Raw genomic sequence first — 72,089 nt, forward strand, 5'->3', positions numbered from 1 at the left:
ATCCCGTTGATGTTCTGGATCTCATTACGTTCAACAGACCTGGGAAGAATATCATTTCAAATACTCGTCTATTGTGGGGTACATGCAATGCCGTCGGGGGTACGACAAATAAAAATGTGATTCAAGTTTAATTTTTAAAAATTAAAACGTGTTTATATATATATATTTTTTCTTCACATTTTCAAACAGTCCATTTATATTTTCCATAAATTTGGGGGGGAGGGGGGGGTTCTCGCCTGAGTAGCCTCGTTTCACTGCCAAAAATTAAATGAAACAATCTAGTGTTAAGTAGCAAAATAACAACACAATGCTATTGTTTATCTAGCAAAAAACAACACAATGCCAAATACAGGTACCCTAGTCAAATAATTAACATCCAATCACATTAACCGTTACTCTCTCGCGGGAATTCCACTAACGGTCCGTAAGTAGCCAAACATATCTGCTGCTCAAGTTGGTATCTGTACTGATGGCGCAAAAGCCATGACAGGGAGACATAATGGAGTGGTAACGTGCTTGCAAGCAGTGCTTGCTCCCAATGCCACTTGGGTACACTGCAGCATCCACTGAGAAGCTCTTGCTGCCAAGATAATGCCTGACAGCTTGAAAGACGTTTTGGACACAGGGTGAAAATGGTTAAGTTTGTTAAAGCAAGGCCGCTGAACTCTCGTGTATTTTCTGCGCTATGCAATGATATGGACAGCGACCATGTAACACTTTTACAACATTTTTTATTTATTTATTTTTATTTCACCTTTATTTAACCAGGTAGGCTAGTTGAGAACAAGTTCTCATTTGCAACTGCGACCTGGCCAAGATAAAGCATAGCAGTGTGAACAGACAACAACACAGAGTTACACATGGAGTAAACAATAAACAAGTCAATAACATGGTAGAAAAAAGAGAATCTATATACAATGTGTGCAAAAGGCATGAGGAGGTAGGCAATAAATCGAATAATTAGAATTTAGCAGATTAACACTGGAGTGATAAATCATCAGATGATCATGTGCAAGTAGAGATACTGGTGTGCAAAAGAGCAGAAAAGTAAATAAATAAAAGCAGTATGGGGGTGAGGTAGGTAAATTGGGTGGGCTATATACCGATGGACTATGTACAGCTGCAGCGATCGGTTAGCTGCTCAGATAGCAGATGTTTAAAGTTGTTGAGGGAGATAAGTCTCCAACTTCAGAGATTTTTGCAATTCGTTCCAGTCGCAGGCAGCAGGGAACTGGAAGGAAAGGCGGCCAAATGAGGTTTTAGCTTTAGGGATGATCAGTGAGATACACCTGCTGGAGCGCGTGCTACTGGTGGGTGTAGCCATCGTGACCAGTGAACTGAGATAAGGCGGCACTTTACCTAGCATCGCCTTGTAGATGACCTGGAGCCAGTGGGTCTGACGACGAACATGTAGCGAGGGCCAGCCGACTAGGGCATACAGGTCGCAGTGGTGGGTCGTATAAGGTGCTTTAGTAACAAAACGGATGGCACTGTGATAAACTGCATCCAGTTTGCTGAGTAGAGTATTGGAAGCTATTTTGTAGATGACATCGCCGAAGTCGAGGATCGGTAGGATAGTCAGTTTTACTAGGGTAAGTTTGGCGGCGTGAGTGAAGGAGGCTTTGTTGCGAAATAGAAAGCCGACTCTAGATTTGATTTTGGATTGGAGATGTTTGATATGAGTCTGGAAGGAGAGTTTGCAGTCTAGCCAGACACCTAGGTACTTATAGATGTCCACATATTCTAGGTCGGAACCGTCCAGGGTGGTGATGCTAGTCGGGCGTGCGGGTGCAGGCAGCGAACGGTTGAAAAGCATGCATTTGGTTTTACTAGCGTTTAAGAGCAGTTGGAGGCCACGGAAGGAGTGTTGTATGGCATTGAAGCTCGTTTGGAGGTTAGATAGCACAGTGTCCAAGGAAGGGCCAGAAGTATACAGAATGGTGTCGTCTGCGTAGAGGTGGATCAGGGAATCGCCCGCAGCAAGAGCAACATCATTGATATATACAGAGAAAAGAGTCGGCCCGAGAATTGAACCCTGTGGTACCCCCATAGAGACTGCCAGAGGACCGGACAACATGCCCTCCGATTTGACACACTGAACTCTGTCTGCAAAGTAGTTGGTGAACCAGGCAAGGCAGTCATTAGAAAAGCCGAGGCTACTGAGTTTGCCGATAAGAATATGGTGATTGACAGAGTCGAAAGCCTTGGCCAGGTCGATGAAGACGGCTGCACAGTACTGTCTTTTATCGATGGCGGTTATGATATCGTTTAGTACCTTGAGCGTGGCTGAGGTGCACCCGTGACCGGCTCGGAAACCGGATTGCACAGCGGAGAAGGTACGGTGGGATTCGAGATGGTCAGTGAACTGTTTGTTGACTTGGCTTTCGAAGACCTTAGATAGGCAGGGCAGGATGGATATAGGTCTGTAACAGTTTGGGTCCAGGGTGTCTCCCCCTTTGAAGAGGGGGATGACCGCGGCAGCTTTCCAATCCTTGGGGATCTCAGATGATACGAAGGAGAGGTTGAACAGGCTGGTAATAGGGGGTGCGACAATGGCGGCGGACAGTTTCAGAAATAGGGGGTCCAGATTGTCAAGCCCAGCTGATTTGTATGGGTCCAGGTTTTGCAGCTCTTTCAGAACATCTGCTATCTGGATTTGGGTAAAGGAGAAGCTGGGGAGGCTTGGGCGAGTAGCAGCGGGGGGGGCGGAGCTGTTGGCCAAGGTTGGAGTCGCCAGGAGGAAGGCATGGCCAGCCGTTGAGAAATGCTTGTTGAAGTTTTCGATTATCACGGATTTATCGGTGGTGACCGTGTTACCTAGCCTCAGTGCAGTGGGCAGCTGGGAGGAGGTGCTCTTGTTCTCCATGGACTTTACAGTATCCCAGAACTTTTTGGAGTTAGAGCTACAGGATGCAAATTTCTGCTTGAAAAAGCTGGCCTTTGCTTTCCTGACTGACTGCGTGTATTGGTTCCTGACTTCCCTGAACAGTTGCATATCGCGGGGACTCTTCGATGCTATTGCAGTTCGCCACAGGATGTTTTTGTGCTGGTCGAGGGCAGTCAGGTCTGGAGTGAACCAAGGGCTATATCTGTTCTTCGTTCTGCATTTTTTGAACGGAGCATGCTTGTCTAATATGGTGAGGAAGTAACTTTTAAAGAATGACCAGGCATCCTCAACTGACGGGATGAGGTCAATATCCTTCCAGGGTACCCGGGCCAGGTCGATTAGAAAGGCCTGCTCGCAGAAGTGTTTTAGGGAGCGTTTGACAGTGATGAGGGGTGGTCGTTTGACCGCGGACCCGTAGCGGATACAGGCAATGAGGCAGTGATCGCTGAGATCTTGATTGAAGACAGCAGAGGTGTATTTGAAGGGCAAGTTGGTCAGGATAATGTCTATTAGGGTGCCCATGTTTACGGATTTAGGGTTGTACCTGGTGGGTTCCTTGATGATTTGTGTGAGATTGAGGGCATCTTAGATTGTAGGACTGCCGGGGTGTTAAGCATATCCCAGTTTAGGTCACCTAACAGAACAAACTCTGAAGCTAGATGGGGGGCGATCAATTCACAGATGGTGTCCAGGGCACAGCTGGGAGCTGAGGGGGGTCGGTAGCAGGCGGCAACAGTGAGAGACTTATTTCTGGAGAGATTAATTTTTAAAATTAGAAGTTCGAACTGTTTGGGCATAGACCTGGAAAGTATGACAGAACTTTGCAGGTCTATCTCTGCAGTAGATTGCAACTCCTCCCCCTTTGGCGGTTCTATCTTGACGGAAAGTGTTATAGTTGGGTATGGAAATCTCAGAATTTTTGGTGGCCTTCCTTAAGCCAGGATTCAGACACGGCAAGGACATCAGGGTTGGCAGAGTGTGCTAAAGCGGTGAGTAAGACAAACTTAGGGAGGAGGCTTCTGATGTTGACATGCATGAGACCAAGGCTTTTTCGATCACAGAAGTCAACAAATGAGGGTGCCTGGGGACATGCAGGGCCTGGGTTTACCTCCACATCACCCGAGGAACAGAGGTGTAGTAGGATGAGGGTGCGGCTAAAGGCTACCAAAACTGGTCGCCTAGAGCGTTGGGGACAAGGAATAAAAGGAGCAGATTTATGGGCGTGGTAGAATAGATTCTGGGCATAATGTGCAGACAGGGGTATGGTGGGGTATGGGTACAGCGGAGGCAAGCCCAGGCACTGGGTGATGATAAGAGAGGTTGTATCTCTGGACATGCTGGTCACAATGGGTGAGGTCACCGCATGTGTGGGAGGTGGGACAAAGGAGGTATCAGAGGTACGGGGAGTGGAACTACGGGCTCCATTGCAAACCAAAACAATGATAACTAGCCTGAACAACAGTATACAAGGCATATTGATATTTGAGAGAGACATACAGTAAGGCATAAAGTAATTGCAGGTCTTGATTGGGAGAGCTAGCTAAAACAACAGGTGAGGTAACAGCAGCTAGTCAGCTAACACAGCAACACCAGGTAAAATGGCGATGACTAGGCAGAGAGGGTCGGATTAACTACACACAGAGCCTGAGTTAAAACACAGAGCCGACAGATAAAACACAAATAAACAGAATGGAGTACCGTGAATTAATAGACAGTCCAGCAGGCATCAGCTATGTAGCCAAGTGATCATATTGTCCAGGGGGCAGCCGTAGATGGAGCAGGGAAGCCGCCACTACGCGGCATTTAAAGTTAGTAGCCCGGGGGTGGACTGCTCAGACGGAGGGGGTCTGCTCAGACGGAGGCCGGTTGAGGGCACAGCGGATGGGGTATTTGTTGGCAGACCAGACGTGGTGGTGCGGCGGGGCGCCGTGTCGACAGAGAATCCAAGCCAGATGGCGAAAGAGGTATTGTAGAATTTTGTTTGCCAACTGGTGCTAGCTTCGTGGCAGTGGTGCTAGCTGCAAGCTAGCTGTGAGGATCAGAAGTAGTGGCTCAGGGATTATGGCAGGAATCCGGCGTTGTTGTGGAGAGACAGTCCGATGCTGGTAAATTGGTGAGTAATATCCAGGCTAATAACAGGGCTGGTGTCTGTGCAGAAGGTAAAAGTTGCTAGCAGTGGCTAAAAATGACTAAATAGCTTGTAGCTGATTAGCTACTGGGGGTTCTTGAATGTGTTCCAAAGTTTAAAAATAATAGCGATTCCGTATCACATTGGGTGAGGTAGGTTACCGGAAGGTATAATCGAATTAAAAATAGAGATAGGAAAAAAAATATATATATATACAAAGAATACGAAAAATACAAAAGTATACGAGAGGACGAAACGAAACACGCCTACACAGCTACGCCATCTTGGATTCCAATGCAGAACATACAGAAGTGCGCTGGTTATCAAGGGGCAAAGTATTGACACGTTTTTTTGAATTGAGACAAGCTTAAAGCTTTCTTTAAAAGTGAAAAGTTTCTTTTCACTTGTCTGACTGCTTGCATGATGACGAGTTTCTCACACGATTGGCCTATCTGGGTGATGTTTTTTCTCGCCTTTATGATCTGAATCTAGGATTACAGAGACTCTCCACAACTATATTCATTGTGTGGGACAAAATTGAGGCTATGATTAAGAAGTTGGAGCTCTTCTTTGTCTGCATTAACAAGGACAACACACAGGTCTTCCATCATTGTATGATTTTTTGTGTGCAAATGAACTCAAGCTTACGGACAATGTCAAATGTGATATAGTGAAGCACCTGAGTGAGTTGGGTGTGCAATTACGCAGGTACTTTCCCTCAACGGATGACACAAACAACTGGATTCGTTATCCCTTTCATGCCCTGCCTTCAGTCCATTTACCAATATTTGAACAAGAGAGCATCATCGAAATTGCAACAAGCGGTTCTGTGAAAATGTAATTTAATCAGAAGTGACTGACAGATTTCTGGATTGGGCTGGGCTCAGAGTATCCTGCCTTGGCAAATCACGCTGTTAAGACACTGATGCCCTTTGCAACCACTTACCTATGTGAGAGTGGATTCAGAGCCCTCACTAGCATGAAAACTAAATACAGGCACAGACTGTGTGGAAAATTATTTAAGACTGAGACTCTCTCCCATACAATCAAACATTGCAGAGTTATGTGCATCCTTTCAAGCACACCCTTCTCATTAACCTATGGTGAGTTATTCACAATATTTGATGAACAAATAAGGTTTTATATGTAAGATGGTTAAATAAATAGCAAAATTATTGATTATTATTATATTACTATTTGTGCCCTGGTTGTCACGATCATTGTTTGAAGGATGGTCGGACCAAGGCGCAGCGTACTTAGAGTTCCACATTATATTTAATAGTGAAACTTACAACAAAAACAACAAAGAATATAACAAATGTGCAGTATTGCAGTGCTCAAGGCAACTATACAAAAACAAGATCCCACAAACAACAGGTGGGAAAAGGCTGCCTAAATATGATCCCCAATCAGAGACAACGATAGACAGCTGCCTCTGATTGGGAACCATACCAGGCCAACAAAGAAATAGAAAACATAGATTGCCCACCCTAGTCACACCCTGACCTAACCAAATAGAGAATTAAAAGGATCTCTAAGGTCCGGGCGTGACACTGGTCCTATAAGTGCTCATAAGTGCCTATAAGTGCTCAACAAAAACTTCCCACGAGCCGGGTTGTGACTAAAACTAACACTCATTCTTATGTTTAATAAATGTATCGTATAGCGTGTGTATGGCAGGCTTACAATGATTGCAAAAAAACAACATTTGAGAGTGCGCTGACCGAGGTGCTAGAGGGGGTACACAGCTGGAGGTTGAATGTTTGAAGGGGTACGGAACTATAAAAGTTTGGGAACCACTGCTCTAGGTAGTCGAATAGAGTTTATATAGATTTTAATAAAAGGCTATTTTCTTTGATATTCAAATACACGTCTCATAAAACAAAATAATAATTGAAAGTATTTTGAATACCTCAGAAAACCAAATGTATTTGAAGTTTTTTGAAAATAAAAAATATTTGATAGCTGCCAAGAACTACAACAGTTATTGAATTAGTGTAAATATAATGGTTTGGAGGGCTCTTATATATGAATCTAACATAGCCATATAGACTAGAATGAAATACATGAGGGACATGGAATCAACTCAACATTAGAGTAGACCACTTTTGCAGCTTCAAAATAACTAAGAAATATATTTTCATAACGAGTGAGACGAAGGTAATGCAGTAACACTTCTTATATATTTAGTTAGTTCTTATATGTACAGTTGTCATAAAACCCTGACTACACCACCTGGTGGAGGTTTGGAGCACCAGGACTAACAGTATAAAGTTTGAGTTCTAGTGACCAGTTGGGTGTGAATCACAGTAACCATAAAACACAAGGAGGCAAGATTTCAGCAAAAAGTATGGACATTTATTTTAAACAAAAATAAATAGGTAAACATTTAGACCACTCACTAATTGGCTAAAGTTGAATTTTAAGGGGTGGGGAAGTCCTTTCATGGTTTTCCTTCTGCTCTGTCCACTCCAGATTCACCACCTTTGGGATAGGCCTGAGGCACAAAGAAATATTGAGCAGTACAATGCCACACAATTGTCTTTGAATATATATATTTACAATAAACCAGTCCATTCTTTAAAATCACCCATTCCAGTGGAAAATAGTTAAAAACTATGCACTTCCCTGTTACTTCACTGTTTGTCTGAGTTCCTTCCTCATTGGCGCCGCACGCGGTTCTGTTCCCATGCTGCTTCTGCAAGGCTTTAAATACAGGCTTCAATATGCAGTGAACCAATGGGAATACATCTGAATGATTGTACCTGCATTCTCACAAGGGGCGGTGTACCAATTGTGCTGTGAGGTGCTCCGGTTCCTCCCGTTGTTACTCTCCTGTGATTATCGGCAATGTTCCTATGAATCCACTCAGTGACACTCCAAAACAAAATGTATGTGAAATCCCAAAAGATTATACGTGAAAAAAAGTAAGAGCAACATTTATTTGATTTCGTCATATCATGACATACTAACCTTGTGATTATTACAATAGCAACATTGTTATTACATAGGATTTTGGAAATTGCTTTATAATTGCATAATAATGGAGTTATGACAGAAGTGGAATAAGGAACAGTCACTATTCCTCGTGTTCAGTAGTTACAAAAACTCTCAGCTCATTCCTATGCAATTGAAATGCAATTACCAAAGTATTATGTAACAACATGCTAATAAAATGTTTCTCCAAAGTAATTACAGATTATTACACAGGCACAAGAACAGTTTCATGTTAAGGGTTACTGAGATTGCTAACAGTAACCAAATATGGATATTAAGTGTTGAAAGGAAACTAAATATCCCAAAACTGCCTTCTTGAATCAACTGCAGCCAAGGTAGGTTGAAAATCATGTTAGTTTGTATTCTGAGTAAACTATCTCTTTAAATATGGTATAGTGTGTGTTTGAAACAACAACACGTAATTTGAAACAACCTCTCATGTCATCATCATTACCCATCCTGCATGTCTAGAGGGTGAAAGGGAGAGAGGGTGAGGGAGAGTGGGTGAGGGAGAGTGGGTGAGGGGAGATGAATGCGCTGTAATTATCCGTCCATGGCACATATCAATCACACACAGACAGACACGCACAGACACAGACATACACACACACACACACACACACATCAATCACGTGTCCTGGAGACCTTGCCACAGAGCGAGTGCCGGAAAGGAAAAGCAGATGAGGAAAATCCGTTTGACCTGTCCAAGACTAAATTAATTATCCAATTACTCGTCTCCTCTCCGACTGACTGTGCTGCCCAGATAACTCTGCAGCTATTTACAACTGACTGCCTCCCCAAGATAACAAAAGGGCCATTTGCAGCATAATCACTTCACGTGGTGAACGATCGGAGCAAACTCTCTGAGACTGCCAAAAACTCGGAGGAGTCGGACCTCCAAAATCTAATTAGCATTTCTTTTAGCTTTCCACACTCAGTCCATCCAGAATGATTGACGACGAGGAAGTCTCCAACAATTGAATGACATGCATTTTAGTGGCCCACCTCTTGACGGCAGAGAGAAACATTTACGTTTTAATGTACATTTCCTGCAATTCTACAAATGTTGCTATGGTGCATAGAGAAAATGGTGTAGTTTTAATTAAAGCAAGTTTCCTGCAATTCTAAACATTTTGCCATGGGGTGGAGAGAAATGTTTGCAGTTTTAAAGCTTATTTTCTGCAATTCTACACATTTTGCCATGTTAATAGAATATGTGAATGAGAGTGACTAACAAAATCAATGGGGGCCCCTGGAGGTCAGGGCCCCTGGGCACGTGCCCTGCATACCCGGGTGAGTATTCGGCCATGATTACTACAAGTTTAGATAGCTGGCTAGACTATCTTACCATCTAAAAATCATTAGCTCACATGGCATATTGAGTGACTGTCAGTGACTGACATAACAATAGAAAACCTGCTGATGCGCAACCAAATTTTGAAATGGCTCCTTCTATATTCCGCTATTCTTACTCTCAATATTACGTTGAGACTCCGACTGAGTTCCTGGTCGGGGCCCCCTAGCGACTGCTTATGTCTCTTATGCCTGCAGCGCACACGCACACGCACACACACACACAAACACAAACACCAGGCCAGCAGGAAAATCTGTCAGAGCCCTGTAATAATCTCAATGTATCAAAGAGCTCTTCACGGCTCCTCACAGAACAATATGTCTTCCCCTGTTTGCCAGGAGTAAGAATATTTCTCCCAGGAAAACAAGAGCGGGGCGAAAGAAGAAGGGAGGGATATATATTTGTTATTGCTTGGAAACAAGACAGGGCTTTAGACTTATCTGTCAAAGAGCAAAATAGGACATTCCATCCCTTTCTTCTACCTTCTCCTTAGATATGCTAATGATAAACCCCTGTCCTTACCTCACCCCCTTCTCCCTTTCTCTTTCCCTCTCTATCTCGCTCCCTTTAACTTCTTCTCTTCTCTCTGACATAAGAGTTTATCAAAAGACAATGTGTGGGCTTCAATGATTTAGAAAAATATATATTTTGAATCGTATACCTGAAAAAGTGCAGCAAAGGCAAAGACATGCCACAGTTAGGCAAGATCATAACACACTAAAGAGAGTTCTAAACATAAAATATGTATGACCCACAACTGAAAGAAAAAGAACCAAACAACAAATCAAGCTGAACTAATGCCAATTACAGTACAGACAGCAAAGAAAAAACCCAATAGCACTCTGGAAAAGATTATGGAGGACCTCAGATGTCTGTGATTGTTTGACATGGAATTGGAAGGATGGGATGGACAGATCAATATTGTATGTCAGTGTTCCAGAACCAGAACCCTTCTGAGGAGCCCAGAGCACCGCCGCTATGAAGGGGAGGTAGTGCGTGGCAGCGTGAAACACACTGAGCACGCTCACAACTGCCAACATCAGAGCCAAAGTCAAACAGAGGTGGAGGGAGTTCAAACGCAGAAACACATTGATGTGTATTCATGAATGTGTAAATAAGGAGCGGAAGGCCAAAATGTAGGAGAATGTGAATAGCAAACACACATACACGCTTATACAATAATACAGGCACACACACACATATTATGGAGTAGTTCATCTGCTGTTTGATAGGGTGCCCCTTTCATGGTGCTCTCAGGCAGAAAAAGCACTGACTCCAACCCTGACCATATCCCTGACCTCTCTTTTGAGGCCACAGGCATGAGGGAGGGAGGGGAGGGAGGGAGGGGGAGAGAGGGAAAGAGAAATTAATAGAAAAACAGCCCCTGGCGTCACCTCCCTTGTCTCTCTCTGCCCTCTGGTGTTCCCATAATCCCCCCAACCTTGAGGTCACTACCTACCCGCTTCAGCACTGCATAACTATTTTCTGTGGCCACTCACTTTTGGTTAGCCAGAAATCTGCTGCTTTGTGAATGACTGACACATATCACAGTTTATGTCACCTTTCAAAAATATTCTTAGTTACACCCCAGCTAGCACAACGTTCTGAGAACCATATGTTTCTTAGAGCTTGGTGTGAGCATGGTTGTCCTATGGTTATTTTGCATACAACCATCCCACAAGAACACTTTAGTAACGTTCAGATAACGTTATAAGAATGTTATTTAAAAACATATACATTACGTAGCATCAACAAAACTCTCTCTACCCTCTAAGTGTGTTCATGTGTGTTTGCCGCGCCCACTATTTTGCCACACCTGATCTTAATGAGTGCTTGTTTCCTTTGAAAGGCGGTCTGTTTGAATAGACTAAAATGAACAGCTTTGAATGCGTAAAACAACCTGGCATGCTAGCTCCATCCTGGTGGAACAGTGGACTACTTCCATTTATAGAGACCGGAATATTATAGGTTTGAATCTCACGGATGATGTGTCACAAAATTAAACAATAATGGATAAGGAAATTAATTCCCATGTGTCCTATCTGTGGTTGGAGTTATTATTAACAGTATTATTGAAACATTTAAAGAAAGTTTTAAGAAAGGTATTTAAAAACCTCCAAATAACCTACCATTTCAGTACTCAGAGCATTAATAAAACCTCCCACAAAAACTTTCAAGGAACCAGAGTAAAATGTTCTCAGAACCTCCCTGCAACCTAAAAATATATGTTCCCAGAATGGGCTAAATGTTCACGTCTGTTCTCAGAACATTTTAAAAAACTTTTGGTTTAACTGGTTAGGAAACATTTGGCTTCCTTCCCACAACCAAATGTGAAACCATAAACATATGTTCCACCAACTTCCAAGGAACCAAATGTGCTAGCTGGGACATATTATTGCCTCAGGCCTCTTACTAAAATGACTCTTGTACTGATGAAGCAATGTTCCCAAAGCAACATGACCAGGGCAGTGGGGAAAAGAGCAGGACAGCAGTGTGGGAGTCAGCAATAAAAGAGAGGCCAAATGAGAGAGTTTTCCATGAAAAGCGCCAATCCATCTTTAAATAGAAACAAGAATAGTTAATGAAAATAGGTCAGGTCATTGGGCATCTGGGCAGGGTGATGTTGTTGATGTTTGTGTGTGTTTGCATGCAGTTGTTTGTATGTGTATATTTTGTACTGTTTGAAAAAAATTATCTTACAAAAATAAGCCAGCTCTGTGCTAAAGTATGAAGCACTTTATAGGAGAGTCATTTTTTTTATATAAAAAAATGTATTTCACCTATATTTAACCAGGTAGGCCAGTTGAGAACAAGTTCTCATTTACAACTGCGAACTGGCCAAGAGAAAGCAAAGCAGTGCGACAAAAACAACAACACAGAGTTACACATAAACAAACGTACAGTCAATAACACAGTAGAACAATCTATGTACAGTGTGTGCAAATGTAGAAGAGTATGGAGGTAAGGCAATACATAGGCCATAGAGGAGAAATAATTACAATTTAGCATTAACACTGGAGTGATAGATGTGCAGAGGATGATGTGCAAGTAGAGATACAGGGGTGCAAAATAGCAAGAGGAAAATTACAATATGGGGATGAGGTAGGTGGGTGTGCTATTTACAGATTGGCTGTGTACAGGTACAGTGATCGGTAAGCTGCTCTGACAGCTGATTCTTAAAGTTAGAGAGGGAGATATAAGACTCCAGCTTCAGTGATTTTTGCAATTCATTCCAGTCGTTGGCAGCAGAGAACTGGAAGGAAAGGCGGCCAAAGGAAGTGTTGGCTTTGGGGATGACTAGTGAAATATACCTGCTGGAGCGCGTGCTACGGGTGGGTGTTGCTATGGTGACCAGTGAGCTGAGAAAAGGCAGGGCTTTACCAAGCAAAGACTTATAGATGACCTGGAGTCAGTGGGTTTGGCGACGAATATGTAGTGAGGGCCAGCCAACGTGAGCACAGTGATGGGTAGTATATGGGACTTTGGTGACAAAACGGATGGTACTGTGACAGACTACATCCCGTTTGCTGAGTAGAGTGTTGGGGGCTATTTCGTAAATGACATCGCCGAAGTCAAGGATCGGTAGGATAGTCAGTTTTACGAGGGTATGTTTGGCAGCATGAGTGAAGGAGGCTTTGTTGCGAAATAGGAAGCCGATTCTAGATTTGATTTTGGATTGGAGATGCTTAATGTGAGTCTGGAAAGAGAGTTTACAGTCTAACCAGACACCTAGGTACATGTAGTTGTCCACATATTCTAAGTCGGAACCGTCCAGAGTAGTGATGCTAGTCGGGCGGGCGGGTGCGGGCAACAATCGGTTGAAGAGCATGCATTTAGTTTTACTAGCATTTAAAAGCAGTTGGAGGCCACAGAAGGAGTGTTGTATGGCATTGAAGCTCATTTGGAGGTTTAACACAGTGTCCAAAGAAGGGCCAGATGTATACAGAATGGTGTCGTCTGCGTAGAGGTGGATCAGAGAATCACCAGCAGCAAGAGTGACATCATTGATATATACAGAGAAAAGAGTCGGCCCGAGAATTGAACCCTGTGGCACCACCATAGAGACTGCCAAAGGTCCGGACAACAGGCCCTCCGATTTGACACACACTGTACTCTATCTGAGAAGTAGTTGGTGAACCAGGCGAGGCAGTCATTTGAGAAACCAAGGCTATTGAGTCTGCCGATAAGAATGTGGTGATTGACAGAGTCGAAAGCCTTGGCCAGGTCAATGAAGACGGCTGCACAGTACTGTCTTTTATCGATGGCGGTGATGATATCGTTTAGGACCTTGAGCGTTGCTGAGGTGCACCCATGACAAGCTCGGAAACCAGATTGCATAGTGGAGAAGGTATGGTGGGATTCGAAATGGTCGGTGATCTATTTGTTAACTTGGCTTTTGAAGATTTTAGAAAGGCAGGGCAGGATGGATATAGGTCTATATCAGTTTGGGTCTGGAGTGTCTCCCCCTTTGAAGAGGGGGATGAACGCGACAGTTGTCCAATCTTTGGGGACATCAGACGATACGAAAGCGAGGTTGAACAGGCTAGTAATAGGGGTTGCAACAGTTTCGGCGGATAATTTTATAGAGGATCCAGATTGTCTAGCCCAGCTGATTTGTAGGGAGCCAGGTTTTGCCGCTCTTTCAGAACATCAGCTGTCTGGATTTGGGTGAAGTAGAAGCGGGGGGTGGCCTTGGGCAAGTTGCTGCATATCCCAGTTTAGGTCACCTAACAGTACAAACTCTGAAGATAGATAGGGGGCAATCAATTCACATATGGTGTCCAGGGCACAGCTGGGGGCTGAAGGGGGTCTATAACAAGCGGCAACGGTGAGCGACTTGTTTCTGGAAAAGGGGATTTTTAAAAGTAGAAGCTCGAATTGTTTGGGCACAGACCTGGATAGTATGACAGAACTCTGCAGGCTAACTTTGCCCCCTTTGACAGTTCTATGTTGTCGGAAGATGTTATAGTTAGGGATGGAAATTTCAGGATTTTTGGTGGCCTTCCTAAGCAATGATTTAGACACGGCTAGGACATCAGGGTTGGTGGAGTGTGCTAAAGCAGTGAATAAAACAAACTTAGGGAGGAGGCTTCTAATGTTAACATGCATGAAACCAAGGCTTTGCATAAGGTATTTGGTGATTTTCCCATCTGTGATTTTATGTCCAACTAATGGAGTAGCATGCATTAATATATGTACATAATTAGCTAACACAACTAATGTACCGTACATGTGACATCTGACATCTGGCTTCAACCAATATCAAGAGCTGATATCAACCACACTTAGTAAAGAATACACCAGGGAGAACAACAGGTTGGGAGAAGGGAAAGAGAGAGAGGGGGAATAAACACTTATACAGAGAGGGAAGAAGAGAGAGACAGAGGTAGAGAGAGAGAGAGAGAGATTGTGGGGGGGGGGGGGGGGGGGGCACTGCTCCTCATTGTGTATAAGTGAAAACACCAGTGAGATAATGTGAGCTCCTGGCCAACAGGAGACACTCTGGGTAAACATGCACTCCATACAGCATGCAGAATGACAAGCTCTATTCACACAAGCTGACACACTCTAAATATTCAATGGCATTGAAAACGCTACAATCTGGCAAGCATCCTACCCCCTATCCTCCCTGGTAGTATTCTGCCTGTCCTCCCCCTCCCCACCCACCCACCCACACCCACCTCTCCCACCCTATTCGTTGGCTTGTTGGCGGAGCGCTGAGTGAATGCAGCTCCTGTGACGAGGGTGCCAGAGAACGTTAGGGCTGCCGCCCAATCTCAGTAAATGGCCGTGAGAGCTGTAGTCTGCTTCAATGAGGCACACAGCAGGGGACTGGGGTCCGGGGAGGAAGAATGGGGAGGGAGGAGGAAGAGGAGGGTGGGGAGGCACAGATAGCCTTACTGCACAAACAGTACAGTACCTCCTTTGCCAACACTGCCTATTCAATATGCTTCAGAGTAGCCGAGGAAAGAATTGGAGGAGGAGGATGAATGTCTTTGATGTCTCAAGGAAAACATATCCGTTTGTCAAGACACTGAAGATAGTACCTCAATCTTATCCCACTGGACACAGACATGAGTTCAACATCTAGTTTTGATTTACATTTGGTTGAGTTGTCAACTAACATGAATTCAACGTAAATTCAACAAAACATTTCACCAAGTCATTGGCTTTAGGTTAAAAGTTGGGTGAAAAAAAGACGAAATGCCCTCACTTTTTGCAAATCCAATTAGTTTTCCACGTTGCTTCACATCACATTACATTTTTGGGGTTGAAATGACATGGAAAGAACATTAATTCAACCAGTATTTTCCCCAGTGGGATGTAACATGCCACCACATACACATCTCCTTCATGCAAAAGGCAACCTACTGTATCTCATTCAGAGTTGCCCTACTGTACAGAAAGGCTGCATGCTGGCAAACATGTACTGTATACATCAGGAAACAGAATCAATAATGTCACTGCCTATTGCTGTTAGTTGTAAGCACATAACACACAGTTCATCAAATGAAACATAGACACATGTAGCCCAGATGCTCTACCCAGGATAAATGACATCACCCAGGTGAGCGGTGAGCCATGCACATCGATGTAAATCAGCTGGACATATACTGCTGACTGTCTAAGTACAGTACAATACGTCTTTGACTTTTAAAAGCTTACTAAGCTCCGGCGAGTATCCCGACAACACACACCCTCTCGACTTTCACCCATAATTGAATAAGAAGGACCGCAGGGACAAGGTGAGGCTTAATAATAATATATTCTCCAGGGCCAGTGAGGAGTGAGCTGGCAGCAACAGCACCAATCACGCGGACAGTTAGTTAGGGTGACATGGTGAGAGCTGCTTGTGATGTCGTTAACCAACATGTCGGCCATTTTAGCTCCTGATAAAACATCCAGTGCCTTCAGAAAGTATTCATACTCTGACTTATTCCACATTTTGTTGTGTTACAGCCAAAAAAAAAAATCTACACACAATACCCCAAATGACAGTGAAAACAGGTTTAACAAATGTTTGCAAATGTATTGAAAATGAGAAAGATCTAATTTGCATAAGTATTCACACCTCATGGTCAATACTTCATAGAAGCACCTTTGACAGTGATTACAGCTGTGAGTCTTTATGGGTAAGTCTCTAAGAGCTTTCCACACCTGGATTGTGCAAAATGTTCCCATTATTCTTTTCAAAAATCTTCAAGCTCTGTCAAATTGGTTGTTGATCATTGCTAGACAAACATTATATGGTCTTGCCATAGACTTTCAAGTAGATTTAAGTCAAAACTGTAACTGGCCCACTCAGGAACATTCACTGTCTTCTTGGTAAGCATCTCCAGTGTAGATTAGGCCTTGTGTTTTTGGTTATTGTCCTGCAGAAAGGTGAATAAATCCCACAGTGCCTGGTGGAAAGCAGACTGAATCAGGTTTTCCACTAGGGTTTTGTCTGTGCTTAGCTCCATTCCTTTTCTTTTTATCCTGAAGATCTCCCCAGTCCGATTACAAGCATACCCATAACATGATGCAGCCACCACTATGCTTGAAAATATGGAGAGTGGTATTCAGTAATGTGTTGTATTGGAATTGCCCCAAACATAACATTTTGTATTCAGAACAAAAAGTTAATTGCTTTGCTGCATTTCTTTGCAGTATTACTTTAGTACGTTGTTGCAAATAGGATGCATGTTTTGGAATATTTTTAGTCTGTTCAAGCTTCCTTCTTTTCACTCTGTCAATTAGGTTAATATTACAGAGCAACTAAAATGTTGTTGACCCATTCTCAGTTTTCTCCTATCACAGCCATTAAACTATGTACTATAACTGTTTTAAAGTCACCATTGGCCTCATGGTGAAATTCCAGAGCGGTTTCCTTCCTCTCCGGCAACTGAGTTAGGAAGGATGCCTGTATCTTTATAGTGACTGGGTGAATTGATACACCATCCAAAGTGTAATTAATAACTTCACCATGCTCCAAGGGATATTAAATGTCTGCTTTTATTTTCTCCCATCTACCAATACAGTACAGTGTCCTTCTTTGCGAGACATTGGAAAATCCCCTAGTCTTTGTGGTTGTATCTGTGTTTGAAATTCACTGCTCAACTTAGGGTCCTTACAGATAATTGTATGTGTGGGGTACAGAGATGAGGTAGTCATTCAAAAATGTTAAACACAATTATTGCTCACAGTCCATGCAACTTATTATGTGAAGAAAATTCTAAAAACATCATCCTACTTAGACATTATGGAGTATTGGGTGTAGGCCAGTGACAAAGAAATCTCAATTGAATCCATTTTACATTTCTGAAGGCACTGTACACTGTAGTAGAGAGGAACAGGTCATTGCCTTGGTGAAACATGCCCCAGTGTCTGCACTAGAACAAGCCGAAGGGGAGTGACAATCTACACGACCACATTTTCAGCCTCGTTGCTTTGTGCAGTTTGTACTATAGTAGAGGACATGTACGCAGTCAAATGGTTGTGTGTGTATAAGAAACAGAGAAAGGGTGAACACAGCAGATGTAATCAGTATGTGCGGATGCAGAGGTAATAACTCCAGAGGCCGGCCAGAGGAGCACATGTATCTCTGCCTGAGGACACAGTGCAATCAGAAAAACCTCAACCAGCCAGATGAAGAACTCTGGAGGTCAAAGGTAAGACTCTACTCTATAGTGCAGTGGTATCGCCTGACAGTGTCTAAAGCAGTGTGTGTGTGTACTGTGTTATCGCCTGAATGTGTCACACAGGTCCAGGTAGGAGACTGGAGGGTGAGCATGAATAGTTAGCTAATTAAATTAAGTGAATGATAAGAGTGCATGTTAGTGTGGCAAAAGTATGTGGTACAATGTGATGGACATCTTTTCTCTCCCGCTCTCCCTACATATTCAACCACTTTTACATTCTCTGTCTGTTCTCTCGCTCTGGGTTGTCAAGGGGACATATGCCGGGTCCACATCTCAGCCAGCCGCGGGCCTGTCCATGCTGCGCTGCCTGTGTGTGTGTACTCAACCAGACGTTGGCGTTGCCATGGTGAACCAGCCAGGCTGTGTTTAAGGTAGAGCTTGGGAATGGCAGATTGTATGGAGGATGCAGCGTTGCTATGGGGAACAGAACATGCGTGTTTAGAATGTGGCTTTGGTCACAGTGTGTGTGTCAGAGAGATGGAACACAGATTGTGTTTGAGGGAAAGTGCTGAGGAAACCGTTTAGCACAGGTAGCCCTGCTGATCTGAGCCTGTGACCCAACACAGCACATGCTGAGGGCACATACATCCAGACACACACACACAAATCCACCCACTATGCACTTTACCAGCATGCCCTCACTCACAATAGTGATAAATAATATGAAATATAAGTATTTACATTCCCACATTGTAAAGAAGTAGAGTGATTTAAATCAAGGATCAAGAATAAAACATTTCTTAGCTACATTCATGATATGTCAAGTCATGATATGATTCTGTCCCTTTTTGGAAACATGTTCCACCATAATGTTCAGGTAGGATAAAAACAAAAAAGCAATCAAAATAAAACTGGCTCTCATTTTTGGCACTGCTGACCAAACCTTTCACTTAGCTCTATATACACTGTAGTGCTCCTCTAACCTTTAAGTCGACTGAGCTGGGAGAAATACAACATGGTAAACAGAGGCCGCGTCCCAAATGGTACCCTATTCCCTTCATACTGCACTACTTTTGATCAGGGCCCATAGGGCTCTGGTCAAAAGTAGTGCACTATATAGGAACTACGGAGCCATTTGGGACACACAGAGAGTCCTGCCAGCCAGATACAATAGAAAGGGATGACTGACTACTGGGCCCAGTTTTTCAAAAGTTTTCTAACCGGATAGGATTAAATACATAGAAATAGAATGAATAGAAGTCAATGATTCGTCTGTTCTATTCATTATATTTCTATGTATTTAATCCTATCCGATAATCGAAATCCGGATAGATCACTTTTGAAAAACTGGGCCCTAATGATCACTACAAGGACACAGAAATACAGCTACAGATGACAGACTTAGACATTCCAACACAACAGAATGACACTAAACTGAAGAATCTCACAAAGTAGAGCCACATTAGATGTGCACCTTATAGGGTGAGGGAGTTGTGGTTAGGCAGCTGTGAAGATCAGGGATGTACTGTAGCAGGGGGTAAACACCTGTGAGCCCTGTTAACGCTTCTATTCATTTGGGAATCGTTTATGCACCTATTCCCAGGACAAATTAGCGTTTTCTGCATTAGTGTTTGTTACTCGCAGGCTAGACTCTTCACCAACTTTTTACAACTACCACCTTGGTAAACACATGTAAAACCACCTGGCCACATCCCCTTAATGTAATATCGTTATAGACTCCCCCTTCAATTCTGAAATACACACCAACCAGATCATTCCATATTACCATGTTACAGGAGAAGAATGTCAAAGGAGAGAGACTTAAAGGAAGGCAGCTGACTGGCTTCACGCCGTGGGAGGGATGCTGTGCAGCCAGTCTGTAGTGGATAAGAGGTCTGGCTAGAGTTGTTGTTGTGACCATGGTAACATGTTTTTGGCAGTTCAGAGTGAAATCAGGGGTATCACATTTCCTTTGCCTTCAATTGGGTTGAAATGACTGGGAGCTTGTTAATCTTATAAAAATCATACCTTGTTCTGGCTGTAGAATAGAATATACCCAGCTAAAACAAACTGCCACATAGATAGGTGAAATATGCCGCATAGATAGGTGAAATATGCCACATAGAAAGGTGAAATATGCCACATAGAAAGGTGAAATATGCCACATAGAAAGGTGAAATATGCCACATAGAAAGGTGAAATATGCCACATAGAAAGGTGAAATATGCCACATAGATAGGTGAAATATGCCACATAGAAAGGTGAAATATGCCACATAGAAAGGTGAAATATGCCACATAGAAAGGTGAAATATGCCACATAGATAGGTGAAATATGTCTGGATTAGGAAGTGTTGGATGCATTCCCTGCACTGATGTGTGTCCATGCCAATGCGCACACACACTGTCGTGTGCATGGACCAGAGGAGTCCCGCTGAGACGTAGCTGCAGCCAGCGTCACGCCATGGTGTACCCGTAACTCCCACAATGCAGTGCGACCAGCAGCCTGTCCCGCAGGACCTCCTGGCTGGGGTATTCTGGGAGTTTCATCATGTTGATGCTGTGGGAGAAGCATCATGGTCAATGTAGTTTCTTGTGGTTCACTGCAGATTGATGGCATGTCACTATGTCTCATATCATATCCAGCTGCTGTAGTATACAGTACAGTGGTGATTTCTACCTGCCAAAGTATAGACCTACAGCGATGAGAACTTCAGTACCTGTCCTTTCTATCCAAAATGCAGAAACCCCTCCCTGTTTTTCCCTCTCCTATACTAGTGCACTAAAGCAACACACACACACACACACCTACCTCCAGAGGCAAAGGAGACAGAGGAACCATACTGCCCTCTAGTGCTTTTTCTGTCAGCATGCTGCTCTCTCTAGTGAGTGACAGCGAGTGAGCGCATGTGTGTGAGAATATACGTGCGTGCGGTCCTCACCAGGTGCTGGAGGTAGGCAGTAGGTTTGATGTGTATGGTACAGAGGCAATAGTGAACTTCTGTAAGCCACTACCTCCCATCAGAAAGGCAAAGCCACCATGAGGTACCCTGGAACTAACAGGGACATGAGAAAGGAATTAGACAGGACAGGAGTGAGAGTAAGTGACGGATCATTGATCAGATCTTACAATGGCCTTATGTGAGAAACTCACCTGCCACATACACACATACACTGACTAATTAGAAATTCACCTGCCAGTGACAAACTGCAACAGCAGGACCCTCTCCTCTTGGGTAAGGCTTTCTACCACCTTCCAGAACCACTACAAGACAAGAGAATCCATATTAAACCAAATGAAAACCACTGTGAGATAAGAGAATCTGACAAGAGAATCAACTTTAAACCACTAAGCCAGCCTGGGAGGAGGTGTTAAGATCTCTGTAGGATCAGCCATGCCTGTGGTACATCTCTCTAAATTGGAGTTGTTCCAGTAAAAAGGGTCCTCCTCTCTGATGAGGTGGTGTTACATTAAAAAGAGACCTAACCGGTGAGAGCTAACTCACCTGGATGACAGGTTCCTCCAGGTCATAGCCACTGGGGTATTCTGTGTTCCTGTGCCAGTCCTGCACATAGATCTCTGGCATCCCAGAAAGCAACAGCTCCTACACACACACAGAGGTTAAATAGAGTAGTAGTCAGGACACATGTACAAGTCGGAAGTTCACGTACACTTAGGTTTGAGTCATTAAAACTAATTTTTCAGCCACTCCACAAATTTCTTGTTAACAAACTATAGTTTTGGAAAGTCGGTAAGGACATCTACTTTGTGCATGACACAAGTAATGTTTCCAACAATTGTTTACAGACAGATTATTTCACTTAAAATTCAATGTATCACAATTCCAGTGGGTCAGAAGTTTACATACACTAAGTTGACTGTGCCTTTAAACAGCTTGGAAAATTCCAGAAAATTATGTCATGGCTTTAGAGGCTTCTGATAAGCAAATTTACATAATTTTAGTCAACTGGAGGTGTACCTGTGGATGTATTTCAAGGCCTACCTTCAAACTCAGTGCCTCTGCTTGACATCATGGGAAAATCAAAAGAAATCAGCCAAGACCTCAGAAAAATTGTAGATCTCCACAAGTCTGGTTCATCCTTGGATGCAATTTCCAAGTGCCTGAAGGTACCACGTTCTTCTGTACAAACAATAGTAGGCAAGTATAAACACCATGGGACCACGCAGCCGTCATACCGCTCAGGAAGGAGACGCGTTTTGTCTCCTAGAGATGAACGTACTTTGATGCAAAAAGTGCAAATCAATACCAGAACAACAGCAAAGGACCTTCTAAAGATGCTGGAGGAAACAGGTACAAAAGTATCTATATCCACAGTAAAACGAGTCCTATATCGACATAACCTGAAAAGCCGCTCAGCTAGGAAGAAGCCACTGCTCCAAAACCGCCATAAAAAAGCCAGACTACAGTTTGCAACTGCACATGGGGGCAAAGATCATACTTTTTGGAGAAATGTCCTCTGGTCTGATGAAACAAAAATGTAACTGTTTGGCCATAATGACCATCGTTATGTTTGGAGGAAAAGGGCGGGGCTTGCAAGCCGAAGAACACCATCCCAACCGTGAAGCACGGGGTGGCAGCATCATGTTGTGGGGGTGCTTTGCTGCAGGAGGGACTGGTGCCCTTCACAAAATAGATGGCATCATGAGAAAGGAAAATTATGTGGATATATTGAAGCAACATCTCAAGACATCAGTCAGGAAGTTAAAGCCTGGTTGCAAATGGGTCTTCCAAATGGACAATGACACCAAGCATACTTCCAAAGTTTGTGGAAGGCCACACGAAATGCTTGACCCAAGTTAAACAATTTAAAGGCGATGCTACCATGTACTAATTGAGTGTATGTAAACTTCTGACCCACTGGGAATGTGATGAAAGAATTAAAAGCTGAAATAAATCATTCTCTACTATTATTCTGACATTTCACATTCTTAAAATAAAGTGGTGATCCTAACTGACCTAAGACAGGGAATTTTTACTAGGATTAAATGTCAGGAATTGTGAAAAACTGAGTTGAAATGTATTTGGCTAAGGTGTCTGTAAACTTCCGACTTCAACTGTATCATATACAACAGACTTATAAAACCTAACTTCATGCTTCTTCTGTTCAAAATCATGTTGACAAAGACACAAGGGTGTTTTTCTAATGCAACTGAAAACGGGTGGTCCAGTGGTAAACAGAGTAGAGCTAAACTCTCCTCCCCACTGAGTCTGAGTGCTGTCAGCAGGCGAGCTGTGACCGTGTGACCGAGGCTTGTACCTGCACACACATGTCCAATAACACGGCGGGCCAGATAATCGCCATGGTACCCTATCGATCCAGGGACTAGTGAGGACATGGATTTTGCAGACACACACTCAAGGTGACCCCAACATCCCATTGACACCCCCCAAGCCAGACAAGGCCAATCAATCCCTGCATCAGACATCAGATCCCGCTAGGCAAGCAGGCGAGAGCAGAGAAGGAGAATAAAAGATAATGGGTAAGAGGGGGTGAGAGCAGAGAAGGAGGTGAGGAGAGGTGAGGAGAAGAGAGGTAAAGGAGAAGGGAGTTGAACACAGGCAAAAGGAGAAGAGAAGAAAAGCAAGGACACTAACCAAGTCATATTGATCAAAGAGCTGGATGAGGGAGGGGGGAATGAAGGTGTGGAACCCGTGCAGGAAGGCATTTATCTGGGGTTGGATGGCTCGAGTCATCCTCAACTCTGTTACCAACTGGACATACTCTGCCAGACAGACAGAGAGACAGAGAATGATTGATCTTTGGGCAGCCCTCTAACACGTCTTGTTTCACAGGCTTCTTCCTTGAAGAATATTACCACCTGCAGGCCACCTGTGGTACTACACTCGCAAATTCCAAATGAACTTTGTCAAACACAGGCAAGCACGCACGCACATCATATACACATTACATATTAATCATATAAGGTCATAAGTGTTAGAGAATACAGGGGGCGCAGTCTACATCACAACTTCCTTCTGCTTGACCTGTCAATCATCTGCTATTCTCACCTAGTTGATGTTGAGAGCAACAACAAAAATGCTAGGGGTTAGGAGTTTCAGATCCTCCTTCTGTGATAGGCTGGCTCACCTTGTTGTCCTGGGTGACAATGATGCTAGTCCCGCCAGGTTTGAGTGGCACCTCCTCCATGGCGCCGAACACGTCTGTTTCCACAGAGCAGGTGAGGTCCAGTCACAGGTCGCTGATGTCGTTGTCCAGGATCCACTGCAGATTCTTGGCATACTCTGGATCGATGGACGACACATCCTGGTAGTTCACTGGGATGCCTGGACACACATTACATCATGTTAACAACCCACTGTAGAACGTGTGTGTGTGTGTGTGTGTGTGTGTGTGTGTGTGTGTGTGTGTGTGTGTGTGTGTGTGTGTGTGTGGTGTGTGTGTTACCCAGTATGTGTTTGTAGAAGGAGCGGGTGAAGTAGATGTTGACCAGCTGACGGTGGTAAAGAGCCAACCCCGGGATCTGACCCGCAAACCAGAAATAGTTCAGATGATCAAGGTTCACTGACGAGTTACTGTTGGGCTGGAACGTGGTGCCTGTGACACACACACACACACACACACGATAGACACACACGCACAGTGACAAACAAATAAATACCAGTCAAGCTTTGATCTTCTTACCTACCTATCTTGAATACGTTTTTTGGATTCTGATGCGAGAGAGGAAAACATTTCACAGTCACAATACACAGCTAGGCTAGGCTAGGCATACAAACGTATAATTAACCAACAAAGTATTTGGATCATGATGCAAGGTAAAAACAATTTAAAAAACAGCGAGGGAGGAAAATACACCCTCAATTACAGTAAAAAAAACACAGTTTACACAAACAACATCTCATCAGCCAATCGAAAGGTGTCTCACCGTCAGCTGACTGGGTGAAGAGGCCATAGTCTGCATTGATGATCTCATTGGACAGGACGTCAAACCACTCCCTCACCACACCCTGGCCCTGGACACAAAGGTCACAGGTCAACTGCTAACTGAGCATGTGCTGAAATGGGACCCTGTTTCCTGTATACTGCACTAATAAAGTGTTTCTAGGACTAAGCACGGGTCATTTGAGATGGTGCCCTATTCCCTTCGCATTTTGGGAACTATTCCATTGTTTCTATTATGCTAGGCAAGTTCAATCAAGAGTATCTAAACGAAAGTATTTTAAAAGAAAATACTATTTGAACCTAGGTCAGACAGACACTGATAATACCCAGCATTCCTTCCTCTCCATGGAATCGTACGGCGATGCCCTGTTTGAACTCCTCATTGGTCGATTTGGAAACCATCGCACGGCTACTGCTGAATATGGACTCTGAGAGAAAAGAGAAACATTGAGAAAGAGACACACACTGATACATTGCTGGGTGGAGTATAAGACATTTGGGGATGTAGGATGGTCAGTGGGGTTAGCTGTACAGGAACGATGGGTTATACTGTATGAAGGGTGGGTCAGTGGGGTTAGCTGTACAGGAACGATGGGTTATACTGTATGAAGGGTGGGTCAGTGGGGTTAGCTGTACAGGAACGATGGGTTATACTGTATGAAGTGGGTCAGTGGGGTTAGCTGTACAGGAACGATGGGTTATACTGTATGAAGGGTGGGTCAGTGGGGTTAGCTGTACAGGAACGATGGGTTATACTGTATGAAGGGTGGGTCAGTGGGGTTAGCTGTACAAGAACGATGGGTTATACTGTATGAAGGGTGGGTAAGTGGGGGCTCGGTACCTCTGTGGATTAGCAGGATGTCGTTCTCGTTGACAGGTCGATGGACCATGTCTGAGTCTGGCTGTCCTGCCAATAGGTGCTCATAGAACCACTCACAGCGCTTGAAGGGCTGTGAGAGGAACAAACAATAACACTTTACTTACAGCCTGCAGGTATAGTGCATTATGATGCAGATATAATGTATTACAAGACTTCAAAGGCCTTATTATGTCTTATAATTATCCTAACTAAATACCAGCCACAGCACTTCCCAAAATTCATTATCTCTCTCTACACTTTCAAATCTGAGACGATGTCTAAACCAATGGTTCCAAAGCCTCAAGTGTCTAAAGAATGCAGAGAGGGAAGAACGGCATTTATATTTGCATAATATTTGAATGTCTTTGTTCTCTATGAGAGATGAGCTGGGGAGAGAGAGCGCAAGAGAGATAGAAATGAGAGAGAGATTTTCCCCTGGGTCTCCTGTGCATACTGAGAGGGAGATGTGGAGATGGAAGTCTTCGTCGGGGTAAAATCTGTCATTAAAACGAGGGGCTCTTATTCCCAGGTGGGATATAATCCAGAGGTAACGAGGCTTGCCACGCCGTCCGCCGCTCAAATATGAATAGTGAGGAGTGAGGAGTGAAACACTACACACAACTTAGAACAGGCACTTACAATTTATCAAGCTGTATAAAAGGAACTTAAGACAAGTGTTATCGCCATGGCAATAACGTTGTTAAATGATCCTGCCTGGAAGACACGGGTGTTTCAAAGTCACTCGCAACATAGTCCCCTGAGGGAGAACTACAGAGGGACATAAAGAGAGGGAGAGAGAGGAGAATATATAGAAAGAGATAGAGAAAGGGAGGGGGAAAGAAAGCTGCTGTCATAGCATGCAAATAAGAGGCCATGGGAACGTTGTCTTGGCCCTTGTATGTCCTACCTACAGCAGATACACAACCAGGAAGTTGACTGATAGACCAGCCAATCACAGGTCTCACCTGGCCTTTGATTATGTGCATGAAGTGGGACATTAGCTCTGGACATTCCAACAGGAAGTGGAAATGGTTAAAGATGATCTTTGGATTCCTGAGAGCGAGAGCAATAGAGGGATGGAGAAAGAGAGGAGAGAGAGCGAGAGAAATGGAGAGAGAAACGACAGGTTAAGTTAGAGAGGTTGATAAGAAGTGTCTGGGTAAGATCCTGTCAAAGGACTCACCTGGTTATGAAACATTTGAGAACCTCGTCATGCTTGCAGACAAACTCTATGAAGCGAGGAGACGTCATTCTGGATGAGGAAAGACAAGGAAACACAGAGGGAGCAAGATAAAGAGGGAGGAGGGAGACAAAAAGAGAAGATGAAGCAAGAGAATAAGAGAATGAAAACACTCACTACATAACCAGGAGCTGTGTTTCAGAAGAACACAACACAGAGATAAGTAGTGCAGCATCTGTCTATTATAATGAGTGGATCTGATCCCTCTCCAAAACACAATAACCTGCATTATTGAAACAGTGTTTCCCTGACAGGGGAACAGCCAGGCTATCAACTAATGAAGAGCAGGCCTGGGAAGGAGAAACGCAAAGACAAACACAGCCATCTTCTTCTACTACAGCAGCATAGGGCCAATAACAGTCGCTCCTATTCAGCGTTCAATTAGGCTGAGTTTAATGATCTAATTAAAATGTAATTATCTAGCCAGGGGGCCAGGAAAGGTGTGTGTGTGTGTGTGTGTGTGTGTGTGTGTGTGTGTGTGTGTGTGTGTGTGTGTGTGTGTGTGTGTGTGTGATGAGACATTAAAGCTCCATTATTTCCCAGGCCTAGTCACAGAGGGGCTCTGAAGGAGGAAGTTACATAAAGTATCTCTGTGAAACTAGGAGATATTGAGAGGAACACTGACTGTCATTTAGAGGCCAATATAGATCAGTAAAATCAGGTGTGTGCACTTGAGTGCAATCAAGAGCTAGGCCTAGGTGAAAACCAGCAGATACTTAGGACTCCCAAGAACTGGAGTTGCCCATCCCTGGGTTAGAGGTCAGAGGTCAGGGGTCATTCTCACCCCTGTGGAATCTGACAGGAACAGCACATGTAGAAGGCCTGGATCACCGCGCTGAGCCGATTGGCCGTCATAGAGATGACATCCTCTCCATCCGTGTATACCTCCGGCATTTTCCATAACAACCTTCGGGGTCCTCTTGTCAACCTCTGGGTCCAGCAAAGGGGGTAGGGGCATGGAGGGTGGCAGCGACTGTGCCACCGTGAAGACGGCAGGGGTGGAGGCGGAGTCGACCTCGCCACGTTGTTTGAGGAGGAGGGAGGCGATCTCGCTCCCTGAGGATGAGGAGGGCTCTTCCCCTTCTCTTCCCCAGCTCTGTGGAGATCAACACCAACCACTCATCTAGAGAGTGCCACAGCAACTCCAACGGCTGGAAGAAATCAGAGAGAGAGAGGAAAGGGAGAGGCAAGGAAAGAGACTGAGTGAGTGAAGGAGACGGAGCGAGTGAAGGGGAGAGAGGGAAGAGAAAGAGGGATATAGCGAGCGAGAGAGAGAGACAAACAGACAGATGTTAAAAAAGAGAGAGAAATAGGGAAAGAAAGAGGGGTAGATGCTGACAGTGAGGGAGGAAAATACACCCTCAATTACAGTAAAAAAAACACAGTTTACACAAACAACATCTCATCAGCCAATCGAAAGATGTCTCACCGTCCGCTGACTGGGTGAAGAGGCCATAGTCTGCATTGATGATCTCATTGGACAGGATATCAAACCACTCCCTCACCACACTAAACAGCCATGCACCAAAAACACACACACACACACACACACACACACACACACACACACACACACACACACACTCAAAGTCATGCACCAGGACAAGTCATGGATCAGGGGATCAGTAGATGGTGAACAATCTCTCAATGCCCTCTTCTGATTCAAACCATGTACTACATCTGTGTGTATCTGAATTCAGGTTCAGTACTAACCCCATACTGACCTTAAAGACCTGCCTGCGCTGCCTCTTGTGTGGCTTCCATATGCATTTGCCTCAGGTGTGGCTGGGAGACTAGTCTAGCAGAGGGTATATTACCTGAGGAGTTTGTGTCCATTAGTAGTGGCCACCTCTGCTAGACTGGTCAGGATCATCTGGTAGTGACTGTCACACTGCTGGGAGACACGCTCTAGAACCTGCCTGAGCTATACACACACACACACATATATAAATACACAGTTGAAGTCAGAAGTTTACATGGTTGGAGTCATTAAAACTCGTTTTTCAACCACTCCACAAATTTCTTGTTAACAAACTATAGTTTTGGCAAGTTGGTAAGGACATCTACTTTGTGCATGACACAAGTCATTTTTCCAACAATTGTTTACAGACAGATTATTTCACTTAAAATTCAATGTATCACAATTCCAGTGGGCCAGAAGTTTACATACACTAAGTTGACTGTGCCTTTAAACAGCTTGGAAAATTCCAGAAAATTATGTCATGGCTTTAGAGGCTTCTGATAAGCTAATTTACATAATTTTAGTCAACTGGAGGTGTACCTGTGGATGTATTTCAAGGCCTACCTTCAAACTCAGTGCCTCTGCTTGACATCATTGGAAAATCAAAAGAAATCAGCCAAGACCTCAGAAAAATTGTAGCTCTCCACAAGTCTGGTTCATCCTTGGATGCAATTTCCAAGTGCCTGAAGGTACCACGTTCTTCTGTACAAACAATAGTAGGCAAGTATAAACACCATGGGACCACGCAGCCATCATACCGCTCAGGGAGGAGACGCGTTCTGTCTCTTAGAGATGAACGTACTTTGATGCAAAAAGTGCAAATCAATCCAAGAACAACAGCAAAGGAACTTGTGAAGATGCTGGAGGAAACAGGTACAAAAGTATCTGTATGCAACTGCACATGGGGACAAAGATCATACTTTTTGGAGAAATGTCCTCTGATCTGATGAAACAATAATATAAATATTTGGCCATAATGACCATCGTTATGTTTGGAGGAAAAAGGGGGAGGCTTGCAAGCCGAAGAACACCAACCCAACCGTGAAGCACGGGGGTGGCAGCATCATGTTGTGGGGGTGCTTTGCTGCAGGAGGGACTGGTGCCCTTCACAAAATAGATGGCATCATGAGAAAGGAAAATTATGTGGATATATTGAAGCAACATCTCAAGACATCAGTCAGGAAGTTAAAGCTTGGTCGCAAATGGGTCTTCCAAATGGACAATGACCCCAAGCATACCAAGCATACTTCCAAAGTTGTGGCAAAATGGCTTAAGGACAACAAAGTCAAGGTATTGGAGTGGCCATCATAAATCCCTGATCTCAATCCTATAGAAAATTTGTGGGCAGAACTGAAAAAGTGTATGTGAGCGAGGAGGCCTACAAACCTGACTCAGTTACACCAGCTCTGTCAGGAGGAATGGGCCAAAATTCACCCAACTTATTGTGGGAAGCTTGTGGAAGGCTACATGAAACATTTGACCCAAGTTAAACAATTTAAAGGCAATGCTACCAAATACTAATTGAGTGTATGTAAACTTCTGACCCACTGGGAATGTGATGAAAGAAATAAAAGCTGAAATAAATCATTCTCTCTAATATTATTCTGACATTTCACATTCTTAAAATAAAGTGGTGATCCTAACTGACCTAAGACAGGGAATTTTTACTAGTATTAAATGTCAAGAATTGTGAAAAACTGAGTTTAAATGTATTTGGCTAAGGTGTATGTAAACTTCCGACTTCAACTGTATCATCGTACCTACAAATGGTAAACTTAACTGTAACACTCTAGCCACTATGACTAAGGCTTACACACACAGAGTTCTAACAAAATATAACAAGTTAGTGTTGGTTAAGGTTTAAACTCTATATAACAATACATAATGACATTTCAGAAGATAAGGGTTAATGTTAAGAGGTGGTGGTCAATAGACGGCTGAAGTCAGGGTTGGAGATCTGAGAAGGGCTTGTACCAAATCAAGATGTCCAGTGTATTATTTCATTCACTAGAGAGGTACATTAGTTGGTGAGCCAGGCACCAAATTTAGACAGATATACATGCAGTCAGTTGACAGTAAAACAACACTTCATTTATCCACAGTTCATTACAGATTAATTGTTCTAATCACAGTGCTTTTCAGATTGAGCCTCCTTAATGGGAACTGACTAATGTACAAGTGAAACATAATCAAAACAAAAGATCAGATCAGAGGATTATACGATCACTGCAATCTCCAGCCCTGCTCATCCTCTGTGTGTGTGTGTGTCTCTCTGCATGTGTGTTTGTGTGTCTCTGCGTGTGTGTGTGCCTCTGCATGTGGGTGGGTGTGTGTGCGTGTGTTTGAGTGTGGAGCTTAATACATAGCACTCAAAGGAAGGCTGGGGTGTCACTGTCATGTTCTGAATTAATAGGAACCTCATCATTCTCCGTCTCTCTGAAGCTGAGGGATGAGTTTCCTCGTGCCTATTCTTATCATCTGAATGAGACAGGCTGCATAGAGACCATCAGAGGACTGACAGGGATAGGAGTGTGCTACTGAAGTTTGGGACATAACTCTGGACAGCTGTCTGGCTGTGATCACTGTTCTTTGGTCTCTTCATATTCCATCCCCCAGCTTCCTCCTCCTCCTCTTCCAAATCCTCCTCCTCCCATTAATAGCCTTGTACAATGCCGTGAAATATATGTTTACAGCCGCACTGAATCAAAACAACACCTTTGCATTTCAATTTCCGAACCAATGTGTTACAAAGAATAGTTCATGCTCCATCTACAATTCTAAGTGGACAATAGGAAGAAGGATGAGAGGAAGTATTGCATCATCATTCCTGTACTAGTGTACGTAGTGACCTGCAGGCGAAGTAGAGGGGTGTGGCCCCAGAGCAGTTAGGTCTGTTGATGTCCGCTCCACTGTCCAGCAGGCACTGCACCGTCTGATGACGTCATCGACCACACACAGGCAAATGAGGAAGAGGGAAAGTGAGAAGAGAAACAAACCCATCATCCAGACTACTGTCTGGTATTCATCATGTTATTCACCATGGAACGTATCATGAAGTTATGATTAATAAACTTTGAAACTTGATTATATAACACTGACAGAGGTTCCAAATGAACACAATCCTTTTACGACTACTGAGATATAAAAACTGACACCTGTTCTGTACACTCACAGTCTTGTGTCTATGATGAACACTGAACAGTGTATGGAAATGTTGGTACTTCCATACAGGTCTTGGTTGATATATGTGTGTTATCTACTCAGTCTTGTGTCTATGATGAACACTGAACAGTGTATGGAAATGTTGGTACTTCCATACAGGTCTTGGTTGATATATGTGTGTTATCTACTCACAGCCTTGTGTCTATGATGAACACTGAACATTTTATGGAAATGTTGGTACTTCCATACAGGTCTTGGTTGATATATGTGTGTTATCTACTCAGTCTTGTGTCTATGATGAACACTGAACAGTGTATGGAAATGTTGGTACTTCCATACAGGTCTTGGTTGATATATGTGTGTTATCTACTCAGTCTTGTGTCTATGATGAACACTGAACAGTGTATGGAAATGTTGGTACTTCCATACAGGTCTTGGTTGATATATGTGTGTTATCTACTCACAGTCTTGTGTCTATGATGAACACTGAACAGTGTATGGAAATGTTGGTACTTCCATACAGGTCTTGGTTGATATATGTGTGTTATCTACTCACAGTCTTGTGTCTATGATGAACACTGAACAGTGTATGGAAATGTTGGTACTTCCATACAGGTCTTGGTTGATATATGTGTGTTATCTACTCACAGTCTTGTGTCCGTTCTGGCAGGCTACATGAAGGGCGGTCTGTCCCATGGCATCCTCTACATCCACGTTAGTCACATGCTGCACCAGATCATGAAGCAGCTCAGTCCGCCCGTTCACAGTCAACGGGTGGATCTAGAGGAGGAGAAGGAGGGTAGGAAGAAGATGAGGAAGAGGGATGTAGTAAAGCATTAACATAAGTAAACCCTGTATACACACCTTTTTATTGTGTTAATGGCATTTACTGTACGCAGTCTTGACCTGTGTTCACCATTTTTAATAGCACTACATTTCTGAGATATGACAAGAATTTAACAGGACTACTGGTCTGTCTATACACATGACTTCACAGTGATACTCACAGCTGTCAGTCCCTCATTGTTGCTGATGTTCACGTCTGCATTGTATTCTAGTAGTCTTCCCATACACTTTTTCTGTCTATAGGGAGGAAAGAGGAGGGGGATTCTTTAGTATCAGATATAATACGGTAAACATTATCACTATCATCAACATCACTAAACCATGTTCACTGGGCTGGCAGGGATCTATGATTGCCATGTAAAGGTGTATTCTGCCTCCCTACCAAAGGGTGGCAGCAGAGTACTATAGTGAACATGCAGTAATGTACAGTATCCTACCCGTTTCTGGCAGCCAGGTGCAGCCTGAGACGTCCTGGTAGTTAGGGTTCGTTCCTCTCTTTAGCAGTAGAACCAGGCACTCCACTGATCCACAGCTACAACACAATAACCAACACGTTCACAAGCACCGCAATACACAAATAGATGTAGCGTACACACAGAAAGACACACACCCACACAGAAAGACACACACCCACAGAGACCCACCAAGACCCAACGAGACACATCACACCAGATTCTGAGTTACATCAGAGACACCACTGTGATAAAAATAGATGCTGGAGAGATTAGGCTGTCTGGTTGGTTTCTAACAAAACAATGGAACAATTAGAACAATCAGTGCTAAAAATTAAAACATTCCTTACTTGGTAGCAATGTGAAGTAGACTTCTCGACTCGTCCGAAAGCGTAGTTCACATCAAACTTGGAGTTGAGGAGTAATTCAGAAACCGACCTTCAAGTACAAGACAGACATGTCAGATAATTATTTACAGGGAACCAATGTTGACAACTTCCTCACACACATAAACACGCACACACACACACACACACACACGTACCTGTGCTGGTCAGCCATAACCATTGGCATTAGTGTGTAGACTGCGGTGTCATTGTCTGTGAGGGGAGCAACAGGGAGAGGGTGTGTCATTGATAATTGTGGAATTAAAGAACAAAGATCTTCCTCTGCTAAAATCAGTATTCTTAGAGCTCTCTATGTAGAAGCTACTGACTCATACTTAGGGCCATATTAACTACTGATGTACAACCACTATCAGTGACTGCACTTCCTTCAAACCAGACACTATCAGCTGGGCTGTCTAAATGGATTGCACAATGTAGCGCCTCAGACTCAAGAATGCACTTCCTGTACAAGACAAAACACGCACTTCCTGTACAAGACAAAACACGCACTTCCTGTACAAGACAAAACACGCACTTCCTGTACAAGACAAAACACGCACTTCCTGTACAAGACAAAACACGTTTCTGTTTCCTACTCCAATAGATCTTGAGTTCAACTCAAAAGGTAATGTTGTTGCTGTTGTCAGACATGGACACGAGTACAGCGGTAATATAATGGTGTTGCTAGTTAGACAATAGACATGCACTTCTGGATCAATAGAAGGTAACATAATACAGTAATCAACGAGGGAGAAGGGGATCCTCTTCCATAACAGCTATGCTTCCTACTGAACTGTCCGTGAAGTCAGTCTGAATAGTATATTTACTGACAGGTCTGTCTGTATCTGCAGCCTATGCAACCCATTACTTTACGTCACGACTAGGCTTATATTACCATGACATCTTTCAGTCAATCCTTCGTTTTTGTATCATGAAACAAAGTATGTATCAGTTGGTCTCACTAGATTCATATCATATTATTACTATTACATGGTTAGCATAATACCCTATCCAGCATACAGTCTGTACACAGGGACATGTCTAATGCCCTCAAGGGTTGCTGGCTTGCGCCTTGTTATTGACCAACTGTAAAATGATACTGTAATTCCAACATTTAATGACTATATGTATTAGCATTAATATACAGTATGCTATAGATATAGCTAAAGCCTCCTATTGTGCTCTGTCGATTATTTGTGTCCTTTGGTCGATAGGCTATACCTTCTGGGAGATCGACGGTCCTGGCGCGACGCAGAAAGGTCAGCCTGTTCAGATGTACGTTTAGTTGCTCCATCGCCCGTTCCATCATAGGTGTACCAACAACCGGGAACAAAACCGAGGGTACAAAGCCTCGAGCAAGATTATTTTGCCGCTAAAAGGGTGCTTCTGGCTTCGATGTCATCCATCGAGCCGCCGAGAAATTTACATTAGGCTGCCCATTTATCTCTCTCTACCCTCTGATTCATTCGTGAACATTGCTTGTGTCAAGTCTCATTCTTCCTGTTTTCATTACGTCCGATGGCAATGCGGTCTGGGTACTGTAGTTTTCCCGTGTTCAATATGTGTAGTTTATAGTATTTTATGACGGTTTATTGATTGATTCATTCATCATCAAATGTGTATATCTCTGTATTGTTTAGTGAACTATGCTGTTAAAATGTTTTTTTTTGTCAGAATGTGTATTGTGTTTCAACCATAGAGATCGGACTAATGTGTAAAAAAATCTCATTATACAAAAAAGGCAAATAATTCATATATATATAAGATATTATTCTTGTAATGTTTTTAACTGTTCATTTTTTCATTTCATTAATTGCTATTGAATGAATGCAATGACACCTCTGCGTCACGCTGCTTATGGTCATGTTCTCTTAAATTGATTTGACTTGGATAAAACTTTCAGGTTTGATGTCTTCAGAAAAAAACATCAGTTTCAAACGTCCAACATGTAGTAAACCTCTCTAGCTTTCACACCTTTCTACCCCATATGATTCTGGTGACTTTTAATGTGTCTTTTTGCATTAAAAAAAAAGATTGAGACTAGAATTGAAAACGTGTAGTTATATTCCAAGACATGAATAATGTGTGTGTCACGGGAGGTTGGTGGCACCTTAATTGGGGAGGACGGGCTCGTGGTAATGGCTGGAGCGGATTGAGTGGAATGGTTTCCATGTGTTTGATGCTATTCCATTAGCTCAGTTACAGACATTATTATGAGCCATCCTCCCCTCAGCAGCCTCCACTGTGTGGGTAGCTAGAACCAGAACCTAAAGTTGAGGCATGCTTGAACAAAATGGCGACCATGCTTCACCCTCCAGTGACTCTCAATAAAGGGCTTCCAAGCTATGGTGCCAGTCATGTGTAGCCCAACCACCTCAGTGAAAATATCATGCATTTCATACATCACACTTTGTTTGCATTGGAAATTCTGATTTGCATGCTTTTTCAATGTTTAAGCATAAGGACTGAGGCCAGAAATGTCTCACTGTAAATTATATGACAAGTGTGGGAAACTTGAGAAAAAAGCATTGATTAATTGAAATATTTATTCATCATCATTACATTTTATATTTACCTTTGTGATAATAAAAAAATGCACCAAGAGAAAGACATGAGTAGTATAATAAATCCAAAGATTAACCAGGTAGATTATACAAAAAGTTACAATAAATTATGAAAATCAACATTTGGATTGGAACATAAAATTCACTCTGTTACTATTTATTTTAATTAGAGTAATACATTTTGAGCTAAAATGTCAGATATGATCAATTAGTAATAATCAGCCAAGAATTCATTTGTGTATTGATAACAACCTGTTGTTCAATTCCCATCACTGGAAACATTTTATTAGAAAATAAAACAATAACAAAATCATAAAAAAGTATAGGACCAAGTAAACAATTAAAGAATTAATGAATACAGGAAAGGATAGAAATTGTATATTTATTTCAGGTTTATCAAAATGAGCACTGTATCTGAAAGAGAGAAAATGTGTTGTATTTAGAAAGGCCTACATTTCCATTTTATGTCCAGGAGTTGAATTAAATTCCTTCTAGAAATTCTGAAATAATAATATTTTGTTAATATAATTGTTGATAACCAAAACGGCACCAGAACTTGTTCTTTCTCTCTTTTACACCTTTGGCACTTACATGGAAATGTAAAATTTTTTCATTAAGAATTTCATGAATTTAGTCTTCAAAAAATATTTGCAGTTAATTTGTGCATTTACTTATTTTTATTTGTTTTATAAAAAGGGTTGTTCAGACGTGTAACATTCTTAGATGTTACACAACATTTTGGGCAAACATTTGAATACATTGTTGTTGTTTATATTGTCCGATTCTGTGATTCAGATGAATGAAATGAAGTTTTGTCTGGTTTAAATTGAGATGTAAAGGTTCTGTATGAATAATATATCTGTGAGGATGATCAAAAAGGTCCGTTCCAATCGAAATACTTAGACTTTGTCCTAAAACTCTTAGTCTGGTAGGCTATCCCTTATTGGGAATTTAAGTTTCATAAAAATAACGTCCGTGTTTCATTTGTTTTTAAAATCTACTTTTAGATTCTTCTTCATCGATGCACGTTGCTTGATAGCTACCCAAACACTATAGGATAATCAAACAACTTTGATCTTAATCGAATCTCTTCTACAACAGGACTATCTATTTTAAAACATGTAGACTGTTCGATTGTGAATTGTATTGTAGTTATTGTATGGTTTACTATTCACATATACTACATGCATTAGGGCTGCATCCTAGAGAGCCAATCCCCAGCAACCACCAGATGACACAAGAGAGTAAAACCTTTCATGTAAATTCCCCATTCCGAAATTAAATAGATACCCAGGCCTACCTATTGCTGTGAAGGTCTAAAATAGAAACTACACATCGAAAGAAACAAAAACAGTCAACACACAGTTGAACAATATTGAAGTATCTAATTACGACAAAGGCTTTTGGGGGGGGGGGAGTAAAATAATATAAAGTATATTGCTGCCTATTTCCAATAGGCTACACACTACACATTACTGTACTAGGCTTTCTTTCAATGTAATGAAATTAACACTAGATGGTGCTACGCTGTTACCTATATCAACATGATTGCACTGAGTTCCTAGGGAGCAACACTCACTGTTCCAATTTGGCGCTATTTGTACAGGCATCCAATCAGCCACGAGAGTAGCAGAAGGTGAGGCTGCGCAGAGGCGCTATGGCTGGACAGCGCAGCTGGTAGCTGCAAACAGCTTACCAATAGACTAGTATCGATACAAACTACCCTCTCCATCTTTCCTCAGGAACTAATAGCCGATCGATCAGTTGCTATATTCTCGACAATGGTGAACAATCGGTAAGCTAAATTGATGCATATGTGTTCCCCACTTCTTCCTATAGCCTAATGTTCTGCAATTAATTAACCATAAACGTTATGTAAGTATGCTTTGATTTTGGACCAGGCAACGCAGAGACTGGAGAGGGGGGTCAAATGAGCCAAAACGGAGATTATGTTACTATAATGAAAAATATGAGATTTATTTCAAATTCTTCCGGGTTCTTATAGGCTTTTTAATAAATGCCATTGGTTAGCATCCAAACAGTTTGTTACCATGTGGACATTCTTGCCTACATTCATTAGGCTATACTTTCTAAAAGGCTATATTCCGAAGATGGAGATGGAGAGGCAATAGGATAAACAGCTGCGAAATCAAAGGCAGCACAGTATGAAGATAGGCTAAAATTGCTTCTCCAATAGAAATCCCCGATCTCACTTGTAGGCGACGTCATGGCAACGTTTGCTTGCTAAGCGCATGCGTAGAAACACGTCTGACGTTCGTCTCGCGCCAAACTGCGCATGTGCATGCCGTCAAATCAATGGCACTTCTTCGATATAGGTTGTTTTTGATGAAAAATTAAAACCTGTCAGTTTCACGAGGTTGGAGTAATGACATATTCGTTTACTTAAAACATTGGCTCGAATCTAGGTTGTACCTTTAGATTTCGAGAAAATTAACAACTAAGGAAGAATTTTTTACTTCGTTCATTGACTCATTGGCCTGGTCTGTTTGGCAAGCGCTCCCGGTAGTCTCGCGATGTTGCGCCTCTGGGTTTAGAAACTCTGTGGCGAAACTCTTCAGTCTTCAGTCGCTGAGCTGAGATGTCAACCCTTGCCAGACCGCTAGTTGAGCTGAGATGTCAACCCTTGCCAGACCGCTAGTTTTAGGGTTAGGAGCTAGGGTTAAGGTTAGATTTTTGGGTTAGGGTTAAGGTTAGAGTAAGGGTACAGGTTAGGTTTAGGGGTTAGAGAAAATAGGATTTTGAATGGGTCTGAATTGTATGTCCCCACAAGGTTAGCTCCCCACAAGGTTAGCTGTGCAATAATATTTGTGTGTGTGTGTGCGACATCTCTTTCGTAGAGTTGATCAGGCTGTTGATTGTGGCCTATTGAATGTTGTCCCACTCATCTTCAATGGCAGTACGAAGTTGCTGGATATTAGTGGGAGCTTGAACACGCTGTCGTACATGTCGATCCAGAGCATTCCAAACATGCTCAATGGGTGACATGTCTGGTGAGTATACAGGCCTTGGAAGAACTGGGAGATTTTCAGCTTCCAGGAATTGTGTACATATCTTTGTGACATGGGGCCATGCAATATCATACTGAAACATGAGGTGATGGCGGCGGATTAATGGCACGTCAATGGGCCTCAGGATCTCGTCCCGGTATTTCTGTGCATTCAAATTGCCATCGATAAAATGCAATAGTGTTTATTGTCCGCAGCTTATGCTTGCCCATACCATAACCCCATCTCTCTGTTCACATCGTTGATATCAGCAAACCGCTCGCCCACACAGCGCCACACGTCTGCCATCTCCCCGGTACATTTGAATCTGTGAAGAGCACACTTCTCCAGTGTGCCAGTGGCCATCGAAAGCGAGCATTTGCCCACTGAAGTTGGTTACGACGCCGAACTGCAGTCAGGTCAAGACCCTGGTGAGGATGATGAGCACTCAGATGAGCTTCCCTGAGGTTTCTGACATTTTGTGCAGAAATTATTTGGATGTGCAAAACCCACAGTTTCATCAGCTGTCCAGGTGGCTGGTCTCATACTATCCCGCTGGTGAAGAAGCCGGATGTGGAGGTCCTGGGCTGGGGTGGTTAGACGTGGTCTGCGGTTGTGAGGCCAGTTGGATGTACTGCCAAATTCTCTAAAACGACATTAAATTATCTGGAAACAGCTCTGGTGGACATTCGGCATTCCAATTGCACACTCCCTCAAAGCTTGAGATAGAGGCATTGTGTTGTGTGAAAAAACTGCTCATTTTAGAGTGGCCTTTTATTGGCCTCAGTACAAGGTGCACCTGTGTAATGATCATGCTGTTTAATCAGCTTCTTAATATCCAACACCTGTCAGGTGGATGAATTATCTTTATTATTATTAGAGAAATGCTCACTAACAGGGCTGTAAACAAATTTGTGCCAAGAAATTGAGATAAATAAGCTGTTTGTGCCTATGGAACATTTCTGTGATCTTTTATTTTAGCTCATAAAACATGGTACCAACACTTCACATGTTGGGTTTATATTTTTGTTCAGTATGTTTGAGACTTAATTATTAACTACCTTATGGTTTAAATATATTAATTGTCCAATATTTAATTTCCCTTTAATGTGTTTCAACATATCGTTTTTAATCTCCATAATCTGATTTATTGGGCACAATTGTGTATTTAAAAATTTGATGGACTAAGATATAACCTCATTGAGCTCAACAGTTTAGCAAAGCGGTAGCCTCAGAGAACGAGCAATGGTTTACACATGCACCTAAATAAAAGTTCCACAATCTTAAAATTTGATTCCAATTGCGCATTTCTTACGTTTATTTTAAATCGAATCGTTCGTTCCCCAGTTTCACTATCTCGATCTGCTAAGGCATTGGAAGAGAACAACCCCTTAACGTTTCCCTTGCCTCCCTTCCATCAATGCCCGGGCCCCTCCCAGCCACTTACTTTGCATGGGGAAAATTCCTGATTATCACCAAACATCATAAGTACCCCAATATCACTCCGAAAGGATCTCAGATTCTCGAAAGGGGTTACAAGAATAGGCAATACAATCGACATTTGCGCAAAGACTATATGGATGTAGAGCCCATTTTACAAATGTTTTTTCCACAAAACTGTTCAAAAAAAGAGACATTCGATCTAAATATATTGTGTACAATCTGATTCTGATATATTTACACTTTACATTGTAGTTTAAACAGTTAAATTGTAGTTTTCTACATTTCTTAGAGTTGTTAATATTAGTAGCAGCCTAATGATTTTTTTTATCAATATGAACATTGTTGGCACTCAAAAGCTAGACTGCAAAAAAAGTGCTAAATGGTAGAAAATGGAATGAAACCCAATGAACTCGATAAAATGAGAGAGAGGGAGGCTCTCCGGTGGCCTCGGCATTTCTGGTTGAAAATAACTGTTAAGTACCAATCACATTACCAATTATGCATGGTTACTTTCACCTCATAACTGTGACTATACATGGTCTGATGATGTTTTGCTCTCAGTCCTCACCTTTTATATCATACACACAACACATAACTCTGTTTCCAAATCCTCCTCAATCTTCCAAATTGGAGCGGATTCAGTTTGACGCATTTGTCCACTCATGTATAATAGCTGAGAAAATACCTGCTTCGGTAACATCTGATACGGCTGCTGCCTGGTCATTCTGGCCCAATGTTCCACGCTGCGTTTGTGCTGAGCTCCAATTCCTCTCGTATTCTGCATCTTCACAAACACCGTTTGAAGGCGGATTGAAGTGTGAGGCGGGGTCCATCAGGCTATTCCTGCAGTAGTGTGGGCGTGTTTACAATGTATTGGGAGTATTTCTCCCCCAATCCCCTTCATAAAGAATTCCCCTAACATTCGCCCTGTCCAATCTCTGTGTTTTGAACCCTCTGTCATGTTATTTATGCCATAGTCTAATTATCTATCGGGGAATCGTTTTTATTTCGACAATTCGATGATAGTATTGACTAAAACCAGGTGTTAATACGCACGAATAGTCTTTATGTGGCCTGTTAAATGTGTACCATGCAAGGAACACATACGCCTATCTGTGAGATATTTCTGCTAAGTTGATCTGTACATGGGTTTTGCTAAAATGATAACCTATGGTCGAGAACAGCACAGGAATGTCAGGTCGGGCCTGTATGATCTATGCGTTCATGTTTTGTTCTTAGTTTCCTTTTACGCGGTAGATATATATTTAGGCATATCTGTTGTTGCCTCATACATGTCAACACAGATTAGTTTATAAGTAATACGGATTTCCATATTTTGTGATAAATAGCCTAAACTCGCTTTACCTGGTGAGTTTCAAGTTTCAAAGTTAATTCGCCACGCGCACAGGATACAACAGGTGTAAAACAGTAGAGTGGTATTCTTACCTTGAACTCTTTCCCAACAACGCAGTGATAATAATAATAATAATATAGATAAAAATACAAATTAAAAGTCAGTTGAGAGTAATTTTGGCTTGTCTTTGTGAGACAACTGTGATACCTGTGAAAATAGGTTTATTTTAATGCCCCAAGCATTGTGGCTGTGATGCTCGTAGATATATATTTTACGAGTCTGACAAAGTAGTTAGGCTAAGGACTTGTCCATCCCCGGAAAGACTGGACCCACCAGATTGGTTAATGTCAGCCACCATGTTTCAGACCTCGATACAGAAACCCTATCTTAACTAGTTATTATTCTATCACATAAATCAACCCTGTGACTATTCTACTCCCATAAACATTTCAGGAAGGATAGGCATATGTGTGATATGTCATAGTTACAGAGACATTCATTCTGAACGGATAATAAGAAGTAGCCTAATTCGGTGCAATAGTTACCTTGGAGTTAAATGTGATCACAGTTTTTATTGATATATACAGTACCTGTCAAAAGTTTGGACACACCTACTCATTCAAGGGTTATTCTTTATTTGTACTATTTTCTAAATTTTAGAATAATAATGAAGACATCAAAACTATGAAATAACACATATGGACTCATGTAAACCCAAAAAGTGTTAAACAAATCAAAACATATTTTATATTTGAGATTCTTCAAAGTAGCCACCCTTTGCCTTGACAGCTTTGCTCACATTCTTGGCATTATCTTAACCAGCTTCCCCTGGAATTCTTTTCCAACAGCCTTGAAGGAGTTCCCACATATTCTGAGCACTTGTTGGCTGCTTTTCCTTCACTCTGCGGTCCAACTCATTCCAAACCATCTCAATTGGGTTGAGGTTGTGTCACGCCCTGACCTTAGAGATCCTTTTTATGTCTCTATTTTGGTTTGGTCAGGGCGTGAGTTGGGGTGGGCATTCTATGTTTTGTGTTTCTATGATTTTCTATTTCTATGTTTTGGCCAGGTATGGTTCACAATCAGGGACAACAGTCTATCGTTGTCTCTGATTGGGAACCATACTTAGGTAGCCTTTTATCCCACCTGTCTTTGTGGGAAGTTGACTTTGTTTAGGGCACTTTTCCTTTGAGCTTCACGGTTTGTTTTTGTAGAGTTTATTGTTTTGTTTGGCGTCATTTTGATTAATAAAAGAAAAGGGACGCGCACCACGCTGCACCTTGGTCCTCCTCCTTCAACAGCCGTGACAGGTTGGGTGATTGTAGAGGCCAGGTCATCTGATGCAGCACTTCATCACTCTACTTCTTGGTCAAACAGCCCTTACACAGCCTGGAGGTGTGGTGGGTCATTGTCCTGTTGAAAACAAATGATAGTCCAACTAAGAGCAAACCAGATGGTTTGTCGCTGCAGAATGCTGTGGTAGCCATGCTTGTTGTGTGACTTTAATTCTAAATAAATCACAGACAGTGTCACCAGCAAAGCACCATCACACCTCCTCCTCCATGCTTCATGGTGGGAACCACAAATGCGGAGATCATCTGTTCATTTACTCTGCGTCTCACAAAGACATGGCGGTTGGAACCAAAAATCTCAAATTTGGACTCATCAGACCAAAGGACAAATTTACACCCATCTAATAAAAAAATAAATAAAAATAATCACCTTTATTTAACCAGGTAGGCCAGTTGAGAACAAGTTCTCATTTACAACTGCGACCTGGCCAAGATAAAGCAAAGCAGTGCGACAAAAACAACAACTCAGAGTTACACATAAACTAACGTACAGTCAATAACACAATAGAAAAATCTATGTACAGTGTGTGAAAATGTCCATTGCTCGTGTTTCTTGGCCCAAGCAAGTCTCTTCTTATTATTGGTGTCCTTTAGTAGTGGTTTCTTTACAGCAATTTGATCATGAAGGCCTGACTCACACAGTCTCCTCTGAACAGTTGATGTTGAGATGTGTCTGTTACTTGAACTCTGTGACGCATTTATTTGGGCTGCAATTTCTGAGACTGGTAACTCTAATGAACATATCCTCTGCAGCAGAGGTAACTCTGTGTCTTCCTTTCCTATGGCGGTACTCATGAGAGAGTAGCACTTGATGGTTTTTGCGACTGCACTTGAAGAAATGTTCTGCATTGACTGGCCTTCATGTCTTAAAGTAATGATGGACTGTCGTTTCTCTTTGCTTATTTGAGCTGTTCTTGCCATAATATGGACTTGGTCTTTTACTAAATAGGGCTATCTTCTGTATTCCACCCTTACCTTGTCACAACACAACTTATTGGCTCAAACGCATTAAGAAGGAAAGAAATTCCACAAATTAATTAATTAGTTAATTGGAATGCATTCCAGGTGACTACCTCATGAAGCTGATTGAGAGAATGCCAAGATTGTGCAAAGCTGTCATCGAGGCAAAGGGTGGCTGCTTTGAAGAATATAAAATATTTTTTATTTGTTTAACACTTTTTTGGTTACTACATGATTCCATGTGTGTTATTTCATAGTTTTGATGTCTTCACTGTTATTCTACAAAGTAGAAAATAGTACAAAAATTAAGAAAAACCCTTGAATGAGTAGGTGTGTCCAAACTTTTGACTGGTACTGTATATATCATGACTTGAGGATATGCCTATGTATTTAACATAACCACATTTCCACACATATATGAGGGTACTTATTCAGTTTATTCTTGGCACGAAATGACAACTCAAGCATTTGCATGCCAAATACTTATGTTTTGAAACTTCTAATGAATAAATAAACGTGGCATAGGCCTACACAAATATGTTGATGTTCGGTTTGTGGAACGACGATTGGTTATCTCTGTGCTCCGAACGAACTCTTTTGCCTGGATTCGAGGAGAAAAAAATGGCACTGCTATCCGGTATCCTTGGGACGTCCATACCCTAAACCCTACCCTAATCTTAACCTCTACCTTTACTTTAACCCTAATCTTAACCATAACCCTTACTAAACCCTTTCCTTAACCACTACTGTAACCATTTTACATTTCAACTTCAAATGGTTAGGGACATCCTAAGGATCCCGGATTGCACGGACCGAACAAAATAGTCGCCAGAAAGCATGTAAATTGACAGAGTCACGTGAACAGAGCAAGAGAAATCCATAGAAGAATATGCTGAAAATCTATGGGGGAACGCACGTTGGATCATGCACGCAAAAGTATGGTCGCTCGAATCAGAATATTCGACTGACGCAGAGGAATAAACAATATCAAGACCAGCAGGGTTTATATCACCGAAGTTTGGAGCGGAAACTTGGCAGGGAAACATGGCCGAAGGTTATTCTATATTCTATGTATCTCTGCTTAGATTGTCTCTCTGGCGTCCCTCTTTCCTGGGAAAGGAGAGGGGACTGACTGTAGCCTCCGAGATGTTGTTACCGCCCACTGCGTTTGCTATATACTTCGAGTTTTTTTGTGCGCTTTTTGCTGAGGTTTATGGGTGACAATGGACACCTGTTATTTCACCTTTGTTGTTAGAAAATTAAAAGTGATGCAAGTGCAGATGAAAGTTCATAGCTGATATATAAACACTTCAATATCCAAGTTGGAGTAGCCTATGATGGCTATTTATTAGATAGCCATCAAAGCAAAGCAAATTCCATCTGCTGGCAAATCATGTAAATAAAGTTTTTTTTATGTTCTTTATGAGTTGGTTACCCGCTCTGGAAAATAAGTACTTTGCATATGAATTGTGTACAAGGCAGAATACATTTTAGAAGTTAAATAATTTGCCCAAATAAGTTTTACTGAAACGAATGGGAAGTGATTTCATTGATGTTTTAACATTGTATTCTCAACTTGCTTTCAGGAGGGGTGGGCAAAGGTGGTGATAGAGGAGAGGAGCCAGGATCCTTGCAGGGTGGGCAGCAACAGTCCATGCCCGGCGCAGGCCACTGCAAGTGGTTCAATGTGCGGATGGGCTTCGGGTTTATATCCATGACTAGTCGTGGGGGAACTCCCGTAGATCCTCCTATGGATGTATTTGTTCACCAAGTAAGTTAAGTTGAACCATCTATGGATACAAATAATCCGCCGATAGATAGTCAAGCTGAACCCTCATGTCTACACGAGTTGGATGCAAATTGTCCCACATACGGGGTGATCACACAGTGCAGGCTATTGGATAGTTTGTATCTACCACATATCTCTGAGACACATGCACATTGTTGAGGAGCAGTGGTGACATTGTAACACCTAAATTGTAGCATCCTCATGAATGAGCTTCTATTTAGGATGTCTGTAGGACTACAGGAAATAATTAACATTCGGGAAAATGATTGTTATAGTGAAATAGTTTTGCAATGGAAAATTGGGTGATTGATAGATGTTACTCGTCATGTTTTATAGACCCAGAAGATGGGGGAAGGGCCTCTCTATAAGAGGGGGTTTTCTGAAGCCAAAGAAAAGACAGGTGGTGCATGCATGGTAGTGGTCAGGTTAAACATGTGCTTAGAGGCCAACCTCACAACCAGGTTTAGATTTTGGACATTATTTCACTCCTGTGTGGGCTTTGGGCTGTTTATGTTATAGCACTGCTTTCCTTCACCATCCCGTGCCATGTTGTTAGATTCTATTGACACTTTACAGCCCAATTAGAGCCAGAATTCCACCAAATCCACCCCAAAATTGCCACATTTTAGGTGTGCTTAATTTAGCTTGCCAAGTCCCCATCTCGTGTGGCTCAGTTGGTAGAGAATGGCGCTTGCAATGCCAGGGTTGTGGGTTAGATTCCCACAGGGGACAAGTGCGAAAACGTATGTAAGTTGCTCAGGATAAGAGCATCTGCTAAATGACTCAAATGTAAATGTAGTAGGATTTGCTTGGGCAGCATAGGTTTGGGGAGTGGTGTGGCGGGGGATATAGTGTATGATGCGATGGGAGACTGGCTGGAGTGGATCCTTGGTTATGACTGCTCATCAGTCCATCTCATCTCACTGTGTATTTGGCAGGCTCCTCCTTCATTCCAGGGCTAGGCTAATACCAGCCTTTGTTTGTTCCTCTTCCTGGTGTTTTTTTCCCTCAAAGGGGAGAAAGAAAAAAAAAGCTACCTACCTACTTGTGTTCACATGACTTCCTTCTTACAGTGAGTCATCTATTGATAGAGGGACTGATTATAGAGAAAACTGATTTCTATGACCAGCTGATGAAATGCCTATGACGACAGTGCAGCTAACTGCTAACCGACACTGTTGGAGCAATGCAGTTGCAGTATGTTATCTGTCTGTGCTTTTGACCACTGCTTGTTTGATGTTGAGTCACTGCCTCCACGGGCTTTTGAGACCACTGCAATGCATGATTTACTCACTCTTCAATTACAATTCAGATTCATTTTAACTGGGAACAATTTGGTGCATGAATCTGAGACTGATTTCTGGAAATGTTTCACAAAGTTGCGTGGATTGTTATGCTAGGTTTCCTTGCATAGCTTGATTGTGACTAACAAATGACTAACAGGATGCTTCTGTAGACAGGACTGTGGAGAGACCGCATATGGCTTTGTAGAATGACCTGAAGAACTGCTTCAAGCGTGGGAATTTTTCTCTTTAAACTGGGAATTAGTTGTGATATGTTGACGATGAAACAGTTGAAGCTCAACAAAGGCCTGTGGTATATTCAGGAGTTAAACTTGCTGAAGCCTGACCCAGCCTGAACTCTAGGGTTTTGTCATTTTTTTCAACATGTATGTCCTCTCCAACCCTGTCATTCATATCACATTTCTCTCAATCAAGCCGTCCAGTGGCAAAAGCTTCCTCCACTATTGGAAGAGCTAGTAAACAGACCATGTGCTGAAAAAAAAGAAAAGTACTGTATATACCCGCACCCCTTCCTCTTTGTCATGTTCCTCCTTTCTCCTTACTCACTTTTTCTGTTTTTCCCTTCTCTTCTATGCCCTTTTTCATTCCCACATCCCCCAACTGAAAACAGGCAAAATGGCTGCTGTGCTGGGTTGGTCTGTGGTAGCCCAGAGTTTAGGTGGCTCCAGCAGGGCTAACAGAGAGCTGGCCTGGGCTAAGGGCGGATGGCTCAAATATGTCGGGGGGAGGACGAGGTGTCTGGATCAGAGAATCCTGAACCTATGCTTTGACTTCTGTTGAAACACAAATCAGTGACTTCGAGTGACTCGTAGAAATATGGGCTAGATTAGTTTTGTTGGCCTCTATAAAGATGAACTAGGGTTAAGTTTAGTTGAATGTTGTTTCATTAGGATTCATGGGTTATTTAGTTTTTATTTTATTCGTTGCTCGATTGAGTTATTCGTTTTTAGGGGAGGGGGGTTTGTCACTGCAGTCGTTCAGACATGCAATAATTTACATTACTGTAAACAACTTTCACAGAAATCAAATCATCAGTGGTATTCCTTTTGTGTATTAGATAAAGTTATTATGTATTGTGAACTGGGGGTGAATTGGCTTATTTAATGCTGTTGTTGAGGTAAAAGTTACTGTAAATGTATTAATTCATTTAGTAAACATTTATTTTGGACAAGATCCATGAAAATGTAATTAGATGTAAATGTAATAAGAAAAGTTGTTTAAGAAAAGGAGTAAAGCTCTAATTGAGAGATTATTAGGATATTTTGAATATATTCAAAACCTAAATTATTTGTGTTTAATTTGATAAAACATAAATAGTATTACCATTTATATACTATATATGCCTATTATTTAATTTTTTATAATAAAATAATTGTAAAATAGTATTTGGTAATTGTGTTTTTCTTTGGATGAAATTTATTTAAAGAACTCATGAACCTTAATCAAGCATTTATTATTATTTGATACATGAATAGATCATACATAGAAATATATTTCTAACAAATATGGAAAGGAACCAACTGTTTTAAAGTTTCACAAACAGTAAGATATTATTTGTTTTTTTTATACATATTTTAAATACTGTAAAAATATATATTTTTGTATTTTATAATGGGACAATAGTGATGATAATTGCAGTAATTATAATAGATTTGTTATTACAAGATTATATACAACAAATGCATTTTTTTACACCAAAATCCTTTTTCACTTGCCATTAAATTGTTTTAGAAACATTTAGTGATCTATATTAGCAACTGAATGCCTAAGATTCCGATGATTGAGTTCACAGATCGTCCTGTAAGACTGAAACTTGACTTTTCTTACTAGCACTGGCTTTGCTGATAGCTGCTTTACTGAGGAAAGTTTTACTCACTACGACTGTGAGATGTGGTTGTCTCACCCAGCTACGTTAAGATGAATGCATTAAGTGTAAGTCGCTCTGGATAAGAGCGTGTGCTAAAATGTAAAAAATGTAAATGTTACACCAACCATACCTCGTTTTCTACTTGGCATTAACAATATCCTGCTCAAAGTACAGTTATTCGCATTCCTGTGTGGGTCTGTGTCTCTGTGGGTCTGTGTCTCTGTGGGTCTGTGTCTCTGTGGGTCTGTGTAAAGATCTAAAATTCCCTTGTGCGTCAATTCTAAAAGTCTAGTGTTCTGCTATAGTGTGCTAAGGTCCATCTGAATCCTCTGGTATAGGAAGTGAACCAATGTGCTCAGTCCACAGCGACAGACCCAGGGAATGGCAGGGAGCAAGTGACTGTAGGGATCAGCCATTATGATGGCTATGTCTGTCTTTACCATAAAAGTAGTCCTCAAGCACGTATTTGGATACATGGTAGCAAATTATCAAATGTGATGTAGATAGATGAATTTGATTCATCCATCTGTTTGATTGAGACCTAGATGGAGAGGTGGGTTGATTTAGTTTTACTGTGTGTGACTAGACCAGGAGATCCCTGTGTAACCTGTGTCTTCTTCTCCCTATCCTGTCCTATCCTCCTCCTTCTATCCCAGAGCAAACTGCACATGGAGGGCTTTCGCAGCCTGCGGGAGGGAGAGCCACTAGAGTTTACTTTCCAGAGGTCCCTCAGGGGCCTGGAGTCTGTACAAGTCACGGGCCCCGAGGGAGGCCCCTGCTCGGGCAGTGAGAGGAGACAGAAACCCAAGCCCCCAGCCCCGCAGCAGAGATGGAAGCCAAAAGGAGACCGGTGAGTGAACCATAGAAATAGAATTACTAGAACAGACTTTCCTTTCATGTTCTGTTATGAGTGAATATAGAGTGGTTAAGACCTGCTGCTGCAGGGAGGGAATTGAGACTAGCAACAGAACAGACAATGATGTTGGAAGGAACAGGGTAGTGCTGCGGTGATCATTAGTGGTGTGTGTGTGTTTGTATGTGCATACATGCATGTGCGTGTGCCTGTGTATGTGTGCATTAATGTAATATATTTAGCAGTAGCTGCATATTCGTATTTACCTGTGTATGATTCAGAGGTTCTGTGTGGAGTATACCTGCTGCAATATTTACATTATGTCAAAGGTCCACATTTGTAGAGGTTCTGTATGTGTGCATTAATGTAATATATTTAGCAGTAGCTGCATATTCGTATTTACCTGTGTATGATTCAGAGGTTCTGTGTGGAGTATACCTGCTGCAATATTTACATTATGTCAAAGGTCCACATTTGTAGAGGTTCTGTAGGAAGTGAACCAATGTGCATGGTGGAAGTGAACCACTATAGCATGGTGTTCCTCTAGAGGTCAAATGTATGATGAGTTTAGTATAAATAATGAATGTGATTGTGCTTGACCTTTTCCTGTGTGGTGCTGCATTTCCACCCAAACTGTTATTCTATAGGGCTCCAGTTGCCATGGTTTTACGGCAATATTGTATGACGGAGGTCTAGTCGGTCTAAGTGCTGCTATTTCCGTGATGGTTGGTTTTGAGGCTCTACTGCTGGCTGCTATTTGCTTTGAATACAGATTTGTCCTTTACCCCACTGTAACGTCCTGACCAGAGTTCTTATGTGTTTTGCTTGTTTAGTGTTGGTCAGGACGTGAGCTGGGTGGGAATTCTATGTTGTGTGTCTAGTTAGTCTGTTTCTGTGTCCAGCCTAATATGGTTCTCAATCAGAGACAGCTGTCAATCGTTGTCCCTGATTGAGAATCATATATAGGTGGCTTGTTTTGTGTTGGGGATTGTGGGTGGTTGTTTCCTGTCTTTGTGTTTTGTCTGCACCAGCTAGGACTGTGACGGTTAGTTTGTTTTGTCATTTTGTATAGTGTCTTGTTTTGTGTTAATTAAATAATGGAAAATTACCACGCTGCACATTGGTCCTCAGATCCTTCTCGCCTCTCCTCGTCTGAGGAGGAGGACGACTTAGACTGCCGTTACACCCACTGACATAGATTGGTAGATGCAATGTTGTAATGGATAGCAAATATCACTTTAGAGGAATTCTCAGAAACAGGCTTTTTATTTTATACAGGATTGCCCTTTTATTCATCATGTTAGGTGATGTTATATTGCATCATGTTGTGTTATGGAGGATACTAATTTTATGACCTGAGTTAGGCCTATGCTACATCAATGATCACATTTATTTAACAATGTGTACTTATTTTTTGTGTAGACATTTCATCCTAATTTCCCTCCCCATTGTTATAATGTAAGAAGGATCTTTCTTCAAGGCAGGAATAGAAATATGTTGAGGTCAGTGTGTTGACCTCTAACCCCTAACCTTTCTGGGTCAGTAACAGAGCTGCTGGTTGGATCCAAATAGGCAGGTTAAAAACATTTTAGAAACACTACATTCCCTTTAATAACATCCACCAGCATTTATTTTTTTATATTGGTTTATCATATTTTTTATTTAATGGGTTGATGTATTACAGTGTTACACAGTTAAACTCTTGGCTCCCCTGTAACGGCTGTCTTCCTCCTCCTCTGACGAGGAGGAGTAGTAAGGATCGGAGGACCAAGGTGCAGCGTGGTAAGTGTTCATTATGCCTTTTAATGAAAACGAAACTCGAACAAAACAACAAAACTAACGATAAACGAGAATACACGAAACGAAACAGTCCTGTCTGGTGACATACACAAAGACAGAAAATAAGCACCCACGAAACACAGGTGGAAAAAGGCTACCTAAGTATGATTCTCAATCAGAGACAACTAACGACACCTGCCTCTGATTGAGAATCATACCAGGCCAAACGAAAAAACCAACATAGAAAAACGAACATAGATAACACACCCAACTCACGCCCTGACCATACTAAAATAAAGAAATAACAAAATAACTAAGGTCAGAACGTGACAGTACCCCCCCCCCCCCCCCCTCCCAAGGTGCGGACTCCGGCCGCAAAACCTGAACCTATAGGGGAGGGTCTGGGTTGGCATCTGTCCGCGGTGGCGGCTCTGGCGCGGGACGTGGACCCCACTCCACCATAGTCTTAGTCCGCTTCAGTGGCGTCTTTAGAGCGGCGACCCTCGCCGCTGACCTTGGACTGGGGACCCTAATAAATGTCCCCACTGGACTGAGGGGCGCCTCTGGACTGAGGGGCGCCTCTGGACTGAGGGGCGCCTCTGGACTGAGGGGCGCCTCTGGACTGAGGGGCGCCTCTGGACTGAGGGGCGCCTCTGGACTGAGGGGCGCCTCTGGACTGAGGGGCGCCTCTGGACTGAGGGGCGCCTCTGGACTGAGGGGCGCCTCTGGACTGAGGGGCGGCTCTGGACTGAGGGGCGGCTCTGGACTGAGGGGCGGCTCTGGACTGAGGGGCGGCTCCGGACTGAAGGGCGGCTCCGGACTGAAGGGCAGCTCCTGGCTGACGGACGGCTCTGGCGGCTCCTGGCTGGCGGACGGCTCTGGCGGCTCCAGGCTGACGGACGGCTCTGGCGGCTCAGGACAGACGGGCGGCTCAGGACAGATGGGCGACTCAGGCGGCTCAGGACAGACGGGCGGCTCCGGACAGGAGGGCGGCTCAGGCGGCTCTGGACAGGAGGGCGGCTCTGGACAGGAGGGCGGCTCTGGACAGGAGGGCGGCTCAGGCGGCTCTGGACAGGAGGGCGGCTCAGGCGGCTCTGGACAGGAGGGCGGCTCAGGCGGCGCTGGACAGGAGGGCGGCTCAGGCGGCGCTGGACAGGAGGGCGACTCAGGCGGCGCTGGACAGGAGGGAGACTCAGGCGGTGCTGGACAGGAGGGAGACTCAGGCGGCGCTGGACAGGAGGGAGACTCAGGCGGCGCTGGACAGACGGGAGCACCTGGAGGAAGGAAACGGAGAGACAGCCTGGTGCGTGGGGCTGCCACCGGAGGTCTGGTACATGGAGGAGGCACCGGATAAACCGGACCGTGGAGGCTCACTGGAGGTCTCGAGCACCGAGCCTGCCCAACCCTACCTGGCTGAATGCTCCCCGTAGCCAGGCCAGTGCGGCGAGGTGGAATAGCCCGCACTGGGCTGTGCTGGCGAACCGGGGACACCATGCGTAGGGCTGGTGCCATGTACCCTGGCCCGAGGAGACGCACTGGAGACCAGATGCGCTGAGCCGGCTTCATGGCACCTGGCTCGATGCCCACTCTAGCCCGGCCGATACGAGGCGTTGCTATGTACCGCACCGGGCTCTGCCTGCGCACCGAGGACACCGTGCGCCTCACGGCATAACACAGTGCCTGCCCGGTCCCTCTCTCTCCACGGTAAGCACGGGGAGTTGGCGCAGGTCTCCTACCTGACTTCGCCACACTCCCCATGTGCCCCCCCCCCAATACATTTTTGGGGCTGCCTCTTGAGCTTCCAGCCGCGCTGCCGTGCTGCCTCCTCATACCGCCGCCTCTCCGCTTTCGCTGCCTCCAGCTCAGCCTTGGGGCGGCGATATTCTCCAGCCTGTGCCCAGGGTCCTTCTCTGTCCAGAATCTCCTCCCAAGTCCAGGAGTCCTGCGATTGCTGCTGCTGCCTGTTACCACGCTGCTTGGTCCTTTGTTGGTGGGTGCTTCTGTAACGGCGGTCTTCCAAATAGGCAGGTTAAAAACATTTTAGAAACACTACATTCCCTTTAATAACATCCACCAGCATTTATTTTTTTATATTGGTTTATCATATTTTTTATTTAATGGGTTGATGTATTACAGTGTTACACAGTTAAACTCTTGGCTCCCCTGTAACGGCTGTCTTCCTCCTCCTCTGACGAGGAGGAGTAGTAAGGATCGGAGGACCAAGGTGCAGCGTGGTAAGTGTTCATTATGCCTTTTAATGAAAACGAAACTCGAACAAAACAACAAAACTAACGATAAACGAGAATACACGAAACGAAACAGTCCTGTCTGGTGACATACACAAAGACAGAAAATAAGCACCCACGAAACACAGGTGGAAAAAGGCTACCTAAGTATGATTCTCAATCAGAGACAACTAACGACACCTGCCTCTGATTGAGAATCATACCAGGCCAAACGAAAAAACCAACATAGTAAAAACAACATAGATAACCCACCCAACTCACGCCCTGACCATACTAAAACAAAGAAATAACAAAAGAACTAAGGTCAGAACGTGACATCCCCGATCTTATTAACATTGACAATATTTGAACATTTTGGAATTTACAAATAAATTGTGCCAACACCTTTCTCTTCACTTGAGTTATTGGTTTACTTGAGTCAAACTTCAGCTGATTTGTTGTTCTATGCAAGTATTAGAAATTATGCAAACATAAACGTTGTGGAAACTATGTAACCATGTGTCTAAACAGTGCCTGCCTATGTGATTGATATGTTATAAAAACATAGATTCAGGGACAATTTTGAAACATTTACGACCAGCATGGCAGCTTGTCTTGTGAAAACTGGTTTTCACTCTTACCAGCTAGAATGGGAGTCTGTGGTGGGGGTTGGGAAGTGGAGGACGGGGTATTGGTAGGTAACCTCCCAAGCAAGCGAACTAGCCTGGATGAAACCTAAATTCCAATGCCCTTCCCCCTCTCCTCTCCTTCCCTCTTCCCCCCTCGCATGTTCTAATTGAAGATGCCACCAAGGGACCCCCTGCAAGCCTCCAGCTCAGTCATGCGAAACACTTTGTTTCCATCTGAAAGAGTTAAAGCTGCAATATGTAACTTTTTGGATGACCGGCCTGAAATGTAGCCTTATAACATCTGACTGCAAGTTAATAATGTCGTAATGAGCCTATCTGTTTATGACCTGATATCTAATGATCACGTCTATTGCAAATGAATTGGTATGATTTGCTCTTATATTAACCAGTTCATTGAATAGCTTCCTATTTGATTCAATAAAACAGACCATGTGACAGGCTGGAGTGACACGACTTAGTTCCCTGTGTGGAGCCCTGCTTTGTTTCGCCTTGTCATCAATGTTTCGCCTTGTCATTGTTTCCGCCCGTGAGCAGCGTCTTGGTTATTTCTTGCAGGCCTTAGGCCTGTTGTTGACATACTGCATTTCTATAGACATTTGGCAGTAAGCTATAAATATCAGCAAGTGTGCAAATTTGTTATTTAAGCGCATTTTAGCAGGGAAAATAATAAGCTATTTATCTATTTATTTGGTTTGTCATCTCTTGATGAGAACACATATGAGAAGTATTGTATTTGCATTGGTCACTTTAACTGTTTTCTCTTAAAGGTTCAGTATTGGTGTATTCTATGGTGTATTCTATGCATATTCTATGGTGTATTCTATGTGAAATGCTGCCTTCTAAAGGATACATTTGGACCAACAGATTTTGGGTAAATATAATTCAACCAATCTAGTAAGCATGTTATAATTGTATTTGTACCATATTACATTCTAGAGAAAATGTAATGATATCCCATATAAGAAGTTCTAGGTATTATTCTTTGAATTCAGAATAAATATGCACTTTAAGCCCTGAAGTTGAAAGAAATTGCTTGTTTGTTAATTGGAATGTGACACGGATCTCATCTCTCTGTGTCTCAGATGCTATAACTGTGGAGGACTAGACCACCATGCCAAAGAGTGTGGCCTGCCGCCCCAGCCAAAGAAGTGCCACTACTGCCAGAGCGCGACGCACATGGTGGCCCACTGTCCGCACCGCCCCCTCGGCCCCTTGTCTCCTGGCCCTACCACAGCCACTCAGGGAAGACGCACTACTGTGGACCAGTACCCCGGTACCTTTACCACCACCTCCTACAGCCCCAGTCCCAGGCAGGGAAACAGGCACTCCCAGCCCCCTCAGGACAGTTCCTCCCCCCTCAGCAAGTCCTCTAGCAAGTCCTCCAGCTCTCCGGAAGACCCGGCACAGATCCAGAGGAGATCTGGAGTGCACCACAGGTGGAAACAATCCTGATCCCCAACCACTATGGACGGATGCCACCTGTTAGTATTACCTCTGGTCCAATAAAACCCCCTTCCTTCAGTCTGATCAGTCTCCTCCTCACACAGACACATCCTGAGCTACCTCCTGAGCAAGCTCAAGCAGATCCACATTTCTAACCAAATGGACAGTAAAGTATCTATTTTACTTCCCCAATCCCTCCCAGACTCTCCCTCTACTAAACTGTGTACACCTTAGCTACTTCCTGCGCCAACTCAATCCATCTCCACATAGATAGACCTATACTCTTAGTTACCTCCTGGGCCAACTCAATCCATCTCCACATAGATAGACCTATACTCTTAGTTACCTCCTGGGCCAACTCAAACCATCTCCACATAGATAGACCTATACTCTTAGCTACCTCCTGGGCCAACTCAAACCATCTCCACATAGATAGACCTATACTCTTAGTTACCTCCTGGGCCAACTCAAACCATCTCCACATAGATAGACCTATACTCTTAGCTACCTCCTGGGCCAACTCAAACCATCTCCACATAGATAGACCTATACTCTTAGTTACCTACTGGGCCAACTCAATCCATCTCCACATAGATAGACCTATACTCTTAGTTACCTCCTGGGCCAACTCAATCCATCTCCACATAGATAGACCTATACTCTTAGCTACCTCCTGGGCCAACTCAATCCATCTCCACATAGATAGACCTATACTCTTAGTTACCTCCTGGGCCAGATTCAGCCTCATCTACCTCAGACTGGTAGCACAGGGATGGTCAGTCACCCTTGTGTTTCCATTGCTCAGTCAGGTTCATTGACATCCGCTCTACTATCAATTGCAATAAGAAGACAACTGGGAATGGGACTGACACACAAACAGCCAAAGCAATCTTGTTCTTTCTTTTTTCATAATTTACCTGATCTGAACTCTATTGTCCCAAAGCTCAGTCTGTTCAAATTCACCTGGATTCACCATTCACCTGGATTCACCATTCACCTGGATTCACCTGGATTCACCATTCACCTGGATTTACCATTCACCTGGATTCACCATTCACCTGGATTCACCATTCACCTGGATTCACCTGGATTCACCATTCACCTGGATTTACCATTCACCTGGATTCACCATTCACCTGGATTCACCATTCACATGGATTCACCATTCACCTGGATTCACCATTCACATGGATTCACCATTCACCTGGATTCACATGGATTCACCCTTCACCTGGATTCACATGGATTCACCATTCACCTGTTCCAACGGGAAGTATTTCTTAGATTTTCTTTCTCTATTTTGGAGAACTACACAGGGCGGTTCGAAGCCTTTGTTTTCTCTGTGCGTTTTTCATCAGACGGTAGCCAAAGACACCCAAACCCAATCATAGCTCTCATACCTCTTTGCCGGACAAAGATTAAACCTAGTCTTAGACTAGAACGCCCTTTCAATGGAGAATCGTGATTGTCATTGAACGTGCTTTTTAGTCCAGGACTAGACTAGATCTGTCTCTGGGAAACTGTTTCTAACTAAACCAATGCTAATATGATCATTTGTCTGTTCAGGGCAGTGAAGAAGTAGTATACCTGCTTCCTCATGGTCTCATTCATCCTCATCAATAAGAATACTCAATGTAAATATTAAGATGAATGTTGAATGCATTTATAAGGAGACATGGTTTATGTTTCTTTTAACTTTACTCACACCATATCATGACCATACAGTACTCTCTCTCCCACAGGGTACGGCTGCACTGACTGACTGTGAAAGGGAATTCTCAGTGTGTCAGCGGAGCAGTCACTTCTTAATGTGTGTTGACAAATCAAACTTAATCTAATTGAATGACCTTAGTAGGAAGTGTAAGATGACAAATAATCAATGGGGTGAAATGTTTGCCTTCAATCTGTTGACTGCGTGACTGAAGGGCATGATACTGCATGAAACAAAGCCCTGATATGTTCTATAATGCAGCTATGAATTGAACGTCTAGGCTCTACTATGTTTACTGACAGTGAATACATGTTATACTCATAGATCGTATATATAATCAAACATTAGCACAAACCAAACTAGATCCCTGGAGGACTCAAATTTTATATTTTCTCACAGGAGAAATAATGTTCTCAGGGAACTTACCAAAAAGTTTACTTTTCATTTTGAGGGGAATCATCATCATAGAACTAAATGTGTTTTTGTTTTAAGCAAACCATGTGATATTGAGTTAGTGTTCAACTCTATAGACTTATGTACTGATCTTAGTAACTACCTCTGAGTTCTAGGTATACATACTGTTATTATGTCCATGTTACATTGTAAACAGACATGTCCACACCTGTCTGAACCTGTGCGTTATTGTAAGTGCATACCACCATCTAGTGGTAAGTTCTGGTAATTTATATTCTGTTTACATTATGGTTTCTGTTTGTCTTAGCATTCGTTGGTCACACCACTTAGACAAAGGACCAAACTGAAATCCTACACACGGGCCTTTTTCACTGAGTGTACAAAACATTAAGAACACCTTCCTAATATTGAGTTGCACCACCCCACCACCCTTTTGTCCTCAGAACAGCCTCAGTTCATTGGGGCATGGACTCTACAAGGTGTCGAAAGCATTCCACAGGGATGCTGGCCGATGTTGACTCCAATGTTTCCCACAGTTGTGTCAAGTTGGCTGGATGTCCTTTGGGTGGTGGACCATTCTTGATAAACACGGGAAACTGTTGAGTGAGAAAAACCCAACAGCGTTGCAGTTCTTGACACAGATGCACCTGGCACATACTACCATACTCCATTCAAAGGCACTTCAATCTTTTGTCTTGCCCATTCACCCTCTGCATGGCACACATACACCATTCATGTCTCATTTGTCTCAAGGCTTAAAAATCCTCATTTAAACTGTCTCCTCCCCTTCATCTACACTGATTGAAGTGGAGTTAACAAGTGACATCAATAAGGGATCATAGCTTTCATCTGGATTCACCTGGTCAGTCTGTCATGGAAAGAGCAGGTGTTCCTAATGTTTTGTACACTCAGTGTAATTGTGATTTGGTCACTATCCTTCTAAGTTATGAATTTCTCCTTTGATTAAAATAACGATGATTATGTAAGAAATATTTTGTACAGTCAGTGTATATAAAATCACTGCTGGACATATGGAACTGTGGTTTCTGTTAAACTCATCTGACAAAAAATGTAGCATTTAGTCATATTTTTTGTTTATTTGACAATTTTAACACCTCGGTGTGTGTTGTATCCTCTCTGTTATGTGTGATCCTCAGATTGATGGAACTACTGATATTGTTTTAACCTTGTATGGATCATATCATCTAATCGTGTGTATTAATGATCAATTCATAACAGATAAACAACAGTGAATCGCTATCTCATGGTTATGTAACAGGGTAGGGGTCCATTTCAATTCAGTCAGTTCAGGTTGGAAACTAAAATTCCAATTCCATTTGGAAAGCAATTAGGTCAAATGGAATTAAAATTTCAGTTGAAATCCTGAACTGCCTGAATGGAAATGGAATTGACCCCAACTATTCTGCAACATTTCTGTAATAGTTGAGACAGCCCTGTGGATGCAGACTGAACCAACGCATTTATTGGGGAGATATATGCCCCAAATACAAACCAGAAAGCACTGTTGAGTAGCCCACATAAAGGACATATTGTGATGTGATGGACTCACGTTTTTGTAAAAAAAATAAAAGCTTGTGTATGTATGTATTTTCAGTGTTGTGGTTGTATAAAACAATCAAGTGTTTGTCCATAGCAGAAGATTGTCTTAACATCTCGAAAGAGCACTGATATCTGTTGTATTGTTTTCATTCATTCATTGTATTCAACGTCTTTTTTTTTGTTACATCAATCATGGATTGTCTGGATATTCAAAAGGTTTATTTGACTGAATTAATAAAGCCTGTTGCTTACATCTTCTTTTGGTCTGGTTGATCTTTCAGAGATGTCAGGGATGTGATGGTTTAAACCACGTGTCAAACTCATTCCACGAAGGGCCGAGTTTCTGTTTGGCTCCTCGTACTTGATTGATGAATTAAGGTCACTAATTAGTAAAGAACTTCCCTCACCTGGTTGTCTAGATCTTAATTGAAAGGAAAAACCAAAACACGCCCTCCATGGAATGAGTTTGAACATTGACCTGGTTTAACAGTGACAGGAGTTCAGAATGAGAAAAGAAACCGGTAGTACTCATGATAGCTCCTAGAGGGCGCTAGAGGATAAAAAGCAGAGGTCTACGAGCTATGCATCAATTCTGTTGATTTCTTTTTCAGGTGTTCCCTCTGAGTAATTAATCATGGTAACAAGGTAACAATCATGGCATAAAAGAGTGATCCCAAGCTTGTGTACTTATAGCCGTGAAAAAACAGCACAACAGCCTCAAATGGTTAGCATTGACCAGGAGGTTTAACTTGTTAAATCTCTACATTCATCAACACACAACCATGCAGAAGCTCAGAGCATAAATAAGAGAATTTATCACACAATATGTCACACAATGAGTAAAATATTTAAAAGAAACCTTCCTCAGAGGTTGTGCTTACAATAAAATGTTTTGGTTGTGACACTTAATACTTTTTTGAACACTCACTGTGTAGGAATGAACAGCAAAGGCATTGTACAACATCCAATCAAACAGGATTTAAAAAGTACAACAGCTACAAACTCACAATAATACCAAACACTACAAGACAAAGTGAGATGCCAAAATGTGCAGTTCCGTTTTCTAGATACATGTAGATAGATATTTTGATAATGTAAAAGCCTTTTTCAAGCTATTGTTTAAGTTATTCTACCATAACTAACCAGGGTCTGTATCAGATTACAATTTTAGGTGGGTGGTCAGCACTGTTGTAGGATAATGTCACATCTTACACCTCTATGGCTGTCGAGTGGGTGTGGCGTTTCTTAACAGGAGAGTCTGGCTCAGACTCTATAAAGACGTCATCTTCCATTTGTTCTTCAATGGGCTTCATCGTTTTGGATGTCTTGGAGCCAGGAGATTTTTCTGGAAAGAAGGACACAACGATTAGGGTGGGAAAAGAGGTGTGTGTGTGTTTTTTTAATATAACCGTGTGTGTTTCCATATGGTCACAGACAAACACACCATAAAGGTGGCACAAACGAGGTTGTCATAGGTCACAAATTCCACAAGCCTTCATTCTGACTCATATGACAATACTTTAAAAACAAAACAGAATCACAACCACACATTTGACAGAATACACAGATAGGCCCTAATTTCACATACTGTATGTTTGTGTTGGAGACGGGGGGAAGACAGTGTGAAGTTAAATCAACATGGTAAGAAAACAAAAGCACTCTGAATCCTTTTCCAGACATATCCCTCACATTTGCAATTCAATCCCTACATTTGATATGGAAATTGCAACAGGATAATGTAGAAGCTATTGGGGTTAAAGAGTATCTTGTATGTCTAAATACTGAAAGTGTTCCAGTAGGAGCTGTACAGCAGCACTATTACTACAGGATGGATGATATGAATGAATGCTGTCTTACTCTTAAACACTGAACTTTGAAGATGTTAAAACGACAAACCAGGTTACCGGGGATCACTCGTTTTAGAACAGGCAACATAGTGCAGAGCTGTAGGGTTAAATATTTAGGGTTGGGTTTGAGGGAATGAACTAGCCCGAGTCCCAGATCTGTTTCAATTGTCTTGCCAACTCCTATGTCATTGTCACGCCAAATGATAGTTGGCAAGACAGCACAAACAGATCTGGGAGTCAGGCATTAGGAAGGTGAATTTGAGGGCAGTGGGATGGGGAGAAAAGAGATAGTCTTACACCCCCTTCAGGGCAAGGTGTGATCTGAGAGAGTGGGTTGATTCACAGCTAGAGGAGGAGGAGGAGGAGGGGGGGGGGACAGGAGAAACAATGTCAGAGAACAACTCTAACTAGAACACAACACTTAGTAAACAATGTTGTCAGATTGGAGCTAAACCCCTAATAAACAAGGATTTAGTGACTGTTAACATCACACATCAGAGAGGATATGAGGGGTAAACGATGAAGACGGACTCAACCCAGATTGCCTCATGATTTGAGTAAATTAAGTGACTGTATAACAGCTACTATTGACCTGGCAAAGATTCACTGTGAATCGAAACTTTGTCACTATTAAAAGGTGGCATTACAAGAATGATACTGTCAGTCTTTTTCAGACTCAATAGCTAATCAGGTTGTTAGACACTGACAGATGGGCCAATAGTATCACAGCTTGATGGGAGGTGGTGAGACTTACGATGTGAGGATCCACTGGAGCCTCCACGGTGGATCTGGTTCAGGATGTCATCGGTGTCACTGGTGCTGCCCATGCTGTTCCTCATCTGCATCATAGAGACCTGGGAGCACAGGCTGGGCTGACGCTCCATCTTCTTCGCTGCCTGTTCATGTCAACATAGTCATCGTTATTGTTATCGTCATCATTGTTATGATCGGTGTCACCACCACCATCATCATAATAATTTCTTACATAATCATTGTTATTTGAATCTAAGGAGACAATTCATAATTTAGGAAGGTTAATGACCAAATCACAATTACACTGTGTGTACAAAACATTAGGAATACCTGCTCTTCCCATGACATAGACTGACCATGTGAATCCAGATGAAAGCTATGATCCCTTATTGATGTCACTTGTTAACTCCACTTCAATCATTGTAGATGAAGGGGATACAGGTTAAAGAAGAATTTTTAAGACTTGAGACAGTTGAGACGTGGATTGTGTATGTGTGCCAGTCAGAGGGTGAATGGACAAGACAAAAGATTTCAGTGCCTTTGAACAGGGTATGGTGCCAGGTGCACCGGTTTGAGTGTGTCAAGAACTGCAACGCTGCTGGGTTTTTCACACTCACAGTTGCCCATGTGTATCAAGAATGGTCCACCACCCAAAGGACATCTATCCAACTTGACATAACTGTGGGAAGCATTGGAGTCAACATGGGCCAGCATCCCTGTGGAACACTTTGGTCACCTTGTAGAGTCCATGCCCCAACAAATTGAGGCTATTCTGAAGGCAAAGGGGGGTGCAACTCAACATTAGGAAGGTGCTCCTAATGTTTTGTACAATCCGTGTATGTTCGTAGACAATACAAACTACAGTGTCTCAATTTCTGAACAGTGACTAAACCCACCTTGTCACTGAGAGTGGGGTCGTTGAGCGAGTACAGCTTGTTGGTGATGTCTTTGCCAATGAGGTACCTGAACACCTCGTTCAGGAAGGAGTCAGACTCCAGGAAGTAGGTGAGCCTCTCCCTGGACCAACATAGGAACTTACAGTTCTCCTCCGCCATGATGGTCACCTGTAAATGAATCAACAAGTCACAGGTTGTCATGGTAACAAACCTGCCCTATCATGTTTGGTTTTACCCAGTATGGATACACTGTGAACTGGAATATGGGTTAGTGGTAAATTGGGTTATATAGGAACACCTATATATATATATATATATAAAATACAAAAAGAATACAAAAATAATACAAAAAATAAATAAATGGTACATTCAATAATCTGTGTTTAGTTACCTGGAATTTTTCTCCTCTGTTCATCTGGGTTGATCTGAACTCAGGGGAGTCGATGAAGGCATTTGTGTAGATGTTATGGAGGAAATGACCTCGATATGACACCTTCATTCTGTCGCACAAAAACATATAGTCAACATGGATGACCATGGATGGATCAAATGCACACAGATGCACACAGATACTGCTAAACCTTATTGATCATTATTATTATCATTATTGATCATCATTCAGGGAAAACCTGGGGTGGAATGACATGGTAGATAGGTGACAGGGAGATGTCTCAGAGTGATACTTACTTTCCTTTAAGGAGGATACTGAGGCGCTCATCAACGGAGGTCTTGTCCTCGGCAGCATACACCTGTCCCTTCTTCAGGCTCTGGATGGTGCAGAATTGGCCCGTCAGTCTCTGGAACAGGGCCTCGCGTACGTGAAGCGGCTCAAACATCCGCTTGTACACTGACTTCAGCTCCCTGTCAATCTTAATCTGACAGAAGACATAGCACGGTTACAGCTCATTGTCTATAGCTGATAGAGTGGAATATAAAGTGTTATGATGGATGATTGACGTGACTTGAGCTAGGCTCCTGATTCAGGGTGGATAACCACAGGGTGTAACATAAAGGACCAGGCATTAGGTATATTTTAGGGTCTTTAATATAATGTCACCACAGCAGCCATCATAAAGTGAGGGCCACCAAGTTCTACTCATCCTTGATATTGAATTGATAGGACACAATTCACTCATGTATGTCATTCAGTGTTAGTAGATGGAGGGAGGAGTGGAGACATGGGAGTGAAGAGGACAGCAGTATAGATGTAAACATATCTTCCTTTCTCGTTATGAGGAGAGGTGGTCCCATTCTGTCAGTTATGTGAAGGCCCTCTACACACTGGAAGTCCCCTGGTTGCAGCAGTGCATTTGAAAGACCTGCATCTCATTTAGATAGAGAGAGACAGAGTGGCCCCAACCCCAGGGGGATGTGACGCTGTCTCACCGCTGAGAGACACAATGGAAAACTAATCTCCAAAAATCCTCATCAAAAATAACTGTTCCAGGCAACTTGTACCTACTCTAAGCTGTATGTATGTACTGTAAATAAATGGACCACAGTCTGCCTCTAACTGGACTGTGTTGGGTTGGGGCAGAACTCACAGGTCTGCGTTTGTAGACCAGGTAAAAGAAGTGCATGAAGTTGACCAGCAGGAAGACCACGTTCCACACCATGACATCCAGATTACACCGGTACAGCGTTGCCCAGGTGATGAACAGACAGCTTCCTGTCAGGGACAGGAACAGGAAGTAATAAAGCACACTTGAGTTGTTATTGGTTGAGTTATATCCTCATATTGCCCTATAGCGGTAAATTCTTAAACTAGTTTGAGAAAACTCCAGTAGGCAGCTGTACTACCACCAACATAGTGGTCATATGATATGATATCATTCCACTCTGCTCAGTCCCTTTCCCAGCTGTACTACCACCAACATAGTGGTCAAATGATATGATATCATTCCACTCTGCTCAGTCCCTTTCCCAGTTGTACTACCACCAACATAGTGGTCATATGATATGATATCATTCCACTCTGCTCAGTCCCTTTCCCAGTTGTACTACCACCAACATAGTGGTCATATGATATGATATCATTCCACTCTACTCAGTGTCTTTCCCAGCTGTACTACCACTAACATAGTGGTCATATGATATGACATCATTCCACTCTACTCAGTGTCTTTCCCAGTTGTACTACCACCAACATAGTGGTCATATGATATGATATCATTCCACTCTACTCAGTGTCTTTCCCAGTTGTACTACCACCAACATAGTGGTCATATGATATGATATCATTCCACTCTACTCAGTGTCTTTCCCAGCTGTACTACCACCAACATAGTGGTCATATGACATCATTCCACTCTACTCAGTGTCTTTCCCAGTTGTACTACCACCAACATAGTGGTCATATGATATGATATCATTCCACTCTACTCAGTGTCTTTCCCAGCTGTACTACCACCAACATAGTGGTCATATGACATCATTCCACTCTACTCAGTGTCTTTCCCAGTTGTACTACCACCAACATAGTGGTCATATGATATGATATCATTCCACTCTACTCAGTGTCTTTCCCAGCTGTACTACCACCAACATAGTGGTCATATGACATCATTCCACTCTACTCAGTGTCTTTCCCAGTTGTACTACCACCAACATAGTGGTCAAATGATATGATATCATTCCACTCTGCTCAGTCCCTTTTCCCAGTTGTACTACGACCAGCATAGTGGTCATATGATATGATATCATTCCAATCTGCTCAGTCCCTTTCCAGCTATACTACCGCATCAACTCCCCCATCTCCAGGAAGTGTGGACTCGTTCACTCACTATAGTGTTTATCACATTTCTAAAAGCAATTCAATGCATATGAATCCTTGAGGGGGAGTCAACGAGTGAATACTTTGGAGAGAAGGGAGAGATACTGTGGTGGTAGAGCTGGTAATGAAACTGAAAAGTGTGTAATGCAATCGTATCATGACCACCGAGTTGGACTGTAATCTGGGCCAGCAGAGGCCAGAATGGAGCCACCTGTCATCAGCATGAGGCGCAGCAGGATCATGTGCAGGGTCAGGGTGGTGGGGATGACAAGGCCCAGGAGGAGAGACAGGTTCCCCAGGTGGAACAGCAGGTGGTGGGCCTCCTCCCACTCCTCACAGGAGGTTACGTTGGGCTCCATGGTGGTCATCACCAGACCTCCACCTCCAGCCCCGGGTACAGACCCAGGGACTGCCGACCGCAGGGGGGCCAGGGTGGTGTAGAACAGGCTACTGGTCATCTCTGGAGAGGTAGACATCCTGATCCTCACCTAGAGAGAGGTGGGGAGGGTGTTGTGGTTGTTTATGTACTGCTTATGAATGGGGTATGTACATGTTATGAATGTATTATTATGTTGGTACCTTTCAAGTTAAGTGTTACAGGATTGGTGGTAGAAACAGCAGATTTTTGCAGTTGTAATGTCAATTCACGCTGCTGCTGTTCTCATAGTGTACATCAATTTGTCACTATCACAATATCCTCAGGTTTCAATAGATTTTCATAACAGATTACTGTATTTCCAAATGTTTTCTTTTATGTAGTAATGCATTAGAATAACTTTTGAGATGCTTATAGGCCTACTGACACTGTCAAGTTCATATTTGATTCAGCAATTAACTGATTTAATACTGTAAATAGCCTGGGAATTCATCATACCGATCATACAGCACTGGAGTGATATTGAAAGGTTTCACTTTAACGTTGCTGGGTTTTTGAGCGGATCTGCCGACCAACGCGCAACAATATTTGACTGCCAGTCCCTCAGATATAGATTATGAAATGGACATGGAAAAAGTGCGAAATGAGTCGGCTACAATACGCTGCTTGTAGAAAATTAACGGGACCTACCGGCTGACGGCTCTTTCTATAAGAAATAGCCTAATTTGTTTGAGCGTTAACTTTCCTTTCACCACTCAGTCAGAGTAAAATAACAGAGAATGGGAGATGTAACTTACCAATCTGACAACAATCGATCACGAATAGAAAACAATGGACAAGTATTGAGGAGCTATAAATGTAAGGTCCTCGCGAGCTGGGGGACTGCACAATGTGAGTCGCACATTCCAGCGAGCTGACAGGCATTGACTAAAATGGGCAAGAGGCGAGGGGACAGCAGTCAACACTATCCGTCGCTGCGCACCTGCAAAGTCCGGGCACGCCAACAGGGGGAGGTAAAACTTCCCTTTTTGAGAACTGATAATATAGCCTAGCAGCCAGCAAATATTATGAAGCCAGTCGAGTGAATCGTGTTATGTGTTTCGAGATGTTGGTAAACCTAATTGAACAGTGCTCCTTCACCCTCCAGAGGTGACATGAGCTGCGTGATGGGGTGACAAGAGCGGATATTAATGAGATCAGCACCAAGGTCAGCCCCATGATCAGCGCGAGAAAGTGATTGACACTCACCTGTTGACTGCTCCACAGAAATTCACGCTCTCCGAAGAAAATGTTGCAGGCCTAATGAAAGTTATTCGAGATACAAAACGTATAGGGCCACATTGCATTGTTAATGCTTTTTTATGATTAAACATAAATATTGACAAAAAAAACTCAATAAGGCAATTGAATATACAGTCTCAATTTAAGACAGACAGGTAGTAAAGTGCACTATAAAACATAAACAGGAATCAGGGGGTAACATTTCACTGGTATTTTCATGCAGAGAAAATCCCCCCCACACACGCACACGCGCGCGCCTATTGCATGATGTCTGGCAAAACCAAGTGGAGGGTTACTTGATGTGCTACAACGTATTCTATGTTGATGCGTAAACTACATGTATGCCATATGCCATATCCATAGCCTAAGGACTTGAGGATAACAAACAGACAAAAACAACATCCATTAATGAAAAACAAACATTTAAAAGTTCCGTTCCAGTCACTAGTCAGTCTCTTCGGGTGCTGTTATAGTTATAGGGACACGGCCACGGTGGCCATGGTCATATTGCGCTGGGACTCGTAGGAACCCATCTGTTCGGTCTAATTCTGGCAACGGGGACACGTGACAGTAGGTGGGTAACCGGAGATCATATCGGAACCCGCGGCTGTCGAACGCCTTGTCGTTGAGGGAGTACAGCTTGTCCGCGATGTCATTCCGCACCACGAGCGCAAAGACCTTGGCGATATAGCGGTGCTTGGCGAAGAGTAGGTACAGTTTCTTACGTCTCCAAGAAACGTACCTACAGCAATTATCTGCACGCAGGGTCACCTGGGGAAAGAAAACACGAATGCTTATACACTGAGTATACCAAACATTAGGAACACCTTCTTAGCATTGAGTTGCACTCCCGACAGGGATGTTGGCCAATGTGGACTCCAATGCTTCCCACAGTTGTGTCAAGTTGGCTGGATGTCCTTTGGGTGGTGGACCATTATTGATACACACGGGAAACTGTTGCGCGTGAAAAACCCAGCAGCTTGCAGTTCTTGACACAACCCGGTGCGCCGGGCACCTACTACCATACCCCATTTCAAAGGCACTTCGATCTTTTGTCTTTCCCATTCACCCTCTGAATGGCGCACATACACAATACATATCTCAATTGTCTCAAGGCTTAAACATCATTCTTTAACCTGTCTCCTCCCCTTCATCTACACTGATTGAAGTGGATTTAACAAGTGACATCAATAAGGGATCCTAGTTTTCACCTGGTCAGTCTATGTCATGGAAAGAGCAGGTGTTCCCAATGTTTTGTATACTCAGTGTATATGCCTTTATTCGATCAGTTTACTATTTACCTGGAAAACTCCCTCATCTGACGGCCGGAGAGAGTCCCATTCAGGTGAATCGAGAAACTGGAAAGGATATATGTCATGTAAAAACTCTCCATTTACTGTCACACGAATTCTGTAAAAAAAAAAAAAAAAAGTGGGACATTAGGCTATTTTATATGACATAACACCAAATACAGTTGTATAAAATGTCAAAGTGAAGTTGAAATGCACCTGCCGGACAGAAGAACGGACAGCTTATCAATAGCAGTCTTGCCCTCCATAGCAAAACAGTGGTCTTTCTCTATAGTGTGGATGTCCCCTTCACAACAGGCGACTATCTTGCCGAAGTGGGTGAGCGACACCCCCAGCTTTTTGAACAGGTAGCTGTACAGATCTTGAAACTCCTTTTCGAAAGTAACGTTCCTCAACCGGTAGGCGACGTGCACAACTTGAACCGCACATATCCCAAAGAGAGCGAAATTCCACAAAAAGGTGTCGGTGGTGCACGCGTCCGACCATGACCAAATGGTTGTGCAGAAGAAACCGAGCGTCAGAAAGGTAAACAAGTAGAGGAGCCCATAGAACCCGCTCCCTCCCATGAACCCCAAAACAAGGAAGATACTGGCGAGGTGGAAGATGGCACCCTCGGATCCCCCCTTCCATTCTTCGCATAACGGGTGCACGACAGCCGCCGTCAAGTTTTCAGAAGGTGGGAAAAATTCTGGCGCCTCCATTGTCGCGCGTGTGGAGCACGTCACTTTCCAGAAAACTGAGAGGTGGTAAGAGAAAACGAATAAGTGAAACGTCACCGAGACTTCCACCCTAAAATGTAATCGCCCTAAGTTTTGATTATATCACCTCTTAAAATATGACCCGGGTATCGGGACGGGGGTGGCTAAGTAACTGCTCCCCTTGGTCCTGACGTCCTACTGTTTAAAGCTCTATCCGGCTCATCCAAACCATATTTTCTATGCACATGACGTCTAGGATAAATCCAATAATTGAAATGCGATATTGAGATGTACGGATATCAAATGACGCATTCATCAACTTACAACCTAAGCAAATGACATTACACAACACCACCAAGTAGGCCTAACATATTTACCTTTCAATGCAAATCTCTGATAATTCTCAAACTCACTAAACATACACTGTGATGATGGTGTTATGAATTTGCCTGATTAAGAGAAGATTGTGATGATGAATGATAAGCCTCCAAGGTCTCTGACAGAAGGTGGTCTCCAACAACTCAGTAGGGTTGTATCATTTTCCTCTACTTGTTTCTTGTTCTGCTACAGGTGTAAAGGTGAGTAGGATGGACCCTGCTATAGGTGTAAAGGTGAGTAGGATGGACCCTGCTATAGGTGTAAAGGTTGAGTAGGATGGACCTTGCTATAGGTGTAAAGGTGAGTAGGATGGACCCTGCTATAGGTGTAAAGGTGAGTAGGATGGACCCTGCTATAGGTGTAAAGGTGAGTAGAATGGACCCTGCTATAGGTGTAAAGGTGAGTAGAATGGACCCTGCTATAGGTGTAAAGGTGAGTAGGATGGACCTTGCTATAGGTGTAAAGGTTGAGTAGGATGGACCTTGCTATAGGTGTAAAGGTGAGTAGGATGGACCCTGCTATAGGTGTAAAGGTGAGTAGGATGGACCCTGCTATAGGTGTAAAGGTGAGTAGGATGGACCCTGCTACAGTTGTAAAGGTGAGTAGGGTGGACCCTGCTATAGGTGTAAAGGTGAGTAGGATGGACCCTGCTATAGGTGTAAAGGTGAGTAGGGTGGACCCTGCTTTAGGTGTAAAGGTGAGTAGGGTGGACCCTGCTATAGGTGTAAAGGTGAGTAGGATGGACCCTGCTACAGGTGTAAAGGTGAGTAGGATGGACCCTGCTATAGGTGTAAAGGTGAGTAGGGTGGACCCTGCTATAGGTGTAAAGGTGAGTAGGATGGACCCTGCTACGGGTGTAAAGGTGAGTAGGATGGACCCTGCTATAGGTGTAAAGGTGAGTAGGGTGGACCCTGCTATAGGTGTAAAGGTGAGTAGGATGGACCCTGGGGGGATGAAACAGCTCAACTCTAATGAGAGGTTGTGTGTGTGTGTGTGTGTGTGTCTTTCCCACTCCTTGATCTCTGTTTTCAGACCAGGACATCATAAATCACAGTGATAGACTAACAGTAGGGAGGCAGGGAGGCAGCAGTGATCTATCTGGGCTAAAATAACCCACTGCAGTTTCCCCTGGTGAGCTGCTGCCTACCTGACCAGACAGTCAAGGTGACATTGAGAATCACAGAGCTGCAGAGGACTGAAAACTCAGGCAGTGTGAAATATTTAGGACATGCTGCAATCACATGCAGAGATCCCCTGGGTCCAAATCCTTCAGTATGTCAGACAGACAGAGAGAGCTAAATACATCCTCTGTGTTTGTGTGAGTGCTTTCTCTCTTTCACTCTCTCTCTCAGCCCTCCACCTGTCTCACTCAGTCCCCCTATCTCTCTCTCTGAGGAATTCTTGCCCTCTTTTCAAACTGAAGGTTACCACAACTGTCTATGGGAGATGGGAAACAGTAAGGGACAGTCTGAAGGTATGTAGTGGTGGAATCGGACCCTGGCTTCAGCTGTTGTGAGTGACTTGATGCTAGGAGTGGTTATCCCCCTTCCCACACTCCAGTCTAAGGTTAACATTGTGGTTGCACCACGGGCTGCTCAGAACACTAAACATACACGCTCACCAACACACTACCCTGGTTATCAAACTCAATCTCATTATAAAAGAGGTGCAACTCATTTTAGGCGTTGGTACTTTTACAGTACCAATGTTCATATTGTAGAGCAAATATTGGAGCAGTGTTTATCCCCCGGGGCACACTCCAGTCTGAGATTAAAATAACCCGTACTTACAAAGTACAGCATTAGAGGTGCTGGTGTGCACCGGACCAATTCAAGCACTGTGTGTACGTGAGTGTGCAACTACATTTAAACACAGGGAGAATGTGATATAGATTGTGCCAGCTAC

The 72,089-nt window shown here is 43.0% G+C and overlaps 3 protein-coding genes and 1 pseudogene across 3 annotated transcripts; 1 reads left to right on the forward strand and 3 right to left on the reverse strand.

The window, feature by feature from the left end:
- Nucleotides 1-17,591: 17,591 nt before the first annotated feature.
- On the reverse strand, nucleotides 17,592-35,112 carry LOC120047206 (annotated as a pseudogene).
- Nucleotides 35,113-39,167: 4,055 nt separating this feature from the next.
- LOC120047207 (protein lin-28 homolog A-like) lies at nucleotides 39,168-56,196 on the forward strand. The gene is made up of 4 exons (XM_038992738.1): nucleotides 39,168-39,174; nucleotides 45,864-46,048; nucleotides 49,894-50,087; nucleotides 55,827-56,196. The coding sequence occupies exons 1-4, from the start codon at nucleotides 39,168-39,170 to the stop codon at nucleotides 56,194-56,196; spliced, it is 756 nt and encodes a 251-aa protein (XP_038848666.1).
- A 4,854-nt stretch (nucleotides 56,197-61,050) lies between these two features.
- Nucleotides 61,051-66,617, reverse strand: LOC120047208 (blood vessel epicardial substance-like). The gene is made up of 7 exons (XM_038992739.1): nucleotides 66,353-66,617; nucleotides 64,913-65,037; nucleotides 64,056-64,243; nucleotides 63,760-63,868; nucleotides 63,369-63,536; nucleotides 62,474-62,615; nucleotides 61,051-61,217 (listed from the first exon to the last, which is right to left on the reverse strand). Exons 1-7 carry the CDS (start codon nucleotides 66,615-66,617, stop codon nucleotides 61,081-61,083), a joined length of 1,134 nt encoding a protein of 377 aa, XP_038848667.1. The 3' UTR covers nucleotides 61,051-61,080.
- A 1,625-nt stretch (nucleotides 66,618-68,242) lies between these two features.
- Nucleotides 68,243-69,809, reverse strand: popdc3 (popeye domain containing 3). The gene is made up of 3 exons (XM_038992740.1): nucleotides 69,307-69,809; nucleotides 69,100-69,208; nucleotides 68,243-68,569 (listed from the first exon to the last, which is right to left on the reverse strand). Exons 1-3 carry the CDS (start codon nucleotides 69,807-69,809, stop codon nucleotides 68,243-68,245), a joined length of 939 nt encoding a protein of 312 aa, XP_038848668.1.
- Between the last annotated feature and the right edge of the window lie 2,280 nt (nucleotides 69,810-72,089).

This window comes from Salvelinus namaycush, chromosome 5 (genome assembly GCF_016432855.1).
Source record: "Salvelinus namaycush isolate Seneca chromosome 5, SaNama_1.0, whole genome shotgun sequence".
NCBI lineage: Eukaryota > Metazoa > Chordata > Actinopteri > Salmoniformes > Salmonidae > Salvelinus > Salvelinus namaycush.

Bases quoted from the DNA above. Each gene is read 5' to 3' on its own strand.
- LOC120047208 (XM_038992739.1), bottom strand. From the start codon at position 66,617: ATGTCTACCTCTCCAGAGATGACCAGTAGCCTGTTCTACACCACCCTG. The intron at 64,244-64,912 runs GTGAGTTCTGCC...GTCTTCTGTCAG, and splicing joins TGGTCTACAAACGCAGACCT to ATTAAGATTGACAGGGAGCT. The intron at 62,616-63,368 runs GTGGGTTTAGTC...TGACATGAACAG, and splicing joins ACCCCACTCTCAGTGACAAG to GCAGCGAAGAAGATGGAGCG.
- popdc3 (XM_038992740.1), bottom strand. From the start codon at position 69,809: ATGGAGGCGCCAGAATTTTTCCCACCTTCTGAAAACTTGACGGCGGCT. The intron at 69,209-69,306 runs GTGCATTTCAAC...TTTTTTTTACAG, and splicing joins TCCGTTCTTCTGTCCGGCAG to AATTCGTGTGACAGTAAATG. The intron at 68,570-69,099 runs GTAAATAGTAAA...TTCTTTCCCCAG, and splicing joins CAGATGAGGGAGTTTTCCAG to GTGACCCTGCGTGCAGATAA.
- LOC120047207 (XM_038992738.1), top strand. The intron at 46,049-49,893 runs GTAAGTTAAGTT...CTTCTATCCCAG, and splicing joins TGGATGTATTTGTTCACCAA to AGCAAACTGCACATGGAGGG. The intron at 50,088-55,826 runs GTGAGTGAACCA...TCTGTGTCTCAG, and splicing joins TGGAAGCCAAAAGGAGACCG to ATGCTATAACTGTGGAGGAC.